Here is a 72,089-nt window from a genome sequence, read left to right on the forward strand (position 1 = left end):
GCAGTCTTCATTAGTGTCTGCCCTGGGAGTGATGAATAAGACTGACCCCAAACTTGACCATGCACACCTCACTATCCAGGAACTGCTTTTCGAAAAAGCCAAGTCTATGTGTAGTTCTACCTCTTTGGCACCCAATTAGTACTTGTCTTTGAAGGGCTGAAGACAAAAGCTTGCAGCTCTGTCTTCTCTGTATTTGGATCAGCTCCCCTACCCTTCATCCCCTGAAAATGTTGACCTGTGCAAAGTTCACCTGTACCTCCTTCTCGGTGAGGAGCGCCTCTCAGCTGTTGAGCGATCGCTGCTGCCATGGTGCTAAAACCACCAGAGACACTGAGAGATGAGAGCCTCAGCAGCTTGGCAGCCCCACATCCCCTGACCTCACTTATTCCCAGATGCAGCTTCTGAACCAGTGCCATTTCAAAGGATCTTGAGATAGCAGCCAAGTTCAGTAGGGTTAGGGCTGCCACTATGGGGGCAGCTGGTTCTGGGGTTACAATAAGGGCTGTGTTAGGGAGCTTCATGACTGGTTATGCCAGGAGCTTGTCTCTGAAGCAACAGCTCTTCTCCTACACCATTCTGGACTTTGCCATTTCAGAGGTAGGTGGTTCTCTTGCCTAATGGTGGCCTCTCACATCCTCTCCACCATGCAAAGGAGCCATCTCCACCTCCTATAATTCTTTCTCTCATGTCTCGTTCCTTTTCCTCTATCTCCCCAGGAAGCCTGGGGCAAGTGGTTGGCTCGGGATTTGACAGAGAGAAGACAAATAAACAGTGTATTAATAAGAAAAAAAGCTTGCTGATATTCACTAGATGAGACATTCTATCTACCCAAACCCTAGAAAGGTCAGTACTTCATTCGGACAGATGCTAAGCACATTTATCCCAATTTTATTTTTGAAAACAAGGTAGATAACCACAGGGTTGGGTATGTGGATCCACTGGGGCCGCTGAAGGATTTGTTCTGCCTAGACTTACATTCTACCTGGAAGATCATGATACCATTTTGGTTGTTCTGGTATTACTGTCCAGTCATATCTGATATTTTAAAACTTTCAGAATATCTAATCACTCTCTTTCCCCAGTTCACAATTATTCTATCAAATGAGTGCAATTCCCTTTGGGGAGGATTGAAACTGTGAAAACTGTACCATGAAAACTTGGTAATGTCTTTCCTCAGTGGGACTCAGCCTCCTCTTTAGTCATTGGAATGAGTTGGAAGCTTGAGAAGAAATAGTGTTTTTCTATTACATTATTTCTTAGCATTCATTTTTTATTACATAATTCAAAAAGCACCTTACTTAACTATCTATCAGAGTCCTAGGAATATCATTTTTCTTAGTACTGATCACAGATTCCTACAGGTCAGTATAGGAATAGCACTCTGACTGGCCTTGCTGATCAATATGCTAATGATGGTTTAGTGCTACAACAGACAATTCCAATGTATTCATAGATATGTGGAGCCCAGGTTTCTGGCAGCTTCTCCATCAGCCAATTCTAACCCACAGAGAACATCCCATCATGGAGTTCTCAGCAATGCGAAGGTCCCTCACCAGAGCATTCATTGTTGCCTCTGTGAAGAAAATATTTTTAGGGATCTCCTGGGGAATATAGGTGATGGTTTCTTGGGTCATTTGTAGTTAATCCTTTCTGACATTACCATCTCCCTGAACTTTCCAATTCTTTTGAATACTATGCCAAGGGAATTGCAGCAAGTCTACCTTATACATGAGGCCAGAATTGTGTCCAAATTTCATGGAGCTGTCCCAATGGGATATTAGGGCTGGATTTATTTGCCCTTGCCAGAATAAGAGCCCTAAGTCATTATTGAGGGTCCCCAGGTCGATAAATTCTCCATACTCAGACTGAATAAAGAGAACATTTTGATCCATCACCCTCAAAACCCATTTCCAGCATGTTCTATTATTTCTGCTATGTTAGCAATACGTGCTAGTATTAGCTTGAAGCCTTTTTTTTTTTTTTTTTTCCTTTTAATGGAAATTGTACTTAGCTTATTGGGCTGTGTGGAAACTTTGTCCTAAAGTAATGAAGAATGGTAGGGGATATCTTGAAGAGAATAAATGTTACCTTCCCTCAAAATGAGTTAATTGAGCAATTTTCAGGAGTGGGGAGGCTCTCCTGACCTTGTAAGTGGTAGGAGTTTGCTCTTGGTGGCCCAGAAGGTTTCAGGGAATCTAGGGGTTTCATATTTTCAGATTCATCCACTTAAGTACCCCTATCTCAAGTATGAGGGTTCCACTTTCTAATGTCAGAAATAATGATTATCACATAGTTGTTCCAGCAATTACTACCCTTCTCCTATGTTATTATCCTCCTTTCTATTATATTTCATATTTATATTATATGTTTCAGTTTGCATGTACTCATTGTATTATCCAACTTAAAAACAAAACCAATGAAAATGCTAGAATTTCGTCTTGCTTTCATGCTCCATTCTCTACTCTTAATAACAAAACTGACTAAAAAGATATACATTCACCATCTCTCTGTCTTATTTCATTCCCTCCTTAACCTTTTCCACTGAACCTGGCGTCTGCCTCTACACCTCACTAACATTGCTCTTATTGGCTCATCAATTACATCCATGTTGCTAGATCTATTGGTTATGTTGTTATATCAATTTTACTGTTTTTCTCAGCACCATTTGAAAGCTGATCTCTCCTTCTGCCTAACAGAATGGCATCTCTCTTATTTCCATTTCACCAGGCAGTTCCTTGCTTTTTCCTTATCTTCCTAAGAGCTCTTGCTTGTTTTCTTTTGCTGGGCCTTTTGCTGTAATTTAACCTCTAAAGATCTGAATATCTTAGAGTACCCATATGGTGTCACTTTTTTATAACTTTTTAGGAAATCCCACTTATATGTTGATGACTTCCAAATGTTTATCTGTTTTTTCTATCCTTAGTTAAAGATTCACATAATCAGTTATCTATTTGAAATTTTCACTTGGTAATTTCATAGATCTCTCAACATACATGTTAAAAAAAGAATGTTTGAGTTTTGTTCTCTTGTCCCTCATTAATATTTGCCACTCAAACTTAGGGAAGAGTGTAGTTTCAATGGCTAAAGTAAAAACAATCTAAAGGTTTTTAAAATCTTCTTTTTCTTCAATTCCTGTTCTTTAATCAAAGAATAAGACCTATCAGCTTTATCTATACAATATATAGAATTCATCCGTTTGAAAATGTCCTAACTCTATGACCATCATCCAAACCTGAGCCACTATGACTTCTCATAAGGACTTACTACATTATAACTTATTAGCTGGTCCCCTTAATTGTACTCCTCCCCATTCCAACACATACTACATTCATTCTTATAACCAAAGTAAACTTAAATCTACATATAAATCAAATTATGTTACTTGTGGTTTCAATCCCTTCAATGTCTTCCCATTGCACTTAAATCTAAATTCCCTCTCATGGTCTATAAGGCTTTCTCATGATCTTGCTAGTCACCCCTTGCTCACCATGCTTTTGTCACTCAGATCTTATTGCTCTTCTTCAAACACTTATTCCTCAGGGTACTGGCGTTTGCAGTGTCATCTTTTTGGGACATTATTTTGTCCAGGATGGCACATGGCTGGATTATATTTGTGATTCAAGTTTTAATTTGAAATATCAGTTTCTCAGGTAGGTCTATCCTGACTACACTCTATAAAGCTATTTCTCTTCCCCCATTATTCTCAACTGTATCAATCATGACCTTGTAATTCTGAGTTGGTTTACTTGATTACTATTTGTCTTCCATAATGTTTTCCACAACTGTGCATTACATGATAGCATGAACTTTGTCACATTTCATCGGTATTTATAGCATCCAGGATCGTGTATTAACAGTCAGATATTCAAAGTGTGAGTGTATATGTAATTATTAAACAAGGAATAAAAACAAGAAGGAACTTGTCTGCATTCTCTGTAAACTATTTGCTACATTCTCTTAGAATAAGCGTGAAAAACTATTCCACAAACTGGGAGTAAAAGAAATAGTACAAATCTTTCACCCTGAGTTATTACTATTTTTGCCTGATTTGTCAGAATTAATATGATCTCAGAAGATAAACCACTTGCCTTGGTTACATCACTTTCATCCTACATATGCCAGTGAGTAGAATTATGTACAGTAAGAGATTTCTAATATGGCTTCTGGTTCCATATTAGTACCCTTTGCCTGGCTACTGTTCACAGAGAAATTGAATGTTGAAGTGTTAGTGTTTCTAATGTAAGTAGATGATCAAATTTCTTGGGTCCACAATATGAAGACATCACACAAGGAATTTCCAAGGATTCCCTTAGCCCTCAGCTGTTTTTTTGTTCTATGCCCAATAAATCCAAATAAATTGGTTTCTGCTTAGGTGGGTGGTGGGGACAGGTATTCCTTAAGACCATATTTTTTAAAATGTAAGTTTCAGGGTATGCATCTAATTTTCTGCTGTTTCTTTAACTTACAAAGTACTCAATATAAATCTTTTTAAATTTATCAATTTAATCAATGTGTATCTTGCACTGTTAGATTCAGAGAAGAAAAATTAACATATGAAACTAAGGTAGAATTAATTTTTATTTTTGCCAAATTTATTGATGAGAATGTTTACATTTTCTTTTCTACACACAAAGTTTATGGCTAATCTAGGCTGATTTATAACAGAGTCAGTCACTCCAAAATATCTTTTCTGCAACATAAATGATGTGCTTTTGTTGGAATTTCCCAAGGAGATATTTCATAGATAACATTTGTATAGTCCAAATAGTGATAATCTATATTGAATCAATGTTTCCTTTGACGGTTTTGACATTTTAACATCTCAACACATAAGTTTTTGATTGAATGTCTCATTTTGTAAGGATATCTTGACAATCAGTGCCTGCTACACCCTAGTCTGCTAAAGGCAAACTTACATGTGTCTTTCATAGAAAAATGTACTTCAATAAGCAATCAATAGTTCCTGTTTAAGCCAATTTTGTTTTACTTTCTTAATATAAACTCTCCTCTCACACTTACAGAGTATCTTTCTTTCATTGATCTATAGTCCTAAAATGATTTTTGAACCTGTGACAAGATTTATTTTAATCACCATATATATCTTAATTGTGATAATAATCAGTATTAATTTCTGCCACATTCACAGAATTGCATAACATTTTATTAAGAACTGTCACCATATTGAACTTTTTCCAAAGGTGGAGTCCAGTTGGATAATCTGAGAAAAGAATCTAACTAAGACCATGGGGTGAGTGAGCTGCTTTTCATATGGATGCAAATAACAACTAGATTGTATTACAGCTGTTCTGAACCAGTTATACAATTTTGCATCTAGAGAAATGATTTAGAACTATGAAAATACTCTCTCCTCTGACAGTTAATATTAAGATATTAACTTTTATAAGCTCCAAAACATGTTTTTTTAAAAAAAATTCTGAAGGGAGGGAGAGAGAGAGACAGAGAGAAAAAGGCAAAATCAGCTTCACATGAGATCTAAGTTACAATTATAGATATACTAAATACATTTAAGAGTAATTAACCATATGAAACTAACATTAATGTAAGAACTGAAGACAACTAAGAAACATCTTGTCTTCCTTCATCCTAGTAGATGATAGGTTAACTAACAGATCTACCTTCAGATCTGTTTATGGTGTTAGAAGTTTCTTCTTTTTAAGATATATTTTATTTTCCATAGTACCCTTAGAGATGCCTGTCTTAATTTATTGCTCCCCAGAATTAGGATAAACGAATGGCTCGAGGGATAGATTAGAGCTATCAACTCACCAATGATCACAGCTAATTCAGTCTCTGGCATAAAGTAGCTAGAGGTGGCTACAAGAAAAGCCAAATAGTAGGCGATGAAAAGGAGGAGAAAGGAGATGACAGCTTTCATGGCTCCCATGTGGGCTTCTATGCTGAAGTCTCTACACCCTGTGGCATTGAACTTCATCTGCCTGGTATGTCTCCAGAGTGAGAGGATCAAGAGGAGAAATGAGATCAGGGACACAGAAAAGGGGAATAGCGTTAACAGGTTGAGGCAAATCTTGATGGAAGAATATTTAGCTTTCTTTACTCTGCATCTCACAGTTAAGTTTGTTTTCTTCTTTGTCCTAACACAACACCTGAAATCATCATTCAAATTCTCAGTGACAACAAGGCTAATAAACACAGAAAGGGCCAAGCATCCCAACAGGATCCTAGGAATCGCACTGTCAATTCTCCACTTCATCCAGAGGAAAAGGGGATGGAAGAAATTCGCGATCTTGAGGAAATAGAAAATGCTGAGACAGGTGGCAAACCAGACACTTAAATGGTTGGTTAGTGTCCAGAAGAAGTCAATTATTCTCATTTGTTTACCGGTAGCATAGACATCTGGATACAGCACCAATATAAAACAATCTAATAGTATTATACATAATAGACAAATTCTGGATATGGCCAGACTTGTGAGGATTAAATCAATGGAGGCGATCTTCCTCTTCTTGATCCAGCCCATGCAGGTTACCAATCCAATGAATGTATTCCCTAAAATCCCCATTGAAAATTCTCCAGCTGCTACGAGCATTAAGATGCTCTCCACTTTATCCGGCATGGTAAAATACAAAAATATCCAATTTGTTTCTAGTTGAACTGATGTAGTTTGATAGGCACACCTACTTTTTATATTTTGCTATAATTTTCTTTGCCTTTTTTTATTGTACTCTGTCTTGTGATGGAGACTGGAGTGATAAATGAAGACTGTAGCTATCATCATTAAATCCTAATTAGTCTTGAGAAACAAATGTGGTTGGCAATCCCTGGCCTGGCCATTGCATGTATCACCTGTATGTAAAACCTGTATCAGCAGGTTTTACTTTTCCATATGGTTAATTTAGTCTAAGCTACATTTTAGGATGCAAATTAGACCTGTTGCCTCTCATGGTCCTGCACTGTCAATGTTTTTGCAACGCTTTGTTTTGCAAGTTTTGGATTCATTAATCTGCAACACATACAGTAACTTAAATAGGGCTGTTAGATTAAGAAAAACAAAACAAAACAGGACACCCAGTTAAACTTGAATTTCAAATAAACAATGAATGATCTGGGTTTTTATTTGGGTTCTTGTGTGTGTGTGTGTGTGTGTGTGTGTGTGTGTGTGTGTATCCAAAATTGCACGAGATTAGTACTTCTAAAATTCAAAATTAATTGGGTGTCCCATATTTTATCTGGCAAATCTGCACTCCAAGGATTTTCTAGCAATTAGAAAACAGGTCAAAATTGAACTTTGTAGAGGAATCTTCATTTTGCTAAATGATAACACTGATTACCGCTAATAATCCAAAGTTTGGGTTAACGTTGAGAACTGTACATTTTCAGAGAATTTAAAAGGTTAACACTAAATATAGATTATTTGGGTCTAAAAAGCATCTTAGCCCATTTATCTCCATTGTTCAGATGAACAGTTATATGCACAAGGTCTCTTAAAATAATACATTGTCTTATTATTCAAGTGACAATTAATGGTCATTCAGTTTGTGATGCTATATATAATAAAATGAAAGAGCAATAATGGAGTATTGATTACCTTTATATTTCCTTTTATGACATATGACAGAAGAGATTAAAATCCTGTGTTTTGATCTACTCCCCACTCTCCACTGTGCCAAATTGCATCTGAGAATCTAGATCCTTAGCCCTTCTAGACTATCAGGTAAAAGACTGATAATTAAGTTTACCTCATTCTTACAGGTTACTCTTATTTTTAAGTAGCTTCTCTAATTTAGAGTTATTGAGAAACACTTTGCTACGTAGTATTTCCATGGAATAATTCTGAGGTGCTGATACTTTCTTGGGGAACACATATCTTCCCATCATTCATTAAAGAACAAACCTTCATTCCTGAGATGCAGCTCTGAATTTTTGGATAAACTATCTCATTCTATAACTATCACAAATGACTGTTTTCCTCTGATCTTAGACATGATCCCTGACCCAAGAACATCGTTTTCTTCTCCACAATGTCCTGGGAAGTAAAGGGCCCTAGTAACTATGATAGTACCTTTACTCAAATAAATTTTAGAATATGTTTTTGGGGGGTTTGTGAGTGTGTTTTTTTTTTTTTTTTTTTTGCAGGTCAGTATAGTTCTTATGCATATCTGTATTGTATAGCATAGAGATTATGGTGCAGCTACTATGGAAATAGGTTAGGTCCTCAAAAGTTTAAAAATACAACTACCAAATGATCCAGCACCCCCCAAATCTGTGTATTTATCTGAAAGAATTGAAATCAGGATCTCAAAATGATATTGGCACTCATGTTTATAGTAGTGTTATTCACAATAGCTAAATGTAGAAGCACCCTAATTGCCCATTGACATATGAATGAATAAAGAAAATGTGTTACATACAGACAATGGATAGCATTCAGTCTTAAAAAGAAGAAAATTAGGCGCCTGGGTAGTTCAGTAGTTGTGTCTGCCTTTGGCTCAGGTTGTGATTCCAGGGTTCTGGAATTGAATCCCACATCGGGCTCCCCCTCTGCCTGTGCCTCTGCTTCTCTCTCTGTGCCTCTCATGAATAAATAAAATCTTTAAAAAAGAAAATTTTGCAAAATGCAAAAACATAGGTGGACCTAGAAGACATTATGCAAAGTGAAATAAGCTAGTTACAGAAGGACAAATATTGCCCGATTACACTTATGTAGGTATCTAGAATAGTCAAATCATAAAAACAAAGAGTAAAATAGTGGTTGCCAGGGCCTGAGGGGAGATAAGAATGCAGAGTTGCTATTCAGTAAGTATCAAGTTTCAGTTATGCAAGATGAATAAATTCCAGAGATATGCTAAATAATGTAGTGCTTATAGTTAATAACATTATACTGTACACTTAAAAATTTGTTAAAAGTATAGATCTCATATTAAATGCCTTACCACAATAAAAAAAAAATAGAAAACAAAACAAAAAATTTTACAGAGAGTACGTTGTCCCCAGCTTACTACTTCAAACCCTTACTACTTTGAACTACTTTGAACTTTCATGGTCTGTGGAGGTATTTCAAATACGGGAGACACAGAAAACTAAATATGGAAGGAAGGACTTCACACTCGTGGAGGAAAATCTTCCTAGAAGTACTAATCTTAACAAAACATTTATTTCATCTGAACTTGCAGAAGAATGTAAATTTCAGTCTAGTGTAGGTTTAACAGGTATTTTGTAGATTATACTAATATACTCCATCAAAAGAATATCAATTCTCTGGTCTTGTACAAATAAATAACAACCTAATACTTGGATATTATAAATATAGTTGATGAAGTTTATGTATGACTATAAAGATTGGGACTTTCCAGAGTGAATTTTACATCATCATATGCAGAAAAATCAATAATCTTCAGGTAATTAATATTTTAGTTAAAACAAATGAGTAGATTGAAATAGACCAGATTTTAACAAAACAAATGGTGGAACATAAAACGCACAACCATATCAGAACAGACATGAACTTACACATGCCAGATCAAGTGTTTCAATGTTACTCTAGTGAGGAAGAATTTGATGTTCATAGTAGAACAACATTTTAGTAGTTATTTTTTATTTTTATTTTTTGTAATTTACTCTGTATATGTTATAAGCATACGTTGTGTTTTTTAGTGATAGCATGTAGTTATTCCATTATGTATGTTTATTACTTCCCAATTAATTGCTTTCCTAGTCCTGAGTGAAAAGAACCCCTGCAGGTCTTATTAAGAAAGGAACCTGAGTAAAGCAGTCTGATCAATATTAGTTGTGCCCTCCTTTTATCCAAATTGTGAGGAGCACTTAGGAATGTCCTTAGAGAGAAATACTTGAATGAGATCTATTCCCATCCTATTGCTGTCTAAACAGCAAGTTGTTTGTAAGGAAATTTAATTTCAAGGAAAATGAATAGGAGGTACCAAAATAAGGTCAACCAGAAAATATTATCTAGGAGACCACCTAAAAGCATCACTCACTTGGGAGGAGACAGATACATCATTGGGAAACTGAACCAGAGATGGGACAGGAAAGATCTGAATTCCTAGTTAATGAGCTAAATGGGAAAGTGCTATCATCCAAAATTACATTTGGTTCTTTACCAGGTACTAACTTGATCAGGTGAACCTTCATTTTTGGCGAAAGCCAAGAAATGGATACCACCTGACCTGTGAGTTTTGCTATTCAATCATTAGAATCTGTTAAATATAATATTTCATCTTTTCCTTTTGTTCACTGTCCCAGAGGTTTTTAGACCTTGGAGTAATGTACCTTAGGAAGATTTAGGGTAGGTTAGTTGTGTGCCTTTTTTATGTGAAAGAGGAAGAGGGAAGGGAAAATTGTCTCACACATTCCCAGGCAGATGAGGTCTAGGATGCAGTATTCGAAATGAGTTCTGTTACAGTTCTTGGTGCCCATGTGTCCTGAAGCAAGGTGCCTGGGTCCTCTTCGCCCAGTGCGAATGAGTTAATGAGCTAAATGGGAAAGGATGCCTGGGTGGCTCAGCGGTTGAGCCTCTGCCTTCAGCCCAGGGCGTGATCCTGGAGTCCCGGGATCAAGTCCCACATCAGGCTCCCTGCATGGAGCCTGCTTCTCCCTCTGCCTCTCTCTCTCTGTCTCTCATGAATAAATAAGTAAAATCTTTAAAAAAAAAAAAAGCCAAATGGGAGTGACCCAACAGAGCCATGAAGGAAACAAAATTAAGGCCAGCAATGAAAATGTATGATAGGGAAAAAAATGAAAAAAAAGTTACTGCAGTTCAGTACTCTTTACTATGGGCCAAAGTAGAATCTTAAAGGAACTTAACTAGGCAGCACATGCTGAGCATCTGCAGCAAGAAGGCAAAAAGAAACATGAGCTCTGAAATTCTTGGAGGAAAGGGCATGTGAAGATGAGAATCTGAGGTGTAAACAGACAAAAGGGATGTATACACTCATGTGCTAATAGGTCTCAAGACCACTTAAAGATGTGTATCCAAAATAAATAGGATAACTGGAAAAATGAGAATGTATTTTTTTATTAGCAAAGTCCACTTACAAAGCTAAAATTTTACATCATGCAGACTGTTCTTCCGTATCTCAGCATCCTGATAAATGCCTGCCTCAGCTTGTTATTTCCAATAACCAAAATAAGTGAATGACCAGAAGGATAGAGTGTTGCTATAATTTCTTCAAACATCACAGCTAACTTGCTTTCTTTCATAAGGTAGCTAAAAGTTACCAAAAGAGAAGCCCCATAGTACACAAAAAGGAGGAAAAGAAATGAAGTCACAGTTTTCATGACTCCCGCCTCTGTGCTGAGGTCTCCACAGCCTGTAACGTTGAGTTTCATTTGCTAGATATGTCTCCATAGGGACATAATTAAAAGGAAAAATGAGACAAATGACACAGTACATGGGGCAATTGCCAACAAGTTAAAGAGAGTCAATGGCTTGAAGTATTGACTTTTACCTACAGAGAGCATATCAGTGCAGTTTCCTTTATGTTTTGCAACGTTACGAAACTCATAATCATAATTTGGTGTCATTGCTAGTATAAAGCTGATTAAGGAAGAAAGAGCCAAACAACCCAACAGAATCCAGTGAATCACTCTGTAAATTCTCCTCTTTAGCCAGAGAAAAAGGTGGGTGGGAGAAATTGGGTATCTTGAGTAAATAGAAGACATTAAGGCAGGTGGCGAACCACATACTTAAGTAGTTGGTGAGTATCCAGAAGATATTATTGACTGCTTGTAGCTTATCCTTTTTATAAAAATCTGGGTAGAGTACCATTTTGGTGCCATTTAGTATCATTATACAGAGCAAACCAATTTTGGAGATGGCTAGACTGGTGAGGATATAGTCAATTGAGGAGATCTTTTTCTTCTTAATCCAATCAATACAGTTTATTAGTCCAATGCATGCATTCCCCAACATTCCTATTATGAATTCTCCAGTTATTATGATCATGAAGATGTTGTCTTCCATACTGAGCATGTTGGTAGAGAGAACACCCCTGATCTCCAATATCACTGCAGATAGACTAATAGACTCTCAGTTGAAGCATGTTAAGTAAGTTCTTCAAATCACAGAATAATGTTTTTATTTCATCCACTATTTTAACTTTGATATAATTCCAGAAGTACCCAGCTCTCTTTTGAGATAAAATTGAGGACTAAACCAACTGGTTAATAGTTTGACTAGCTTTGAGCCTGGGCAAATTATAATCATCACTGTTTAGCTAGTGATAAGTGAAATCACTTGGTTGAAACTGCTCTCATACAAATTAAAAGAGATCGTATTTCATGAATTTGCAACAGGCTTCTTACTGTTAAGTTCTATGCATTTTTACCTTTCAAGTTGAGTTTTGAGATTCAAGCTGGCCCTTTGCTGTTGAAGGAGCCCTTCCTAGTGCTGTGGAGGGAGATTTTCTAGTGGAAATGAATTTTCATTTTGGAAATGATCAGAACAACCAGATTGTACAAAATTAAGAGGATGCTAATTTTCATTTTCATATAAATGCTTAACTAGAGAAGGATATGATACAAATCTAATTATAAATGACATAGTATTATTAGTTAGGCAGGCACATGGCAATATTTACTAAAAATTTTTTCTCCATGAGATTTTTTAATAGAAGTGAAAGATGCTAGATGAAGATTTGCTATGCTTAGTTTTATTTAATATGGGAAATGCTATCCATGACAATTCACTTCCTGAAATGTTGTCTCTTGGATAATGAATATTTTCATATATAATGAAGGAAATACACTTGAAATTGGAATCTGCTCCTTTTGTAAGATTTATAATCTCACATTCTACATTGTAATGTAGATAGGGCAATCATATTTTTAAAAAATATTTACTAAATAATATTTCCAAGGAATAGGACTAATTCTACCATTAAATTGGTTTATTCTTTCTTGGAAAACCCAACCCATAATAAATTTAAGTTCAGGTAATACAAATCACATAAATTAGGGTTCTTCTTCTTATGTTTAAGTACTTTTATAATGTGAACAATATATGTAGTATTTTTTCTATTTCTTATGTGTACATAGTATGTAATAGGGAAGCGTGAAATTAACAATTTAAGAAAACCTAGTTATCTGTAAGATGTTATCAGAAACAGAATAGAAAAGAGAATGATGCTAAGAGGAAAAAAAAAGTGTCAAAGATTCTTGAGTCTAAAAGGGTAGAGAAAACATTCCAATCTTTGAGAACTGACTCCTAAAACTGGCATTACCAGCTAGGGTGGTTTGGGTATACATATTTCTAACTGTACATCCCCCAACCCCTTTCCTGGTCAAACCTTTTCTTAAGATCATACTTCTTTTCTTACATTATATTTCACCCTAGTGAGGAACTCACCAGAGTGTTTTTTTCTCCCTCTTATGAGGACAAACCATTCTAGAAATGGAGGGGACAGGGCAGAAAAGATAAGGACTGACCTCCAGCTTAGACAAAGTAGACAGTTTTTTACATGATTGATTTTATAGGAAAGGCTGATAGATTTTAAAATCTCTTCCCCACAGCCTTTTTACCTGAAATTTTTCTATGTTTTGAGTTCAAGGCCTTTACCAGAATATTATAGAAAGGCGTAGAACCTTTCTGCATTAGGCAAATATATAAAATGTTAGCATGGGATCTGGAGTCATTTTTCCTGCAAAGACAAAGAAATACATGAGGTTCAATGATAACATTTGATTTATTTTTCTTTTTTTAAGGTTTTTTATTTATTTACGACAGACACAGAAAGAGAGAGAGAGAGAGAGAGAGAGGCAGAGACACAGACAGAGAGAGAAGCAGGCTCCAATGCAGGGAGCCCAACGTAGGACTCGATCCCTAGTCTCCAGGATTACAGCTCTGGGCCGAAAGCGGCGCTAAACCGCTGAGCCACTGGGGCTGCCCAATAACATTTGACTTAAAGTTAAACAGAACAGAAAGGTGAAAGAAAAAAGGAAAATTTAGAATAATGCTAGATTACTAATAATTGCTATTAGCATGGAGTAAAAACAATGAATGTAATCAATTGAGAGAAGGGAGAGTCTTTTGTTGATTTCTTTCTCCTTGTATTCAGGATTCTCTATGGAACAAAAGGTTTCCTTCTTTTGTGGAAACCCTTCACAATCCTAAGCACTTTTAGGAAAGCCCCCCTCAGCTTGCTGTTGCCCATTATCAGTATGAACGAATGGCTCGATGGGAAAATGCCAACTACCACGCCACCAAACATAACCACTAATTTTCCGTGAGGAATCAGGAAGCTAGAGGTTACTACAAGAGAGACTGCATAGTAAATAATGAAGAGGAGCAGAAAGATCATCACTGTCTTTATGGCCCTCGTGTGGGCCTCTGTGCTGGGGTCTCCGGACCCTGTGGCATAAAGTTTCATCTGCCTAGTGTGTCTAAATAGGGAGAAAAGTAACAAGAGAACTGAGATTAGGCAAAGAACAAAGGGAACTATAGCTCCCAGATTCAGGATAACCAGTTTGAAAGCACTTGGGATTTTACTCACTTTGAATTCCCAAGTTATGTTTTCCTTATGATTGACTTTGAAGGGATCCCAGAAGTCCTCATTCAATGAAACACTAATAATTATACAGGTAAGAAAAGACATCAGAAACATCCCCAGAATGACTCTGTTAATCTTTAGCTTCAGCCAGAGGAAAAACGGATGGGATATATTGGCTATCTTCAGTAAATAGAAAATACTGAGGCAAGAAGTAAAACAGATACTTGAATGATTGCTAAATGTCCAGACAGCATCCACAATATTCGTTAGCTCGCTATTGGCATATATATCTGGAGAGAGCAGCAAAATAAAGCCATCTAAAGATATCACACACAGCAAACAGATTCTGGAGATGGCCAAGATCACCAGGATGATGTCAATCACGGAGATGTCTCTCCTTCTGAGCCACCTAGTGCAGTTAACCAGTGCAATAAATCCATTTCCCCAAATTCCTATAGTCATTTCTCCGGCAATCAAGAAGATGTATATTACCTCCATTGTACTTAGCATGGCAGCAGAGAGTTCTGATTTGGGATATCACTGGTGATGAACTGGCTTTCAGCTGACCAGTGAAGAATGGTTTACTTATCTGTCACTTAGGTCATGCTGCATTTGTCTTTTTCTGTCCTCTTTGTCAGCTCTAATTCAGCTGAGTGGGGTACTGACTCAGCTGAGTTCTGCTCCACATGAGAACTGCCTAAAAGACTTCACTGTTGGACCAGTAATATCTTTCATATACAGTGATGATTGAATGCCTCCAAGATGCAAATAGGAATGGATCTGATTTCTTGGATTTGCACAATCTTTCTCATCTTAAACTCTGTATATTTTGGAGTCATTGAATGTAAGCCATTGACCAGGGACTTCAAGAAAAAATTAATTATTTGGAAAATGCGGATCCAAATTAAATTGGAGATGTGGCAGCATTACCATTGCTAATGACTTGCAAAGTACCCCCATATCGTGTTCCATTTTGTGCAAATGCATATTTTGGAGCTTAAAATTAATTTTGAATTTAAAGTGTAGACAGTTAAGGGATGCCTGGGTGGCACAGCAGTTGAGCCTCTGCCTTCAGCTCAGTCCTGATCCTGGGTGTGGGGATAGAGTCCTGCATCGGGCTTCCCGCGAGGAGCCCACTTCTCCCTCTCCCTATGTCTCTGCTTCTTCCTCTGTCTCTCATGAATAAATAAATAAAATATTTTTAAAATAAATAAATAAAGTATAGACAGTTAACATGAACAATTTTTGTCTTATAGCAATGTATTGATTTCATTAATTAGGATAACAGGGTTGCAGCAGTTTTCACTTTTCTTGTAAAGACAGTTATTTGACTTTCTAGCTTCCCTGCCCTGTAATGAAGGAAGACTGAGTACTGAAGATGTTCCAGTTGTGCCTGTTATTACTCAGAATTTGACCTCAGAATCTGTACTTGTATGCAGCCTATGTTAAAATCTGAGTGTAATCTTCTTTACAATGTTTTTATAGTAATGGACACCAATTTCATTTTTTTTTAATTTTTATTTATTTATGATAGTCATACAGAGAGAGAGAGAGGCAGAGACACAGGCAGAGGGAGAAGCAGGCTCCATGCACCGGGAGCCTGATGTGGGATTCGATCCCAGGTCTCCAGGATCGCGCCCTGGGCCAAAGGCAGGCACCAAACCGCTGCGCCACCCAGGGATCCCTGGACACCAATTTCAAAGACAAAACATATTGGGTCACATTTTTACTATTTGTATACTTTATTGATTGTTTCATGATTTAAAACACATAGCATCTAAATCCATAAAACAATAAATAAAGCTATATTAATGTTCTCCACTGATTTTAATATTTCACCAACTTAACATGTAAGCTGGTGGCTTCTAGGCTTTGCTGTAACTGCAGGAGTTGCTCTGTCAGAGGGAAAGGACTTGAGGTGATGATCGCAAATGCCCAACATCATTTGCACATATGTTTTTAGGATATTGGTGACAACGGACACTGAGGATAAGGACTAGAGACAAAGAATCCCATATATATATATATATATATATATATATATATATATATATATATATATGCCATTTGAATTTTTTGTGGACTGTTTGTTCATTTTTTACTTTTTAATGAATTTCTATGATGTTTATATATTAGAAAAATCAGCATTTTTTCTATGTTATGTTTAAGTTCTTGTTAGAAAATTTCCTCATTGAAATTTTCCTCTATTATTTTTATGGTTTTTGTTTTCTTTTTTGCACAATAGAAAATTTTATTTTTATTTTTTAAAGATTTTATCTATTTATTCATGAGAGACACAGAGAGAGAGAGAGAGAGAGAGAGAGAGAGAGAAAGAGAGGCAGAAGGAGAAGCAGGCTCTGCTCAGGGAGCCAGACATGGGACTCGATCTCAGGACTCCAGGATCACACCCTGGGCTGAAGGCAGGCACTAATCCACTGAGCCACCCAGGCTGCCCGCAAATAGAAAAATTTAAAAGTAATTTGGATATATATATATATAGAATCTTACATTTAGAATCTTACATTTTCTCTTGACATTTTCTCTTTAGTTATGCTACTGATTATTTATGGTCAACTCAGGCAAGTAACTATTCTTTCCACATGTATCAAGAATGGAATGTTGCCATACTGGTCCTATCTTCAGACATCTCATATTTTGAATTATTTGCTGATTTCATTTCCCTCCCACCCCAAATATTTCACCATGTCCACCGCAATTCACAGTAAATCATCATCACCTTATGTTCTCATCCATTTTTCCGACAGTCTGCTTTATTTTCTTTGAACTCAGGGGGTCTTAAATTTTTTGTACCATAGACTACTTTGGCAGACTGGTGAAGACTATGACGTCCTCAGAAGAATGTTTTTTTAAAGTGAAAGTAATTAAAATACATGAAATTTTAGAGGAATCCAGATAAAGTATACATACATGCATATATATGTATATATTTAATATCTATAAAACCTTACGTAAGTAATCTGTATACTCAACATGGGGCTTGAATCCACAACCCTGAGATCAAGTCACATGCTCTTCCAACTGAGCCAGTTAGGTAGGCCCCATAATTAAAGCATATTTTAAATGAGATTTGGCAATCCCTGTGCTTCTCTTTTCACACAATAATAATATCTGGCAGAAAGAGCAGTGAGGAAGGTAAATGATAATTTGAGGTATCTGTAACAATAGTGATTTGTGATTTCCAGAAATGAAAAATTACAGGCACTGCTGATGTTTCCTTAACTGTTACCTACCTTTATACCTACCTAGAAGGAATGTAGGGTTGAGTTAAAGGTTAATAGGAAGAAAGACATAATTTGGTGGCCCTACAAGTTCATAAAGCCCTCAATTCTATCCATAGAACCTTTATTTTATGACCTCACAACTAAATCCTGCCTCTTCTCTATGGACATTACTTCCCCTACAGCCTTTCAAGACTCAATAGTTTTCTCTCTCATATTCCATCATCTGGATTGAAGTGAAACTGGCAGAGAGGTTTCCCTTCTTTGTTATTTTCAGCTCATTCTCCCTACTTCCTCACAAGACACCTAGACAGTAAAATCTCCTGTCACCTGTCTATATATTGTTGAAATGTAATGTTGCAATCAATCAATCACCAGCCTTTCTTCTTTTATTTCAAGCTTCTATGTATGGTAAAATATATTAAATTTCACCACCATTCTTTTTGTTGAAGTTCCCTCAACCATCTCTTAACTAGATGAAGTCAACCTCTAATCTATTTTTCATGAATGGCTAGTAGATACAGCATTTCCTGAGTCCTCGTATATTAAAAACATCTTCCTTTCCCCCAACAACCTTTGTACTTGAAATACAGTGTGGCTAGATAAGAAATTACTGGGTCACACTTTTTTCCTTGAGCTTAGTGTTAATTTTGTTCTTTTTCATGTTGTTGAGAAGTCTAACATCAGCTTTTTACTTTCTCTTCAAGTGACTTGTCTATTCGCCTGTTAATTCAGAGACATTTATCTTCACATTTAAAGTCTAATGTAATTAGTAGGATATGTCTTTGAGCTGACCTTTCTGGATCAGTTTTCCCATGTATGCTGTCATTCCAGCATATGACTTCAAGTAATGGATATTTTTTTTTCAAGTAATTTATTTTGAAAAAATTTTCTTGAGTCCTCTTTTTAAGTATTAGTTCACTTCCTCACTTTGCTTTTTCTCATCAGAGACCAATTATTTATCACGGCCTGCTTTTTTATATTCATCTTTTTCTCTTTAATATTATTGTCTTCTGTGATTTCTGTGTTACTTTCTTCTTTCTCATTTCTTTCATCTCCTTTACTAGTAACTTTGTTTGATCTAAGTGCTTTTATGCACATTAAAATTTCTCTTCTTTTCTTTTTCTTTAAGATTTTTTTTTTTATTATTATTCATGAGAGACACACAGAGAGAGAGAGGCAGAGACATAGACAGAGGGAGAAGCAGGCTCCATGCAGGGAGCCTGACATGGGACTCAATCCTGAGACTCCAGGATCATGTCCTGAGCCAAAGGCAGATGTTTAACTGCTGAGCCACCCAGGGGTCCTTTTCTCTTCATTTCTAAGGAGATTTTTATCTCTTTAAATTTTTTTCTTGATTTCTATCAGCTTTTGTGTCATGTCTTTCCGTTTTTTGAACATATCTTGTTTGAGTGTTTCGTTTATGTTTCATTTTTTTCACTTGTTTAATTCTCTTTAATTCATCTTACCATGTTGTGTCGATTTTTCTCTGCTTCATGGTTGTTACTTTTCTAGTGTATATTTATATCCTGAGAATATGAAAAAGTTGGTTTTCCCTTTGTGTTGTGTGTGATGATTTTTTTGACAGTCAAGAGGCTAAGGTTGAAGCTCGGTGATTTTATTTCTCAGCTCTGGGATCTTCTTGAATTACTACAGTTTGGACATTTTCTTTATGATATGTTATTTTCCAGTTTTATCTGTCTGTCTTTCTTGGTCTTGGCTTGTCTCTCAAGGAGATACTGCTTCAGTCTTCTGTGTTTTCTCCTCTCTCCCTGCGAGTCACTGCCTTCCTAACTATAACCTCTTGCCCCACGCATTTCACAGGCTACTTCATTGCTACTCTTCTGTAGCTAAGTGCAGTTCACACAGTGTGTAACTCATCTTTTTCTTATGTGTGGACCTTATGGTTGGCATCTGGCCACTACCACTTCTAGAGTCCTTCTAAATCCTCTACTTCTCTGAAACAAATCAGCTGGAATTCTGACATCAGTATGAGCTCTGTTGTTCACTCTATTCACTTCAGGTGCCCTCCATCCATTTACATTGAAATTGTAATGAGTAGGTCTTCTATGTATCATCATTATGCTAAAGATTTAGGTTATGATTATTTTTATTTTCCTGGTCTTCTTCACGTTTTTAAAAAAGGAGCAGTGGTTTTGTTTGTTTGTTTGTTTGTTTGTTTTTAAGATTTATTTACTTATTTGAGAGAGAGAGAGAAAGAGCAAGTAGGAGGAGGGGCAGATGGAGAGAGAGTGTGTTTTAAGCAGACTCTGCACTGAGCAGGAGCCCAGTGTAGGACTCTACCCCAGAACCCTGAGATCATGACCTATGCTGAAACCAAGAGTCAGATCTTAATTGACTGAGCCACCCAGTTTCCCTTAAAAAGAGGCTCTTAAAAGGAAGTAAGAAGAGATTACATCTAAGCAGCCATCATTGTCTTAGAACTAGAACACTCACATCTCTCTTATAAACAGGTACCAAAATACAATAACAATTTAATATACACAATTGCCCAGTTAAAATATGTGAAGCTGTCATTTATGTCAGAAATTTTTCATAATTACTGTTTGTTTAAATGTTTATTTTCATTTTACTTCTCCCACAGAATTTATCCTATTGTTATTCTCGAAAGCCTTTTATTAATTATTCTATATTTCTATAATAAAAAAATATATAAATTGATTTTATTTTCAATTTCCTGTAACTAAGAGGCCCTAGTGTTTTTGTTCTGGATTGAGTTATTGTTGCAATTTCTGTTAGTACAAAGTTTATTAAGACAGCTTTTTATAGTTATTTGCAACAAAAAGTAATATTTATATGTGGAGAATATTTTGAAAATGTTGAATAATATGCAAGCACAAAATAAATACGAACATTGCTACAAAAGAATAAATTTGATTATAAAACACTACTTAAAATTACACAATTAATAGCTAAAGTGAAAAAAGCCACATATAATTTTAGAAACATTCATTTTATGAGTGTGCATGGAAATTGTCATTACTATGTTTAGGATGACAGAAGCAAAGGAAATTCAAATTTCAAATAATATTATTAATAGAAACATTGATGACCTATGAGAAGACAGAAGACTATTAAATAATATTTTTATTTCAGATCAGTACATACACAGATACTGAAAAAAAGGTGCTTAGTTGATAGCATTAATTGGAACCTGGAGGAGAAAAGCTTAGACAAATACATTTTTTTAATTCTCAAAAAATGTTATCAAATCAGGTAAAGTAGTCAAAGTCTTTCAGAAGTATTTTAGGAAATATAAGATGTTATGAAAACTCTGTAAATTTGTATACAGTGGCTGAACAGGGAGTAGATTTTACCAAAGATTTTACCCCAAGAATTTGGGGAAAGCTAAAATTAAATACTATAGTTTTTTATTTATTGAGAAACTCTTCTATAGAGAAGTTGAATGTATGTTCTAAGAATAGACCATAAACAGAACAGAATGGGAAAAAATCAAAAGGGACTCATTTGTTTCACCTTTATTAAAAATAGTTGTATCAGAAAGTCATCTATGGTTGTTTCATAGTAAAAGGCATTGACTCTGGGGTGATTGGGTGATGGGCACTTAGGGGGGCACTTGGCGGGATGAGCACTGGGTGTTATGCTATATGTTGGCAAATTGAACTCCAATAAAAAAATTTTTTGAAAAGGGAAAAAAAATAAAAGGCATTGACTAGTCAAAGTTTTCCAAGAGTTTATGAACTAAAATAAAAGTTAAAATTAAAAAATTGTGAATTATTGTCCTTTGCATACTTGTTAAAGGATAGTTATTAGTGCCGATAAATGGTCTGTCTCTATGACTAACTTTTTGAGCATAGTAGCTCAACTAGTACCAATTAGTTGATATCAAAATTTTGATGACATTTGTGTTTAACTTTTTTCATGTGCAAAACATTGCTAAAAATACTACCTATTACATGGAATTGTTGTGATTAATGAAGTCTCGCATTAGGTACTATTATTGAATTTCCTGGCATCTAACTCAAAAAAATCATGACACTTTTATCAAATTGTTTTGCTATAGAGCCTTTCTTGATGCATCTTAATTACAATTGCCTATGTTTGTATAAATTCCAAGGTTCATGATAGTTACATGAAATCATAAAGTATGGTAATATAATAGTGATGGTTCAACAATGTATTTTTTATTATTTACTGAATATGTATAAACTAACAATGGAGTTAGTAGGTTTTATTCATATGCAGTTTTTTGTTTTTAATCATTCAATATTAATGCTAATTATATCTTCTGATATTGATACAAAAGATAGCTCTTTTGTTTCTCTTCACAACAGCATAAATAAAATGATTCTTATAGTACATTGACTTAAATACAATGGAATGTTTATTTCTATTTGATGACTTTTTTTAAAGATTTTATTTATTTATTTATTTGAGAGAGAGAGAGAGTACAAGCAGGGGGAGAAGCAGACTTTCCACAGAGCAGGGAACATAATGTGGGGCTCAATCCCAGGGCTCTGAGAAGATGGCCTGAGCCAAAGGCAGACACCCAACCAGTTGAGTTACCTAGGCACCCCTTGATGACACATTTAAATATGCAAGGTAAACAAAAATATCCTAAAGGCATGTAGGTTTCAGAATGTTTACAACACATAGACCTTTATTCAAAGAAGTTTTTCGGAGGATCCATTAGCAAAAACTGAACAGAATAAGAAGAAACCTATATGACTTATATGGAATTAAGTTTAGTAAGGAACTTTATAAAGTTTATGATGTCAAGTTATATAAAGTTGTAGTGAACATCAACATACTATGAAAATAAAACTTCAAAACTCCAATTGGAGGATATAAGATCAACACAAAAAATGTCTGTTTCTGCATACCACCAATAAACAATCTTAAAAGTAAATAAAGAAAGCAGTTCCATTTACAGTAGCATCCAAAAGAATAAAATGCCTAGAAATAAATTTAACCAAGGAGGCAAAAGACTTAAACACTAAAAACTATAAAGCATTGCTGAAAGAAATTAAAGAAGACACAAATAGGGGCGTCTGGGGAGCTCAGTCAGATAAGCATCTGCCTTCGATGCAGTCATGATCCCAAGGTCCTAGGATGGGCCCCATGATGGGCTCCCAGCTCAGTGAGAAATCTGCTTCTCCCCCTCTCTCTGCCTTTCCTCCCCCTCATGTTTGCACTCACTCTCTTTCTCTCTCAAATAAGTAAAATCTTAAAAAATTTTAAAAAGGAGAAGTCACAAATAAATAGATATTCCATGTTCATGGATAAGAAGACTTAATATTGGTAAGATGACAGTCAATATGACCCAAAGTTATATATAGATTCAATGAAATCCTTATCAGATATTCCCAGAGGCTTTTTTTTTTCAGAAACAGAAAAAACTGATTCTCAAGTTCATATGGAATTACAAGGATAGTGAACATCAAAACAATCTTAAAAAAAAAAAAAAGAACAAAGTTTGAGGACTCACACTTACTGATCTTAAGACTTACTACAAAGCTACGGTAGTTAAGATTCTATGGTACTGTCATAAGGATAGATACAAGGACCATTAGAACAGAATTGAGGGTCTTGAAGTAAACCTATATGCATATGGTGAATTGATTTTCAAAAAAGATGCTAAAACAACTCATTAGGAGAAGGGTCTTTTTAAGACTGTACAGCACTGTGAATGTAGGTAATGACACAGAATATACATTTAAAACCACTAAAATGGTATATTTTTTGTCATAATTTACCATAATAAAAAGACATTTTAAAGGAAAACATAAATTTTAAAACTTGAAACTGCAAACCATAAAAATAATCAGCATAAGAAAGACTAGAAATAGATAAGACAAACTAAACTTCTATTTTACTTGGGATGAAGATTTAAAAAAAATTTTTTTTTTGAGACAGAGAGTGCATGAGTGGATGGGAGGAGCAGAGGGAGACAGAGAGAGAAATTATTAAGTGGGATCCAAGCTCAGCATGGATCCTCACTCAGGGTTTGATCTCACAACCGTGAGAACATGACTTGAACTGAAATCAGGAGTTGGACGCTTAACAGACTGAACCACCCCAGTGACCGAAAGATAAAGATATTTTAAAATCAGCACATGAAACTGTATTATCAATAGGATATAAGAAAAGAAGGAAGGAAAACTAGAAAAAACCATGAAAAATTTAAAAAAAGAAATGAGAAGATAAAAAATTAATATAACTGCAATTATAGTAAGTGTAAAAATGTTCACTTAATGATCATAATTTTGAGATTCTTATATTAAACAAAGCATCAAAAATCAGATACTTGTTTCCCACAAAAATATACAGATAGAAAGCATAATAATCAGACATGAAGCAAAATAACATAATTAGTGATTTTTTACATGGACAAAAGAAAAATTAGAGTAAAAGACTACATGAGGGCCAGAGTTGTGTGTGTGTGTGTGTGTGTGTGTGTGTGTTTAAGATTTTACTTATTTACTCGTGAGAGACACAGAGAGAGGCAAAAACATGGGCAGAGGGAGGAAAAGTAGGCTCCATGCAGGGAGCCTGACATGGGACTCGATCCCAGAACTCCGGGATCCTGCCCTGAGCCAAAGGCAGACGCTTAACCACTGAGCCACCCAGCATCCCCAGAGTGTTTAATATAAGTCAAAACAATAATAAAAGTAATGATCATGAATACAAATACAATTATTAAAATATTACTTTAAGTGAAATCTAGCTACAAATAAAATAATTATCAATCAATCAGTAATTGTAAATGAATATATTTTATCTATCTCAAATTAACACATAATAAACACAGGTATAAAGAAGCAATATCATTAATATGGTTCACCTAATGTATGTAATTTGACTTTAGCACCATCAAACTCCTTTCATGAAAACATGGTCCATTCACCAAAACAGATGATATATTAAGCCAAATCAATCTTATCCTAGGCCAAGCATCATACAAATATATTGCCTGACCCAACTTCACTAAAATAAAATATCAATACGAAAGCAACCTTTACAAATATTTTATAGCTAGAAAGTTATTCTGTTAACTCCTGAATTAAAAGGAAATTACAAGGAATATTTTGAAACTCTTCGAGTTGATTGAAAATATAAGAACTATGTGTTGACATTGCAGAATGTATTTAAATCAATATTTAGGGAGGAAATATATAGCTTTGAATACACTTACTAAAAAAAATTGAAAAGAAGCTAAAAAAAAAAACAACCAAAAACACACAATTAAAATTAAATTTTTCTTAACTAAAAAAAAAAAAAAAAAAAAGAACAACCAACTGTTGCTTTCAAGACTGTGGCAAACCAGATGTCTAGAGAAATCCCTCCAGTCTAAACACATAAAAATAGAGAAAAACAAGTCTTCAGAATTACATTAAGTGCATGGCTTAGCTGCCAGGAAAAATTTTAGGAATACCCTCAGATGCCCAAAATGGTGGGAAATTCCAATTTTGAGAGCAAAAAGAAGCAGAAAGTAGAGTTGGGAGGAGGAGGCACATTTTCAACCTCCTTTAAACTAGAGCATACATTTTAAAGGACCATGTGCATGTAGGATAAGGTGTCTAGCTTGGGCCTCTCCAAGGTTAGAAATGAGATTGAATACTATCAAAAAGCCAGGACCCCGAAAAGCAATTCCTTAAGAATGAATGAAAAAATACTATATGCCCAGCAAAAAGTTAAAATTAGAGGTATTTACCTCTCAACTATACTGAATTGAAGGAAGAATATAAAAGATACATTATTCTGAAAATTTCCAAAAGTAGACTTGCACACAGGTATGTTGGTGACCAGAATCTGTACTATCTGTGCAGCATAAAAAATTATGAACTGAAATTTTAATTTAAAGAAGTACAAAGCAGGTGGTATTGCCAGTCAGCCTTGCAAGCAAAGTTAAAACCTTTCTGGCAGAGTGCATGATAAGGACACTTATCTATGTTCTTCAGAGAATTCCCACACATAAAGTTCTAATAAAACTAAGTTCAAAATAGAATCCCAAAATACACAGCGACCAAGAGTCATAATCACAACAAAGAGAGAAAGAGTCTCATAAATATAGAAAACCAGCTGGTGGTTGCCAAAAGGGAGAGTGATGTGGGTGAAGGGAATTGAAATGTACAAACTTCCAGTTATAAAATAAATAAATCACTGGGATGTAAGGTACACCATAGGGAATACAGTCCATAATACTGTAACACACTTTTGGTGGTAAGCATTTTTTGTTGTATATAATTGTTGAATCACTATGTTGTATACCCAAAACTAATTTTATCTGTCAACTATACTTTAATTTTAAAATTTTACAACTTTTGAATTAATGAAAGTAAAAAAAAAAAGAAGAAGAAGATAAATTATCAGAACTGCCAAGGCAGCAGACATTTAGAGTTAGTACTTATTTAGCTAATGAAAACTCTGGGGAATGCTCTTTTCATCATTTCTCAAGGAAAGTTAACCAAACAGATTTTATTCATGTATCTTGTTTTTTATTTAATTATATTTCCATGATTACAGTAATTATTGCATAAATTATAGGAAATTTAGAAATCTATAGAGGGCTAAAAGAAGAAAACAAAAATCCTCTATACTTTCACTATTTATGGATAAAGGGTTGTATCCATCTAGTTCCTATATAAATATAGTCAAAACATTTTTATTTTTTAAAAGATTTTATTTATTTATTCTTGAGAGAGAGAGAGAGAGAGAGAGGCAAAGACACAGATAGAGGGAGAAGCTGGCTCCATGCAGGGAGCCTGACGTGGGACTCGATCCTGAGTCTCCAGTATCACACCTGGGCTGAAGGCGGCGCTAAACCACTGAGCCACACGGGCTGCCCTAGTCAAAACATTTTTAAGCAACATATCTATGAACCTATATGTATTTTGAAATTTATCTTGAAATCTACATAGAAACATGCTAAGCAGTAGGTAGTTGAGTGTCACAAATATGCATGATCTTAATTTCTCCTCATATCTCTCTGTGTTTTTAATTTTAGGTGCAGTGAAACTTTTATTTTATAATCAGAAAAAAATGGATTCATTGATCAAAGGAACATGTACCAATAAAACGAAACCAAACCAAATTTTTGTAAAAATGACAGTAGAAGAAATCATAAAGGGAAAAAAATGGATTTGAGTTCATATAAATTACAAACTTATTTCCCCAAATAACAAACTAAGTTATTTACTAAATAGCAAATATATACATACATATATGCCATAACACATATATAGCATAATGTTAATATATAAAGTGTCAAAATTGGTAAGAAACATGATAAGGCATGAGAAAAGAAATAGAAAACAAATGAACAATTCCCAAAAATTGTATCCCACTGGTTAATAATTCTGTACAAATGCTTAACCTCATTAGTAATCAAATATATGCAAATATAAAAGATGCTTTGTGATCAAAATAACAAATGTAAAAGTAATAATCTTGAATTATTGTATGAGATTGAAATAGGATGGGTTACTTTTTTCACTATCAAAATATTAGTTTGCTCTTTCTGCAGGGCAACATCAATTCTGCAAGGAATATATGAAGTTCTTCCATATTAGAATGTTTCTGAAAAAATAATTTCAAATACTGCACTATCTACTAGTCATACTGGACTTTCAGTTCCTATAATTCCCTCTACTTCTTCTGGCTTCAACACCTATGTATATGCTCATATCCCCCACCCCAAATCTCTCCTGCTCTGCCCACCTTACTCTTAGGTATTGTTTAGATCTCAAAAAAAAAATTTTTTTTCAACCTCAGTGGCACCTTCTCTACTCTCAGGACCACACCCTTTAGTTTTTCTCTCTCAACTCCATACATATAATCGTTTATTATTTTCTATTCATTTGTTTTTCTACTAGAATATCTTATTCATTATATTCATCTCTTCTTCACTACTATATCCAGAGTTGGTGTTCAAAAACTATTTGAATAAATTAAGCCCTTATATTTAGAAATCTTCTAGGCCTCAGGCTATAGTATCAATCAATGCACTATTGCAAGTTGCCAAAATAAGTTACTTGGTTCACATTCTGGGTTGGACATAAATATTGACTTCAAAAATCAGCATCTAATATGTCTGTGAGTTTGTGTGTATGAACATAAGTATGTGTAAGAGCCTAGAGCAGAACATTCCATGCTTATACTAATTCTACCCTGGGTTCAGACTTACCTCCCTTGGCATAACTCAGTGACCATGTTGAATCTTTTGGATCTGTACTTCTAGCAGAAGCTTTGCTCAAATCTAGTTAGTTCATGATTCTACTTCATCTCAAATCAGTTGGTTTAAAGAATATAAAGACTCATTTCATCAGTGCTCTGATCTCCTGTCCCGAGTCTAGATTCTGCTCCCTGAGCTATTTCCTATAGAAAATCTACTACTATCACTACTGCTACTCCATCAAACCCATGCCAATAAAAAAATTAATTTAAACAGTGAAAATACAATTTTAAAGAATTAGAATTACACAGTCCAAAGACACACCTCTGTCTCTGTCTCTTACATCCATGTTCTAAATGTCAAAACTGATTACAATTCCCTCTGTCTTGCTTTCTTTTTCTGAGTCTTCTTGGTGAAAGGCTGACAGTGCTTCAGGGAAGTCAGATAAAGCGTGGTGAAAACTCTGTTTTAGGTACTTATTGTCACCATCATAACCTTTACAGTGAATATTCTCCAAGCTGTTTTCCTCTGGGTGGTGTGTGGGAAGAAGAAATTGCAGGATAGAGAAGCTGATTGAGCCACCAAGTTGTCTTGTTGAAAAGAGAAATTTCCTAAAATGTAGTCAAGATAATTATGAAAGATTTTAGTGATGTTCAATAACAAAGCTACAACCAATGTAAGTGTATGTGGTGAAGGTGAAACAGGTCTTCAGGGGCTTCTTCACTAGATTATTCTCCTGGAACATCCATTTCCCCCCACATGGATCTGTGCAGCTGTGAGCAGTCTCCTTGCCTCACAGCACTTGAGTTGCTGCAGAGTCTTCAAAGAAGCTTGCTTTAGCTTGCTGTTTCCTAGAATTAGGATAAATGAATGACCCCAGGGATAGATGGCTGTGGTCATCATACCAAAAATAAACAACAGTTTGTTTTCTGGCAGAATGAAACATGATATTTCTATGGCAATGCCTATAAAATACAAGATAAAGAGGATGATAAAAGATACCAAAATTTTCATTGCTTTCACATGTGCTTCTGTACTGGGGTCTCGGAGTCCAGTGACATTCAATTGCATGTGCCTGTTGTGTCTCCAAAGGGAAATGATTAGCAAGAAACATGTAATCAGGCATAGAGTAAAGAGAAGAATGACTCCTAGGTTGAGTAAAATCTGCTTAGTAAAGAATTCACTTTTCTGCATGTTGAGCTGCCAGGTTGTATTTCTACTCTTCATTCTATTATCATTAATAATCTTCACAATTTGTGGAAAAGTAAATAACCATGAAATAAACAAGGATCCCATCAGAAGGGGAAGAACGCTATTGATTCTACCCTTCAGCCAGAGAAAAATGTGGTGGGAAAAATTTGCTATCTTCAGGAAATAGAAGATGCTGAGGCTGGTGGCAAACCAGATACTTGATTGATTGATAATTACCCATAGGTAACTAATATAATCAATTAAGTTACCGGAGGAATACATATCTGGAGAGAATATCTTTATAAATCCATCTGTAATTATTATCAATATCAGACATATTCTGGAAGTAGCTAAGCCAGTGAGAATAAAGCCAACCATAGAAAACTTTTTGTTCTTCACACAGTCAATACAATTGACAAGTCCAATAAATCCATTCCCTAAAACTCCCAGTATTGATTCACTAACAGCTATAAAAATGAGAAGGCCTTCCAGTATGCTTAGCATATCTGCCAATTCCTAATACTGGTTCCGTTACATCTATTTTAGATTACCTGCTGCAGAATGAGACAAAGGTTGGCTGCTTGGTAGAAGAATTATTTTCTTCTCTTTCATACATAAAAACTTAAAAGTGCCCTAATAATGCCTTGTGATGGGATCTGAAATGTCTTCATGGAGACCACCTCAGTTACATCTATCAAACTTAGCTAGTCTGGAGAACGTGTGTCCAGACTGAATGCCTACATGCAATTTGTTAAGATGCAAATGAAGGTTTCTGTTTCATGGATTTCACTTGTCCTCCTGAGACTATTTTGCATTTGTTAACCTGACTTGTGGAGTAGGAGTGCAAAGGAAACAAAACATAACAGAAACAAAAATTGGACTTCATCTTTTTAAATGTCAACTATAACATCATCATTTATGTTGTATTTATGACAGTTTAAATATACATAAAGGAAAAATAGTTTAAGAGGTGACAAATGAATTTAGCCATTGTAGACATTTACTGTAAATAATTAAAGGCATAAAAATACATATTCATCATTTTCCTGATAATTTGGGCAAAGTACATTTCAAGTCTCAATATAAAGAGGACAATAGATTATGACTCAATTATACAGAAACAGAAAAATTGCTACTTTGTGTTAGAGATGTACTGATCTAGTAGGAGTAAAATCAGTAGAACATAGTTGGAACTCAACAACACCAATCAACAGGATATAATTGACATATATGAACTGCTTCATCCAATAACAGCAGATTATACATTTTTCTCAAGCTCACTTGGAACATTTATAAACATAGACCACCTTCTGGGCCACAGAGGACACCTTAACAAATGTAAAGAATAGAAATCCTACAATATCTTCTTTCAGATCAGAATGAAATTAATAATCAATAACAAAGAAACTGGAAAATCCCCAAATACAGGGAGATTAAACAACACATTTCTAGCGGTGTCTGGGTGGCTCAGTCGGTTAAGCGTCTGCCTCTGGCTCAGGTCAGGATCCCAGATCCTGGGACTGAGCTCTTTGTAGGGCTCCCTGCTCCACGGAGAGTCTGCTTCTCCCTCTCCTTCTGCCCATTTCACTCATGTGTGCGCTCCCTCTCTCTCTCAGATAAATAAATAAAATCTTTAACAAAATAAAAAACAAATAGCACATTTCTAAATAACATGCAGGTTAAAGAAACTATCTCAAGAGAAATTTAAAACTTTGAACTACAGAAAAATGAAAACACAACTTATCAAAATCTGGGGGGTGCAGGGAAAGCAGTGCTTAGAGGGAAATATATAGCATTGAATGCATATACTAGAAAAGGAAAAAGATCTAAAATCAATTATCTAAGGCTCCACCTTAGAAAACTAGAAATAAGAAGAGCAAATTCAATCCAATAAGCAGAAGAAAGGAAACAATAAGAATTTGAGCAGAAAACAATGAAATTGAAAATAGGAAATCAATGGACAAAATCAATAAGATGAAATGCTACTTCTTTGAAAGGTCAATAAAACTAATAAGCTTCTTAGGTTAACAAAGAAGAAAAAGGACACAAATTACTAAAATCAGAAATGAAAGGGAACATCACTACTAATCCCATATATTTTTTTAAGATTTTATTCACTTATTCATGAGAGACACAGAGAGGGATAGAGGCAGAGACACAGGCAGAGGGAGAAGCAGGCTCCCTTCAGGGAGCTCCACGCAGGACTGGATCCCAGGACCCCGGGATCACGCCCTGAGCGGAAGGCAGACACTCAACTGCTGAGGCACCCAGGCGTCCCTAGTCCCATATTTTTGATAAAAATCAAAATCAAATCTGAAGAGTAGAGAATTTGTTTTTAGTTAGCGTTGCTACAAGTTCTGATTTGGTTTTCATATGAATGAGTACCCGCAGTTAAGACACATAGATTCAAACTCATACACACATTCTGTTATATATATATAAATATATATTATATAATAATATAATAATTAATAATATAATAAAATAACATAATATAATAAATAATATATATATTAAAGATTTATTTATTTACTCATGAGAGACAGAGAGAGAGGCAGAGACACAGGCAGAGGGAGAAGCAGGCTCCATGCAGGGAGCCCAAGGTGGGACTCAATCCCGGGACTCCAGGATCATCCCCTGAGCTAAAGGCAGATGCCCAACCGCTGAGCCACCCAGGCTTTCCCTAGATATATTTTTTTAATTAAATATGAGCTACCAGGAAAAATCTCCAAGGCAGTTTATCTTCATTTGACACATTTGATATGAGAACAATTATTCTATCGACAAATATTTATAACTGCTCTGACATTATCAGTTGCTATATGGGGATGCTTTTAGTGTCAGGGCAAACTCATTCTGAGAGCAGTTTTAATGTGTGGAGAGGGTTTGTTTCCCATATCACCACCAAGAAACTCTCCAGACATCAAGAGTTCTACAATTCAACTCAGTCTCACACTATTTACTGGGAGATGTCATCAGATTCCACAGAGTAAGGGCTTAATCCTATATGACTGCCCTCCTCCACCCCCACTTCAGATGCCAGTCACTAGTCCTGGCTGTTACCTGTGCCTCTGAGCTAACTATAAGTCAGAGAGATTTCCACAACCTCCTCCTTGGGTATGATTAATTTACTAGAGAAGCCCACAGAACTCAAAGAAACATTTACTATACTACCAATTTATTATAAAATGCTTTTATTATAAAATGCTCAGAAACAGCTAGATGGAAGAGAGGCATCAGGCAAGTATGTGGAAAGGGTGCAGAGCTTCTGGGACCTCTCCAAGAGTGCCACTGTCCCCACACCTTTAGGTGTGCATCAAATACTGAATCCTGCCTTTTTCAGATAGAGAATAGTGATTAACACATGGGAGTGCTTCTTACATTATTTGAAAAGGTAAAATTTATTAGGTAATACATTAAACTGTTTTTTTTTCAATTGCTAATTGAGAACATTACTAGATTCAAGTGAATTCAGACATACTTGCTTTGATTAGATGCTCAAATTCTTTGATAAAATATGAAATGTAGTATCCTACTATGACTATATTTTTTTTCTATTAAGTGCATGTGAGAAGAGGAGCATATAAGACAATTATTTCATTCAGTTTTCTTATAAAAATGTTGGAAAATAAAAATATAGTTGCTTAAGTCTGTATAAGGAAACACTAGATATACAAAACAATTAAAAGTAATTATTTCTGGAGTTGGATTGATTTCAATTTGGGTTTATTTGAATTTATACTGAAGATGCACTTCCAAAAATATAAAAATACTATAATATTGTAATTTAAAATAAAATGTATTTTTATCTTCTATCCATGTTTCCAGGCTCTCAGTTCCCCAAATCCTCAGAATTTCCCAAGTGATAGAACAGTGGAAGCATATTTCATTATAATACACAGTCTCTTGTCCTCAGTTCCTAAAATTTTTTAGAGCCATAAAGATGAAATGAATGTCCTATTATTCATAACAAGCCCCTTTCAACCACAACTGAGTTTATGTTAAGGAGGCAACATTTAGAAAGCCTGTAAGGAAGGATAGAGGCTGATTTCAGGAGAATCAACCAGAATTAGAGAGTTGAGACTTTCAGTCCCATTTCCTGATTTCCAGGGAAGGGGGACTGGAGATGGTGGTGGAGTCAATCACCAATGATCAATCATTTAATCAATCATGTCTATGTAGTGAAGCGTCCATAAAACACCAAAGGAATGGAGTTTGGAGAGATTCCATCTAGTGAACCAGAATGGTTCCCTGTGCCACAGTACCAGGTCCCAAATTCCATAAGGACGGAAGCTCCTTTGTTCAGGAACTCATTCTGTATATCTCTTGATCTTTTTATTTTTATCCTTTAATATCCTTTGTAATAAACTGGTAATCTAGTGAGTAAACTGGTTTCCTGAGTTCCGGTGAGCCATTCTAGCAGATTAATAGACCCTAAAAAGGGAATTGTGGGAACCCCTGATTTACAACCTATTCAGTCAAAGTATAAGTAACAACCTGGGCCTGAGATTGGCATCAGATTGGCAGTCTTATGCTACTGAGCCCTTAATCCATAGTACCTGATGCTGTCTCTGAGTAGAGAGTGTCAGAACCGAATGAATTAGTTGGTGGTATAGAAAACCTCTCCCCACACCATACAAACAGGAATTGGGCGTTAGAATCAGCAATACATATGCACAAGATTATTCATAGCAGCAGTGTTTATAATTGTAAAATATTGGAACCAAACAAATATAAACATAACTTTGTTCAATCCATTCTGACACATTCATACAATGGAGTACTATGAAGCTATGAAAAATTATAAAAAATAATTTTATAAATGGATGAAGCAATTTCTTATATATTATTAAATAAAAAAGAAAGTTTAAATTATCACTTGTATAAGAATTATGAAAAATGAAATATGTACATTATTATTTTTTCTTTTCCTTTTTTTTTTTTAATTTCATTTTAGGTAAGCTTCATGCCACACATGGGGCTTAAGCTCACAGCCCTGAGATCAAGAGTCACATGCTCTACTAACTGAGATAGCCAGGTGCCCCATATTTGTTTATTTTCTCAAAAATGCAAATAATGAGGAAGAAACCAGAAATAAGTGAAATTGATTTCCAATAGGGAGCAATTCAAAATGAGATGGAAATTATGGGAAGGAGATGACACTATTATCATATGCTTTTTGTATAGTTTTGAGTCTTGATGTTAATGAATAAAAGAAGGGCTGAAGAAAAAATCTAAAGCAAAATGAAATTAAAACATAGTCCTTACTTTTTAAAATTAATAATATAACCAATGCTGAAGGGGAAAAAAGAGAACCAGCCAAAATAACTTTTGAACAGTATTTTGATTATATGTCCTCATATATGTGCATATGAACTATAAGAAGTATTGAAGTGTAGTTAGTACTTTCTTTTTCTTTCTTTCCTCTTCTATTTTTCTCTATATAAGTGATATGTTTTACCAATCTGAAACTATTTTCAGTGTATTTTAGATTATACAAATGAGTATATATATATATTTTAAATGGGAGCCATGTTTTTCACTGTGAAAGGTAAGATTTAAACATGGAAAGAAGATAGGATTTATAAAATGGAAAGACTAGTCTGTAGTTTTTAATTGGTATTACAGAAACCATGGTAGATTTATCATATGTATATACATCTACATAGAAAGATTGACAGAGAATAATAGTTAAGTGTGTATGTGTATATAAGCAAATCTTGGTTTTTTTTGTTTTTTTTTTTTTAATTTTTTTTAATTTTTTTTATTTATTTATGATAGTCACAGAGAGAGAGAGAGAGAGAGAGGCAGAGACACAGGCGGAGGGAGAAGTAGGCTCCATGCACCGGGAGCCTGATGTGGGATTCGATCCCGGGTCTCCAGGATCGCGCCCTGGGCCAAAGGCAGGTGCCAAACCGCTGCGCCACCCAGGGATCCCGCAAATCTTGGTTTTTAAATACACTTCCCCAATAAAAAAAATCAGGGCTCCTTGGAGAAATAGTGAATTAGAAAAAAATACAAAATAAGCCTAAAATATTTTGTTATGCAACAATGTAGGAAATGCTAAAAGCATTGTGGGGACATGTCAAAAGGACACAGGAATCAACTTGAAGTGATTCTTACTTGACAAATCTAGACCCTTGTAGGCATTAAAATAATTCATGATAGTAGTAGATAATAATCCATTGAATAGCATATGAATCTGCATGTCGATGCTGACATAAATATAAAAATGAATAAATAAATGAGTAACTTCAAGTAAGTATTCTTTGTCAGGCAAAATAAGTGTTTTCTTCTACTTGTTTATTAAGAGTGTATGTCAGAGTACCTGACCAGCTCAGTGTGGAGAGCATGCAACCCTTGATCTCAAGGTCATGAGTTCAAGCCCCATGTTGGGTGTAGACCTTACTTTAAAAAAATAAAATGTAAGTTGAAAAATTTTTAAAGAGTATATGTCTGAAAACCATCAAATATAATGTTTCCCTTATGTATATTAACAGTATATTTAGAAGACTACTTGTTAAACAACTTGATCCTGGTATATTTTAAGAAATAGAATTTCTTCTTCCTCCCCTCTCTCTCTTTTTCACTCTCAAAATCTATAATAAAGACTATTAAAACTCTATAATAAAAAAAAGTGCTTTGTTTCCTTTTGTATGGGAAGCTCTTAGTTCTCAAGAGACATGCAGGTGCTCCCTGGGGAATAAAATCTTCAACAAAAAATGAAGATTTCTATCAACTGCCATCTTCTTGACTCTTGAGATTTATAGCATATCTGAAATTAATCAGAAATCTTATCATTTTTCTATAATGTCCTTCTCTGCATTTTTGTGTACAGTATACTGGTTTATCTATATTAATAACATTGTTCTGATTTTTACTGGAGGACTCCTCTTTCTGGGTCAGCTATCAGGTAGGGATTATGGGTTGTGAATATATAAATGTGGGAAAAACAATCTAAACACTTTTTCAGACTTTAAGCTTCCCAGGCATAACTTGTAAAACAAATATTTTCAAGAAATTAATTGCTTTATTGGCTTCTTATCATATTTTCCCTCTTTCATATCTACATTTTATGCCAGCAAAAGACTAAGATCTAAACAAAGAATTTTTTTTCATTTTCTATTTAACTTTTTATCATGAAATTTCAAACATATACAAGGGCATAGAGCACAAGTCTGATGTACACATCACCTACTTTCAGCAGTTACCAACGTGCGACCAATGTACCTTTACCCATCCTTCTCCCTGTGGATTACTTTGATACACATTCCAGATATGATAGCTCCACATCCCTCAGGTTGTATACTATGCTATTATAATAATATTTCCAGCAGTAGTAACTCTTGATATGAAAGGATTTTAACAACTTCAGTAAATTCTAGACAATTTGATTTCTGCAGTTATGTCATTAGCAAAAATATTGTCAAATACAGTCTATTGCAAAAGATTATCAAAACATGAATTAAATGGCTAAATATGTAATTATTCCAGAAACTAGGTGGTTATCTAAAGGAATTAAATAGTGTTAAGTAAAAGCACATTAATGTGATATTAATATCCCTGGGTGACAGTTTATATCCAGATTCATACTGGCCTCCTCTGATCTTTGTGAATGACTTAGTGTTAATGATAGTGATTTTCAGTTGGTCTTTGAATTTTTTTTCCCTATTTAACTTTTTTTCTCTGCCATATCTGATACCCACCTGTTCAATTTTTGATTACTCCTATTTAATTTTTACCAGCTTCTCTCTTCTATAGGTCTGCGTGAGTGGAATGTAATTTATACATACATAGGCAGAAATTCTAACAGCTCAGACAGGTGATAGTTCCTCTCTCTATGTATATTTTTTGTCTGATTACTGGATTAGAGGTCTATCTAAGTCTAGGAAGAATTTAAATGATACTCAGAGAGATGGTACATATACTAAAGGAAGAATCCAATGAAGCAAGGAAGATTACATAGACTTTTTAAAAAAGATTTTATTTACTTCAGAGAGAGAGAGACAGAGATAGCAACAGAGATAGCATGAGAGGGAGGAGCAACAGAAGAAATCTGCCCCCGGAGCAGGGAGCCCAATGTGGGGCTCCATCCCAGGACCCTGGGATCTTGACCTGAGCCAAAGGCAGACGTTTAACTGAGTGAGACACCCAGGTATAGACTTCTTGTTGACTTCTCTCAGAGGCCTACCTATGTAGCTGAAAGTGCCTTTCCTTTCAGACCATGCTTCAAATGTCAAAGAATCCCCAAGAAGATTCTCCTCATTTGGCTATTTCCAAAAAATCACAACATATGTGTGACCTGAAGGATATAGAATTCCTATGCAACCAAACATCCAAACCAAGCCAGCTTGTTCTGTAGCAAAAAATGCCCCCCCCCAAAAAATGTCATGAAAAGACCTTTTAATGCAGCACAAATAACACAATAAAGAAAGAATTAGTTTTTATCGCTCTGAAATGGGTCTCCATATTTGGGGTATCTGGAATCCCTGATGAGCTTCATGTGCTTCATGTGTTTCCACAAAGAAAGGAGCAACAGAAAAGAAGAAAATCAAAGAAGGAGAGACAGGAGGGAGGAACCTGTAGAGGTCAAAGCCAGGACTCCCCCTGAAGTACCACTTTGACATTCTGACTATTTTAAATAAAAGTTACTTTAGCAACAACCAGTGCAAAAACACTGACTCCTCCATTCACCTGAGAGCAGAAAACTATTCTCTCAAATAAAAAATATCCCCTCTGCACTAAAGTGAAAAAAAATATCCTCTATCACCAGAGATAAGGACTTTAAAACTGAGAAAACTGTAGAAACAAACATTTTTACTTTATTTTTACTCACTAATTCAGCCCAAATTCTGCTTAGAATTACTTGCTAATTAAAACTCCCACCTGTTTTTCCTGTCCTGTAAATTCTTCACAAATTTATTGTCTCTTTGTCTAAAATATTTTAAAAACTGCCTGCCTTGGTCATTTGTTTCGGTTTAAAGTTCATTATTGGGTTTCCATGAGCATGTAAAGAAAGTTTGGGTTTTTTCTCCTGTTGATCTGTCCCACATAAATCTAATTATCAGTCCAACTAGAAGACTTTGAGGATAGAAGATTTCTCCCTCCCAGCAGACCCACTAGTAAAGGTAATTGTATGATTTTTTATTTTTATTCACCTTGAATATCCCAGTTATATTTCTCTCCCTCCTCCCTCCCTCTCTCTCACACTCGTTCTCTCTTTGTTGTTGTTTTGGAGATGATACAGTAGGCATCAAAACTATATGACAAAGGAAAGATTATCAACAGAGAAGTCACAGATACCAGCAGAAGCATGAAAACTACCTCATTAATTCTCTATTTTATCCAAAGGGCAAGTGAATAGGAGAAATCAGCAATCTTCAGGGGAATAAAAAGGCAGTGAGACAAGTACCTAATCAAGCTCTCAAGTGGTTGGCCAGTATCCAGATACTAGAATATGGTTTCTTCCCATAGTAACAGGGATTTTCTGATACAACAGCATTGAAAACAAATCGACAATTGTTAGCCACAGTTGACTAATTCTGGCAAAGGCCAGACTAATAAGGATAAAGTCAACCAAACATAATTTCTAATATTTAATCCAGCCAATGCAATTTGTGCATCCAATGAATCCATCCCTTAAAATATCTATTATAAATCTCCCACTTAATACAACCACGAGAACTTTCTCCAGTGGATTCAACATGACTGCAAAGAGAAAACTCTGATCTGCAGTTTGTCAACTAATCTCTAGATGATTCCTAGATTAGGATACAGAGTTTGTTTAGTTATGCAATAGTATTCTACTTTTTTAATTATTATGTCTCTTCTTTTTAGCTATGAGGCCCAGTAATCTGCAATATAATTGTGGAATCACTCTCTTTAACAGCCATTGAACATTTCCATCCAGCTCTGCTAAAGATTTCCAGTCTTGCTCCAGGTGTTAGCTAGAAATAGTAATATCCTATGTAAAGAGGTGGTTGAAAGACCAGATTCTTATTTGCTAATATGTAAATAAAGGCACAGATTACTTTTCACTCTTTTGAATAAAAATTCCCCTCTTCTCTCAAGGAACTGCTTCATTTCATTTGCAAATCTAAATTCTGAAATTAGTACCTTTGTTAAATGACAAAAATTCAACTGAGTAAATTTTAAGATCTCATTGGCTTTATCAATCAATTCATGAATCAAGCAATATTTCATCTACCAAGTAGAAAGGAGTTCCAAAGGGCTACAGAAAAGGAAAAAATTTTAAGGGTAGAGAGGGAGTAAAAAAAAGGAAATTATTCACAAAGTACCCATTGTTTTAGTCAAGGTCACCCTCCTAAAGGGAATGGAAGGGGCCTATCAATAAATTTCCTAATGCTGACCAGAAAATTTCCATGTTAATTGATTTAAGGTTACATTTCTGGGGGTTAAAACTTCAATTAGGTTATAGATTAAGTCTTGGTTTATTGGCTTGGGGCCTTTACCTAAGTGACACCACTTTGAACTTGTGATTTTCTTTTTAACACTTCATGCACTGATTTTTACCACATTAAAATATTTCCACATGTAGGTAAAACTAGCAACCTCTGCATCACTGATTACTACATACTCATAGTGCAGGTCACTGTACTACAGAGTAACATACAGAGTTTGAAATTTTCAGAAAACTGGTAAGCAATACGTGAATCTAACCTCAGTATCATAATTCCCAAGGAAATGTTTTTTTGTGTTTTGTTTTTCTGTAGTGACATTTAAACTCTTTTTTAAAATACTAAGTCTTTGCATGAAACATAATACCCCAAACTATATATGCCAAAACTGAAATTCTCTTGTTTCTTTAAAAGCCTTCTTGGGAGTATCTAGGAATCTTTAATTTTTTAATTCTTGATAGAGTAGAAGGGCAAGGGAAAAAAGAAATGTTAGCTAAAGTATGGAAATTTTCCACAGAATATTAAGATTACTGTATCTTGGCAAACACTGCTTAAAAAGGTATAACTAGGGGGTACCTGGGTGGTACAGTCTGTTAAACTTCCAACTCTTGGTTTCAGCTCAGGTCATGATCTCAAGGTTGTGAGATGGAGCCCCTGATTTGGCTCCATGCTGAGTGCAGTCTGCTTAAGACTCTTTCTCTTTCTTGTTCTGCCCTTCCTCTCTCTCTCTCTCTCAAATAAATAAACAAAATTTTTTTTATTTTTTTTATTTTTTTTTATTTTTATTTTTTTTAATTTTTTTTATTTATTTATGATAGTCACAGAGAGAGAGAGAGGCAGAGACACAAGCAGGCTCCATGCACCGGGAGCCTGACGTGGGATTCGATCCCTGGTCTCCAGGATCGCGCCCTGGGCCAAAGGCAGGCGCTAAACCGCTGCGCCACCCAGGGATCCCACAAAATTTTTTTTAAGTGTAACTATATTTAGGATTATCTATTGTTCACATTTCTGCTTAAAATACAAAATACCTGAAAGATATCTGTTCTGATCATTTGAAATTAACCAGAAAAATAGTTTGATTTCTAAATGTTTTAAATGCGGTTGAATCAATAGTAATTAGATGACATTCCCAACCCTACTTTTCTGACTTGGTCTTCAAGAAAATTAATAGAAAGATTCAAGTAATGACATAACCAACCCAAGGGAGGAGATCCTGTAAGATCCCATTCTGGGGGTAGGAACATGTAAAGGTAGTCCTGCAAAGAAGATGCTAGTTAGTTAGCTAGTTTGCTAGTTAGATGATGCTTGGGGATAATTGAACATTGACACTTCAGCCTCTAAGAACAAACGAATCTACCATAAATGAGGGCCCACCAACAACCTAGACGTGATCCAAGGAGAGTTTTATCATCGTATTTGTTGCTAGCAAAATGCATTCAGAGGAGAGATACACAGAGCTTACCCAGATTCAGGCCCTAAGGACCAGAGATAAAATAAGAGAATAGGGGATTGATTACACTTCTTTTATTCCCTCTAGTTTCTGGTGTACCCAAAATAAATATCTTTCATTTATATTGTCGAGTGTTGAATTAGTCATTCCATGGACCAGGGAGAATTCACAAAGGCTAGTCCTTAATTTCTCAAACAAATCCAGTATCAATTCTGCAACTATAGCCCTAAATCCTTTGCAGGTCATCTATTCATAGAAACCAGAAATCTGTGCCAGCCTGATTTTACTTTTACTCCCTACCAAGCCCAGTTAATTTTATGATCTTAATAGCTCTCAAATCTATCCCCTCATCATCAAATTTAGACCCTTATCATCTTTGAGGGAACTAAGAGAATTGTCTCCTTATATTGTTAATTCTACATACAATCTTATCCTCTTGTAGCAATTCTTTCCATTAAGCATGTAGAGGTTCTTCTTTAGTGAAAATCCAGTCATTATTTTAAGGATAAATGCATCAATGTTTTCATGCTTTATTCCTGGCACTCATCCTTTTTCTGACTCTTGCAGACATTATTTTAGGTATAATTCCTTCTGGAAAAATGTCCCTCATCATTTAAACTTGGGTTTGATGCCCTTTTTTTCTTATCATCCTGTGTCTCTCTAATTACAGCATTTTTTAATCCTTTATTATGACTGCATTCTGGGCTGTAATTTTTTGGAAGGAAAAAAAAATTCTAATGTTTCCCTGTAAAAATCCTGTTAGTAAATGCAAAACCTGACAAATAGTAAACACTTAATAAATATTTGCTGATTTGGAAAAAGCACAATCACAGAAAGTTTTAGAAATATATAAAAATAAAGATTAAAATGCCAATAATGTGTTATATTTATCCTGATTTTCTTCCAGTATTTTAATATTTAGCTATTCGTTATTTATTATTACACATAGTTATAATCATATCATTTTTGTAATACTGAGGTCTAATTTTTAATTACTACCTTTAGAAGCTAAGGCCTTTTGTAAATTTTGTAAACTCACCACAACAATGAATCTAAGAGCTTCACAAAATTACATCAAAGGCATATAATATTTTTACTTCAAGTAATTCCTTATTATGTGGGTACTTTTATCTTTTTCTACTTTATTTTTTCTATTATATACAATATGACAAAAATTATCTAAGTACATGAAAATATTTCTCCACTTAGATGTATCTTCAGTATATGGGATTATGAATTTAAATGTTTATACATTTTTCTGATGCTTTCTGATGCATATTTTTCAATCCAAATTGTTATCAGCCTATACAAAGTATTACCATTAGTTAATAAAAAAAATGTTTAATTTGAAAAGTAGAACATGGCATTTTCCATCATGAAATATCTGTTCATATTCATAACTTGTTTATTTGAGGAACTTTAGTGCTTTCCTTATGTACTTTCACCAATTCTTCTTCTATTGGAGCAATAAGCACATTCCCTGTTTTCTGTTTGAATCAGTCAATTTCAGTTGTTATTTGGTTTTTAACTTTAGAAGTTAAAGTAGAAGTCATTAATTTATATTGTAAAATTTGTGCCAAATGAAATATTAATCAACAACTATACTCTTCTCCTTCCAGACAAAAAAATCTTTAATATCTCTTTACATACAAACTCTTTATCCCATAATTTCTGCTGTTGCAATAAGTGGCATTAGTACCAGGAATTTAGTACCAGGTAATGACTATTTTAATTTTCTGTACAAGTTTATCAAGCTGCACAGGCCTTTTAACAACACCCCTCTAAACCAAACTTTTGTTTTTCTCATCTCAGATATAAGACCAAAAACAATATTTAAAATTAGCCAGGAAAATAAAACAGACATAGGAACAGAATCAGTAGAATAAAGCAAATACCTGAAAGGAAAAAATAACTATAAAATGTTATGAACAACCTAGAGAAGTCTTATGTAAACTAATTTGTAGGTTATATTCTTAGAAAGAAATACATTATATTTTAGAGAAGTCTGTAAGTTCACTGCGAATCCAGTCAAAATCCCAACAATGTATTTTATGAGATTTGAGAAGTTGATTCTGAAAATCCCCTAGAAGAGTAAAAGATACAGAAAAGCTAAGAAATTGAAAAAGAAGAACAAGAGGCCACAAACTGGCAGACTGATCTGACAGTGACTATTTAAAAAATAGACTTGAACATAATTATGAGGAACATATACACAAGTTCATCACAATTAGCTCTACTACCAATGTCTTCACACATTCATAGTCGTTCCTGGTCCCTGTTAACATTGGACTTTGCTACCTCTGCATAAAAGTACATTACTTAAAACAGTTTGTTGGTCATCCATTCCAATTAAATTCCCTACCTCACAAAATATGAAATTAAAATATGAATTTGATTAAAGATACAAGTGTACAAAAACATGTATACAAACAAAAAAACTAATAAAAACAAAAAAATGGGGAAATGTTTTTTAAAAATTGGATATGAAAGTCTTCCTTTTTTTTTTTTAAAGACTTTATTTATTCATGAGAGACATAGAGAGAGAGGCAGAGACATAGAGGGAGAAGTAGGTTCCTTGCAGGAAGCCATATGTGGGACTTGATCCCCAGACCCGGGATCATGATCTGAGCCGAAGGCAGAAGCTCAACCACTTGAGCCACCCAGGTGCCCCAATGAAAGTCTTTCTAAGACTTTAGTTCAAAATCCCAGAACTGGGGAGATGAGTGGGGGATGAGTGAAATAGATAAAAGGGACTAAAACTACACTTATGATTTGAACACTGAATAAGGTACAGAAATACTGAATCATTATATTGTATGCCCGAAACTAATATAACATTGTATGTTAATTATACTTAATTAAAAAGGAGAGAAAAAAAGAACAAAATCTCAGAGCTGTAAAAGAAGCAAAAAATTTAGCACATATAATAGTAAAATAATTCTATGAAAAATAATACCATATGTAAAACTTTTAAAAAGAAATAATTTATTGGAAAATATTGCAAAATTTGTAAACACACAGAGATAATATTCGTAATTCATAAAGAGATCTAATGAGTTAACAAGAAAAAGTCAAATAGTCCTATAAAAAAAAAGGGATAAAGTTCATGACAAAACAAATGACTAAATTTTTTGTTTTGTTTTGTTTTTTGTTTTGTTTTGTTGTCTTTTTTGTAAATTTTTTTTACTGGTGTTCTATTACCAACATATAGAATAGCACCCAGTGCTCATCCCATCAAGTGCCCCCCTCAGTGCCCATCACCCAGTCACCCACTCAGCCCACCCCCTGCCCACCTCCCCTTCCCCCACCCCTAGTTCATTTCCCAGAGTTAGGAGTCTCTCATGTTCTGTCTCCCTTTTTGATATTTCCCACTCATTTTTTCTCCTTTCCCCTTTATTCCCTGTCACTATTTTTTATATTCCCCAAATGAATGAGACCATATAATGTTTGTCCTTCTCGGATTGACTTATTTCACTCAGCATAATAACCTCCAGTTCCATCCACATTGAAGCAAATGGTGGGTATTTGTCATTTCTAATGGCTGAGGAATATTCACAAATGACTAAATTAAGAAGAAATAGTGCAGTACATCAGGTTCTTTCAAGGTGTAAAGGATGCTGTGTTTCCAAAAACAAACAGCCTATTTACCATAAGGAAATTCTACATAGACATTTCTCCACTACTTTGTCCAACCTAATTACCAGATTCAGGGTTTCCTAACCATGATGCTCTAGTTTTTGGGCAACTGGTGACTTTCACTTGAACTGAGAAAATTGACTTTAGTTCCTTCTACGTACTAAGGCATATTCTAGATTAAGATCATAAAATCAAATACCTACAAGTGTTGGATGGGAGCACAAAGGTGTAGTGTATTTGCTGAACAGTAGACCACTGAAGGTTGTAAATGAAAAATTAGAGATATAATAGTTCAAATTATAAAACAGTATGTAGGTCAAGACAAAAAACAAAACCAAAAAAAGAAACAAACAAACAATGACAATAAAAACCACATACATGGGCTAAATCTCACCCTACTGACTTCACCTGCACATATAAATATTAAAAATTAATATCGAAGAAAATCAAAACAACAAAAGAGAAACACTAAATTGAACAAACAAAAGAACTAATCTTTAAGAAAATGGAGGTAATGCAGAGGACATAAAATATTAAGTCAATGAAGTACAATTGGTGGATCCAGAGGAATTTGATAGGCTTTCATAAGTATACATCAATAATATCCTATGGTAAAATGACAAACAGAATGCTAGGGAATTAAAATCACATCTGTTTCTTTAACTATCAGTTTAGTTGTGCTGGATTAGAGAATAGAATCTTCAGAATATCAAATTAATGAACTGGAATTTCCAGCCTAATAATTTATGTAAAATGTTTCAGAAGAAATAAGAAATAAAAACTCTGACAGAATAATGAAGAGATCCATAAAAAATAATATAAATATAAATGTCAGCATATTGTTATTTAAAAATAGAAAAGATAAAGAAGAAATAATTTAATAATGGGGAAAAATGCTCTGCCAAATAAAACTCTGGATTGAAAGAGTATTCCAAGTGCTAAACTGAGGACATGCTTGAGGTTTTAATAGAAAGGTTTAATACTACTCATCATTATAGTAATAACAAAGATTTTAAAAGCAAACTCCTAAACACCTAGATATATCTTGGAGAAATTTATAAATTGCAACAATAAAGATCAGTGCTTCAAACTTCCAGAAAGAAGTGGGTCAGCCCACTAAAATATTGCTTAATCCACATAACACGGGCAAAATGTCAATTCTTGTGATCAAAATCCTAACTTAGAATGCTACAGAAGAGAGCCATAGTCTCCTACCCAGTTTCCACCTACTGTATCAGACATCATTTTCTATTCTGGAGTAAATTAACCCAGCACATGCAATTGTTGATCTGTCAATGCTTTTTTTTTTTTTTTTTGATATAACACTGTAATAAATTATAACTGTGACTATTATAGCTTATCTGAGTTCCCTGAGTATATCTTTGAGTCATCAAACATTAGGGTGGCCTTGGGGACCCTTGACATAGATGCCTACAGAAGAATGAGTTTGCACTAAAATATCTGGTATGATTGACAGCTTCCTTAGCCAAAAGAGAACTATAGAGAACACTAGCTACCCAACTCTTTTGCAATCATAAGGAAACCAAAAGCAGCATGAATACTGGGGAGAAGAGCAAGAATCAGCGATGAAACAATCTTTCCTATGTCAGGTTTTCAAGCTTGAATAGGATCTGAAAAAAGTGAGTGAGAGGAGTTTGCTATATTAAATGACAGATTTAAGCTTTGATTTTAGTCTGGAATGGACTTAATGTAATGAGTGACAATAGCAGCTGTAGGCTCTGCCTAAGGTTTTATCCTGGAAAAAGAAAACAACAAAATAGGGTTGTAGGAGCTAAGGTGGGAAGGAATAAATTTGCTTTCTGCTTTCATGCTACTAAGTCTAGTTTTTTGAAAATAAGTTGCATTTATATCTCACCTGGTCAAAGCCTTTTTTCATATTCTACCATCTTAAAATGTAGGCATCCTGTATCTAAATTCAATTGCCCAAGGAAGAAATCAAAAGCAAGTGATCACTCATTTCGCTAAATGAGATAAGTCAGACAGAGAAAGACAAATACCATATATCACTTATATGTGGTATCTGAAGGAACTGAACTTGTAAAATGAGAGAGTAGAATGGTAGTTACCAGAAGCTAGGGTTGAAGATACTAAGGAGATGTTGTTTAAGGGTATAAACTGGTAAGTAGTTGATAAATAAGTTCTAGAGGTCTAATACACAACATAGTGATTATAGTCATCATCATAATTGATAAATTTTAAAGTTGCTAAGAAATCAGATCTTAATTGTTCTCAAAACAAAAAAGAAATGATAATTATGCAACATGGTAGAGGTATTAGCTAATGCTATGTACTAATCATATTGCAATATATAAGTGTATCCAATCAACACATTGTATACCTCAAACTTACACAATGTTATATGTCAGTTACATCTCAATAAAAAAAAATTCAGTTCCACTCTATTTTTCTATGATATATTCTATAGGCCTTTAAAACAACATTTTAAAAAAATACATTTTTTCCCATACACCAATGGAAATTAGGGACGCGTGAGTGGGTCAGTGGTTGAGCGTCTGCTTTTGGCTCAAGGCATGATCCTGGAGTTCCAGGATCCAGTCCCACATCCGGTTTCCCTTGAGGAGCCTGCTTCTCCCTCTGCCTGTGTCTCTGCCTCTCTCTCTCTCTGTGTGTGTCTCTCATGAATAAAGAAAATCTTAAAAAAAAAAAAAAAAAGTAAACTTAAGTCCTCTTGCTTAAAATCTAAAACACCTATGAGAGAGAAAGGTGAAATAAAGTTTTATTTAGTGGAAGTGAGGGGGAAAGCAAGTGACCTCTGTCAAAACACAAGATTCTTGATAACCCAGTATTAATGAGTAATACTTAGTACCAAAACAGGCACTATTCCTGAGGAATAAGAAAAATGTAAAACTATTCTGTATTGTAAGTATTTTCTGTATTTTTTACCTACAAAATAACCTCTATTGTTCCCAACACTTAGTGTCTTTTTTTTTTTTTTGAGAGAGAGGAACCAAATTATTTTATTTGAAGGAATGGTGTGGTAAACCAGCTGCAGAGCCTGAGAACTGAATCTCGTAGTCCTGGGGATATGGGAGGTCATGAGTGGGCACACTGACTCTTGACCACCTTGTTCTACAGATCCTCTGCTCCTCCCTCCTTGAGTCAATAGCCTATTCTTTTGCATTTTGAAGTAAACATGTTTTTTTCTGCTTCCCAAAGTTAATCATTCCTATAGCCAACCTGTTAGGTCTTTTAATAAAAACTGGAGAGGACAGAGCCTTGGGGTCCAAGTCCCAGTCTGGTTTGAATCCGAGTCTGAGTCTCGGTCCCCTGTCCCCCAGATTCAAATTCAATGAGACTCGGAGTCTTTCTTCATATCGCCACCTCTGACTATCCTGGATCCATGGCAGAATGGTACAAATGAAAGAAATAAAAAAAACATACAGAATGCGTCACGAATTTGTAGGTCAACCTTGCACAGGGACCACACTAATGTCTCTATCATCCCAATTTTTTGTATATGGGCTGCTAAAGTGAGCACACCTTGTATTTTCTAAGTCATGTGTTTTTCTCTCTTATTCATTTACTTATTTGAGACGGGCTTTGGCATATGTTTAAGAAATAGTAACGTTCTCACAGGCTCTGCAAATGAACTTTTAGGCACACATTATAGATAGTAGCCAAAAATTTGTCATACCAGTTTATTGTCATAGCAGCTCATTCTTTCTCAAATACAGTTTTAAATCATGGCTAGCCATCAGCCATAGGTAATAAGGTGTTAGAATTTTTTAATATTCATTTCATGAATTCTGGCGGTTTTCTGTCTCTGAGACTTGCTACACTTAATTTTTTACAGTTGTAATCTAGCCACATGTAAATTTCTGACTTCCCAAGTCTATGTTCGTATCTCATCAAATTCCCATTATCTTGGTGATACATTCTAATTTTACTATTAATTACATCATCATTATTCTGATGGAAAATACAGCAAAATCTTTTAACTTATTCTAAGCAGATATTTTCAAAAAAGTTCAATACCTATCACAGAACGGAGTAAAAGAAGTTGAGAGAAATGAAAGAAGTGTACACGGAGTTCTAGTCACGATCTTCATTCTTGAGAAAAATCACAATAATTTCAGGTATGCTTTATGTATGCGGGTTTCCTTAGATTCATGCACCACTTCAGCTTCCTCAGGACATAGAGAGAAGCCTGTTTCAATTTGAAGTTCCATAAAATCAGAAGAAATGGATGGCCAGAGGGATAGGAAAATACTAATATATTAGCAAAAATTTTTGCCACCAGACTATCCAGAACAACATAGGCAAAATATATTATAATATTGCTCAAATAGTATATGAAGAAGAAGAGCAGGAATGAAATCATAAACTTCATGGCTCTTACATGGGCCTCTGTGATAAGATCCCCAGAATCAATGCCCTTCATCCGCCTGGTATGGTTCCATAAGGAATGGATCAAAAGGACAAAGGAAGCCAGAGACACTGCAAAGGGGATAACGAATAGCATGTTCAGAAATATATGAGAAGTTAGTAAATCATATTTTCTCACTGTGAAATTTAATGTCACATTGCTTTCAGTGTTTACCTTGGTTTTGATCATGTTCTTAAATACTATATCCTTCAAAAGCAGGGACAAGCAGAAACAGAAGACTGCTCCCAGGACAATAATGAGAAGCAGTCTGTGAATTCTCCGTTTTAGCCAGAAGAAAATGGGATTGGAAGAGTTGGCTATCTTGAGGAAGTAGAAGACACTGAGGCACACAGTACAGATTGTGCAGAAATAATTGCATCCTGTCCAGAGGACTTCAAAGGTTATCAGTTGATTATCATTGTACCATATTTCCTTACAAATTATATCTAGACCTATGCCTAACATTATAATGCACAGCAGAAATATCCTGGAAATGGCTAAGCAGGTAAGAATAAAGTCAATCAGGAAGAACTTCCAGCTCCTGATCCAATCGATACAGTTAACCAATATAATGAATCCATTTCCCAAAATCCCCATTATGAATTCTCCGGCAAAAATCATCATAAATACATTCTTCAGTGTGCCTGCCATGACTGCTGGTAGGCAATCTCTGTCTTCAGTACTCCACTGATGTGGAAATTAAGTGTTACAGATTTGTGAATACAAAGCTTTAATGTTCAATAAGTTTCTTTTTCCTGTGCTTTGATATCTGCTGGCAAAGGAAAGAATGCCTCCAGTATACTTCCAAAGTCTTAGTTATCTTTGGAAAAACCTCTCAGGATCCAGACTAGTGATTTTCAAGGCAGATACCATATTACCGGCTGCTGACACAGCTTATAATTTGTATGTAAAGCTATTCGTTAGGATTTGAATCCTGGTTTGTTAAAACACAAACTAGAGATCAATTTTTACAGATTTTTTTTACAATGTCTTTCTTTTCCTTTAATATTTAGACATTTTTGACTCATTCACCTTAGTTATAAGCTAGAAACATTAAATGCCAATCTAGAAAATATGAATTCAGTCTGGCTGCTCTGAGAAGCAAGCTAATCAGCAGGGGGAATGCCTGAATAGAAAATCAAGCAGGGAGCAGGAGAGGGCTGTGAGAGATGTTCTACTACACGCAGGTTTGAGTCCTGTGGAGGGAGAAGGAAGGCAAGAAGGTAGGTCTTTGGTAAGCAGTGCAGTCTTAAGAGAGTTTCAAGAAGTCCTGTGGGAGTTTGCAAGCCCATGGTACCCATCAGAGGTGTCCTCAGCCTCTCAGGAATGATCCTGCCATTGAATCTTGGCCCAACTCAGTCACTGGCTGGGAGCTGCTCATAGAAGGGTTTCAGAACAAAGGAACGTTTGCTTGCCAGCTGTTAAAAGTAAAATCTCCTACCAACCCAGAAAACCTCTCCACAAACGTCATAGAGAAAGAAAACAGCTTTATTATCAAATAAGCATTAAGCCAGAATCAGATGTACCTCATGGCAACTTACAAAAGCAGAAAGAAATCTCACCCTTTTATACGGTGCCACAGATACGACCCATATGCTCTCAAGGTAAACAATCACTAGTCTTCAGGTGAGAAGACTTTGCAGCACTATTTGATACAAGTAGTTTATCCCAAATTTACCCCGTAACTGGGTTGACTACCTATGTCAGTTAATTGGCTTTCTACAAAGGAAAAATAAAGTTTTATATTTACAACAGGAGGTAGTTTTGCCACTTACAGTCAGGCTAATGTTAGGCTCCTGTCCTCCCATAGAAACTGGGAGCCAGGCATAACTTATTTTTGATAGGGAGAATTCAACCTCTCATTTTCTTTTGTATTTGCCTTTACATAGCTAATCAGGCTCCCTTAAGTCAGAGATTTTACTTCTTTTTTAAATTTTTTTTTTAAGTCAGAGATTTTAGAGGCACATTTTCCTAAATACCACGTGCAGCAAGAACCTTATAGTCAGAGTTTATCTTTACTACTCACCTTACTGATACATATTATGTATAAGACTCCAAGTTTTTGTAAATACAGAAAATCCACTAGTCTGGATCCTGAGGGAGGTTTTTCCAAAGATAACTAAGACTTTGGAAGTATACTGGAGGCATTCTTTTCTTTGCCAGCAAATATCAAAGTACAGGAAAAAGAAACTTATTGAACATTAAAGCTTTGTATTCACAAATCTGTAACACTTAATTTCCACATCAGTGGAGTACTGAAGACAGAGATTGCCTACCAGCAGTCATGGCAGGTACACTGAAGGATGTATTTATGATTATTTTTGCCGGAGAATTCATAATGGGGATTTTGGGAAATGGATTCATTATATTGGTTAACTGTATCGATTGGATTTCTTAAAGTCTAGGGCAGTTTTGAAACATGGCTGCAATCTCTTTAACCTTCTTCTTATTGAGATCTGGGGTCTGCAACCCCTCCTCTTGAAGCAGATTAAGCTTGTGACTGCTTCAGCTAATATGTTGTAGTGGAAATGACATTATAGGACTTGTAAGGCTGTCCTAAAAAGCCATACAGTTTTGCCTTAATCATTAGAACATTTTCTCTTAGAATCCTGAGTGCTTCATAAGAAGTGTGACAAACTTGGAACTGATATGCCATGAGGAAATCCAAGCCACATGAAGAGGCCACATGTATGCAATCTGGTCAGCCATTCAATCTGAGCCCAGAATTTTAATTATCCTACCCCAGTGACAGATTTATGAGCAAAGGATCTGTTTGGTGATTCCAGCCTCTTCCATCTGAGTCATATTCAGCCATCTGGGTATGAAGCTCCAGACATTTTGGAGTAGAGACAAGCCATCCTGCTGTGCTTTTTCTGAATTCCTGACTCAGAGAATCTGGGAGCCTTATAAAATAATTGTTGCTCTGTGCCACTGAATTTTGGATATTTTAAAGAGCAATAGATATCCAGAACAGAATTATTCAGTATATGGATAGAAAGTCTTTTATGATTCCAATTGTCCATCTAACATTTTCCCCCAATATGAATAGCATAATTTTTATGTTATGCAAAATTATGTACGATTTTTTTTAAAATAGGCAAAGGATTTATATAGACATTTCTACAAAGAAGATATGCAAATGACTGATAAGCACATGAATAGATACTCAACATTATTCGTTATCAGGGAAATGCAAATTCAAACCATAATGAGCTACTCACTTCACATCTATTAGGATGACTCAAATTCAAAAGTCAAATAACAAGCATTGGAGAGAATATGGAGAAATGAGAACCTCATATATTACTTTTGAGAATATAAAGTGATGCTGCTGCTTTGGAAAATAGTGCGGCAATTCCTCAAGAGATTAAACATAGAGTCACCATGACCCAGCAATTGCATACGTAGGTATAAATGTAAAGAGAAATAAAATACATGTTCACACAAACACTAGTGTGTGAATTTTTAGAACAGCATTATCTGTGATAGTCAAACGATGGAAACAACTCAAAATGGTCATCAATGGATGAATGCATAAACAAAATGCACTATATCCGTACAACAGAATATTATTTTGCCATAAAAAGGGATGAAATACTGAGACGTGCTACAACGTGGATGAACCTCGACAGCATGATGCTATGTGAAGGAAGTCAGTTATAACAGACTGCATGTTAGATGATTCTAGCATGAACATTTAGAATAGGGAAATCTATAGATACATAGAATAAATGAGTGGTTGCTTAGAGCTGGGGTAGATGTGGGATGATGAGGAAATTGGGAGATGATAGCTAAATGCTACAGGTTTCTTTGTGAGGTGATATAAAAATGTTCTAAAATTGACTGGTGAGGGTTGTACATATCCATGGGTATACTAAAAACCACCAAATGTACACTTAAGGGGCAACTAGGTAGCTCAGTTGGTTAAGCGTCCTACTTTGGCTCAGGTCATGATCTCAGGGTCCTGGGATGGAGCCCCACATCAGAGAGTGGGGCTCCCTCTGCCCCTCCCCAGCTCATACTCTCTCTGTGTCACTCTCAAAAAACAAAATCTTTTTAAAAGATTTTATGAGTGAGTTGTATGGCAATGTAAAAGATTAGATGGGTGAGTTGTATGGCAATGTAAATTATATTTCAATAAAACTATTTAAGAAAAAAGATATATAAAATGTTTACCTCACAAACCATGAGTATAAAATCTGTGTACAAGTTTCATAACTTTCTTATACATTGGAGTGATTCTATTTACTTTGTGATCTTTAATTCTGACATATAAATAAAAATTGTTTCTGAGTTATAAATAAAAATATCAACAATATTCATTTCACTTTTGTTAGCTTTTATTATGAGGGAGCTTTTTACTGCTCCTGTGAAACATGATAGGACAGGCTATGCTACAGCAGCCAAAACGTCAGTTTTGTACAAGTTTCATTTCCAGGTTCACTTACATAACCAATTTAGTTGAAAACTGCAGGATGGAGTAGGGACAGTAGGGACAAATGCAGGCTAATGGAATATGTAACACCCAAAATGTGACCTTTGATGTTCCTCACTGGGAAAGAAAGGGACAAGGAAACTTCTGCTCCATCTCTTGAATAAATCAGTACCAAAACGGTCTGTCATCTTGCTTCAGGTAAAATTTGTTCATTGGCCTGGACCAACCCCACTCTAATTGCAAGAGCCTGGGAAAATGAGATAGCACATAAACAAGTGAAGAGCACATGTCTCTTCCACAGTCCACACTTGTAGCCCTAAAGTATCTTATTCCGTCTTCATTGGTATAGAACACTTTTGACTCATCTCCCCAAGAAAGATAATCCAAAGACCAAAACTGAAATATGTACAGCTCACATTCTATGATCTCCGGTCTGGACTTGGCATCTCTTGATATAGAATTTTATAACGTAAAATGACAGATTTCCTGTTCTTATCCACTCTTCCTCCACACACATTCCATGTGCAGTGATGATATTGGGACAGACTAACTACAAATAAACACACATCTTCATTCACAGTGACTTCATAATTCTCAGGTATGTTCATTTCTTTATTTTTGTTTTCCTTATACATTCCTCTAATAGAAACTATTTTAATGGTGCTATGGGATTCTGATCTTTGCAATGAATCATTTTTAAACAATTTAGAGATTTCCCTGGAAGACACGCTTCTAGTTTTATTTTTACCCTGAAGCACTATAATCAATGAAGAAAAAATTTTTAAGATTTTATTTATTTATTTATTCATTCATTCATTTGAGAGAGAGAGAGAGCACAGAGCAGAGCAGGGGCAGAGGGGCAAGCAGACTCCCCACCAGGCAAAGAGCACAATGCTGGGCTCAATCAGAAGACCCTGGGATCATGACCTGAGCCCAAACTTAAGCCACCCAGGTGCCCCCAATGAAGAAATTTATTTTTTTAAATATTTATTTATTCATTTATTCATGATAGACAGACACACAGAGAGAGAGAGAGAGAGAGAGAGGCAGAGACCAGGAGGAGGGAGAAACAGGCTCCATGCGGGAGCCGGATGCAGGACTCGATCCCAGGACTCCAGGACTGCACCCTGGGCCAAAGGCAGGCACCAAACCACTGAGCCATCCAGGGATCCCCAGAAATTTAAACAATAAGTATAGAGTCTACATACTTTAACTGATTTCTACCAATTGTAAAATTTTACCTAGTCTCAGAACTATTAGTTTTATCTTTGTCCTGAACTACTTTAATAAACTGAAAGATTGAAGAATATAGAGTCTACATGCTTTATCTGAGATTTTCTTAATGAGATATTTTTAAAAGCTTTATTGATTTAGGATTAACATATAATAAGTTGTATACTTTAAATGCACAATTTGCTAGGTTTTGACATGTATACTCACCTACGAAAACATCACCAAAATCAAGGTAAGAAACGTATTCATCATTTCCCAAAGTTTCTTTATGCCCTTTAGTAATTTTTTTTTTCAAACACACGAGGGTTTATTTACAAGCTCGAGCTTGGGTCCAAGTGTACCTGACACAGAGGAGCAGGACTTGGACCCCGAGGTGGGTTTCAGCTTAGTTTTAAGGGCTGGTCTAGGGGACCTCCAGAAGGGGTGGAGGAATTTCTCAAGTTCTGTTTACATTCTGATATGGGGCTTTCAAGCACATTGAGCCCTGTTCTTATTCTAATAGGGGCTTCCTGCCCTTGGCTTGGGCCCTGTTCTTATTCTAATATGGGGCTTTCTAGGACATTAAGCTGTAAGCTGTTTTTTTTTTTTCCTGTAAGTGAAGTAAGGTAAAGTTCAGCTCCTATTCACAGGGGCCTGGGATGGCTGTACTTGTGCTAACGCTGAACTTAAAGTGGAATGGCCTTAATTTTCTCGGCCTCCACATTTCCCCCTCTCAGAGGAACCTAAGGAAAGACCCAACCATGGGTCCAGGTTGCTCTCAGAGTGAGCCAGGGGAAATGATTAAACCAGGATTCTAACCAAACTTGTTGCTGTTCTCGCTCCCATTTACATTCCAGCGAAGAAGCAACATCCTATGTTTTAAGGCAGCATATAACCCCCCCCCCCCTTTGTTGTAAGAAGACTAAGTCTAATCCCCTTCTATTTTGAAAGACAACCTCAGACTTGGGAGTCTTGGAGGTGAGAAATAAGTGAGAACGACGCAGTCTTAGCTTTAGGGGATTGTCCTTGTCCGGTTGGCTTTTCCATTCTGGAACAAAGTCCTTGAGAACGGCGTGTGGGTCAGCTGGCCGGACGTGGCTGTAGTGGACCCAGGGAGTAATCCCGTCGACCTTGAGAGCGGTGGGAGTGGTCAGGATCACGATGTAGGGTCACTTCCAGCGAGGCTGAAGTGTCTGGTGTTGGTATCTCCGCACGAACACCCAGTCACCTGGCCGATATCAATGGGGGTCCGGAGGTGGCCCAGTCTCATAGAGGACCCTCAGCTTAGGCCGCACCTGCTCATGGGCTCGTTGTAACATTTGGAGGGAGAAAAGAAGTTGGTTGATCAAATTCAGCAGCACCTCAGGTTTTAAATTGGGGATAATAGGTGGAGGTGTGGAGGCCGAGAAAATTAAGGCCATTCCACTTTGAGTTTAGCGTTATCACAAGTGCAGCCATCCCAGGCCCCTGTGAATAAGAGCTGAACTTTACTTCAGTTACAGGGAGAAAACAGCTTGCAGCTTAATGCCCTAGAAAGCCCCTATTAGAAGGACAACAGAGCCCAAGCCAAGGGCGGGAAGCCCCTATTAGAATAAGAACAGAGCTCAAAGCCATTGAAAGCCCCATATCAAAATGTAAACAGAACTTGAAAAATTCCTCCACCCCTTCTGAAGATCCCCTAGACCAGCCTATAAAAACTAAGCTGGAACCCACCTCGGGGTCCAAGTCCCTGCTCCGCTGTGTCGGGGATACTTGGACCCAAGCTCGAGCTTGTAAATAAACCTTCGGTGTCGGCTCCTTGGTGGTTTCTCGGATTCGCAATCTTGGGCACAACAGAGGAAGACGGAACATGATCTCGTAGGGAGTCAGTCCCATCTTATATGGGGAGGTCCTCACCCTATGTAGGGCGAAGGGGAGGAGAGTCACCCAGTCCCCGCCAGTCTCCAGGGCTAATTCAGTTAAGGTCTCCTTTAATGTTCTGTTCATCCTCTACCTGTCCTGAGCTCTGGGGCCTATATGCACAATCTAATTTCCAATCTGCCCCAAGTCCTAGTGCCACTCCCCGTGTTACCTTAGAGACGAATCCTGGGCCGTTGTCTGACCCAATCCTAACAGGAAAACCATACCTCAGTAAGAGGTCTTCCAGCAGTTTCTTGGTCACGGTCTGTGCCGTTTCATGTTTGGTGGGAAATGCCTCTGTCCATCCTGAAAAAGTATCTACAAACACCAGTAAATGCCTGTATCCGTATTTTCCAGGTTTTACCTCAGTGAAGTCCACTTCCCAGTAGGCTCCTGGGTGGTCCCCTCGGAGTCAGGTTAGATCCATGGGTGGAGGCATTAGTTAACTGGCATGTGTGGCAGCTCGCCAGCCTGCTCCATCTTTGCTCAAGAGTCTTTAATAGTGATCTTTGCATGTCGTATGAGGTCTGCCATCTTCCTTGTTCCCATAGGAGTACTCTGATGCATTTGGGATAGGACTCGCCATCCTAGTTCCTCTGGCAAGATGATGCTGGAGTCTGCAGCCCTCCACCAGCCACATAAGCTCTGGGTCATGGGCAAGCATTTGACCCAGTGTAAATCAGCATCAGTATAGTTGGGGGTGTCTGGCAGGGTCGGTGCCCCTGGATTGGGTCTCCATTTCCATGGTTACAGCTGCCCCCGCACATCCGATTCCTTCTCAGAGGATGCTGCCATCCATGTACCAGGTGGCGTCCGCATTCTGCAGTGGCTGGTCCTGGAGATCTCTGATTCCGTGCACCTGTGCCAAAATTTCTTGACAGTCATGCAGAGGGGGGGTCCCAGTCTGGGTTAGGGAGATGAAAGGCATGGGGTATTGGCGGACCCTGACAGGGTCTGCCCCCGGCTTTAGTTCTATGTATATGGCCGGTCCGTGCTGGGCCAGCCTAATTCCCCCAGGTTCTGCCCACGCTTGGGGAAATTCCCGCAGCCAACGGTCAATGTCAGTCATTGAGGCTGAGGGCGTTTGGTGGAGATGATATTCGTCTTCTAAACTCAGGACAAGCACCTGAATCCAGTGCCCCTCCTTGTTTAGGACTTTTGCCCCTTTGGGGTGGAAGCGAATTTGTGCCCCCATCTTGGTGAGCAAATCCCAGCCTAACAACGGGTAGGGGCACTCAGGGATGACCATGAAGGAGTGGGATACCCGGCCCATGCCGAGATCCACAGTTCTTCAGGTAGTCCATGAGGACTGTTCAGTGCCCATGGCCCCTTGCACCCATGAAGTCTTATTTGCCAATTTCCCTTGGGGTTGTAATAAAACCGAATGTTGTGCCCCAGTGTCAACTAGGAATTCAACGGGTTGCCTCTCCACTCTGACAGTTACCCTGGGCTCAGGGAGGGGTGCCAAACCCTGACTCCCCTAATGGTCCAGGTCCTCCAAGACCAAGATTTCTAAGATCTTGGCAGGGGCCTTAGATCTTTTGTTAGGGCAGCTTTTTACCCAGTGGCCCTCTTCTTTGCAATAAGCACATTGGTTTTTGTTCAGTTTAGGGCACTCCCAACGGGACTAGGGCCATCCTCCTTACCTGTCCCTGAAGCCAGCTTCTTGAGGTGCCTCTGTCTTTCCTGTGGGTCATCCATGGATGTAGACAGCAGGATCTTGACCAGGTTTCGGGTCTGCCGGTCACTTAGTTTGGTTTGTTGTTCTTCCGGACTTTCTCTATTATTATAGACTTGTTCTGCCACTATCACTAAGTCCTGCAAGCTCTTCTCTCCCAGTCTCTCTACTCTTTGCAATTTTTTTAATGTCTGGAGCGGCCTGGTTAACAAAAGCCATGATAATTGTGGCCTTTGTTTCCGGGGCTTCTGGGTTCATAGGGGTGTACTGCCTAAAAGCCTCTGTGACTCTCTCTAAGAAGGCTGCTGGACTCTCATCCTTGCCCTGTCTCATATCATACACCTTGGCCAGGTTGGTAGGCTTGCGCACAGCAGCCTGGAGACCTGCCCCTAGAGTCTGGCGGTAGACCCAGAGTCTCTACTTACCTTCAGCCGAGTTGTGCACTTTGGGGGGTAAAAAGGGTTTTAGCCAAGGAAGGGAATTCTCGATCATGTCCTGCCAGGCCAGGATGTTGGGCACCTGGTCAGAGTGGCTGTCCGGTTTGTCCCTGAAGATCACAGCCTTAACCTGTAAGATAATAGGTAGGTGGAAAGTTCCTTCTTGGGGCCATCCCACGTCAAAGGCTGGCCATTCTGACATGCAATAAATTTGAAATCTCCCTCTCCTATGTAAACAGTTATGACAGTTAACAAAGACACAGTAACACAGACAAATGCACAGTTGACAAGGACATAGTAACACAGACAAACGTTCCAGTGCTGCCGCAGAGTCAAAACAAAGTAACCCAAAGGGCTGGCAGCCAGCCCTCCTTACAGATGAGGACCCCGTCCTCCAGGCGGGGGCAGGGGACTGTCTCCTCAAGACCCCCGGTCAACGGCCACCAGTTCGTCCACCTAAGCCAATGTCGACCCAATACAGATTGGAATTTCTACAGGTAAAAGTACAGTTTAGAACTCTCAGAAAATATGTGCACAAAAGGTGGAAAAAGTTGAGTGCGCTTACCACGCGTGAGACCCTCTGGATGGGGTCCTGGGGGTTTCTCAGATCCCAGACAAGCCCCCAAATGTGCCCAAGATCGCGAATCCGAGAAACCACCAAGGAGCCAACACCGATGCAAACACACTAGGGTTTATTTACAAGCTCGAGCTTGGGTCCAAGTGTACCTGACACAGTGGAGCAGGGACTTGGACCCCTTTAGTAATTATTCTTTGCTGCTTCTTGCCATTTCCACCAACTCCAGGCAAAAACTGATTTGTTCTCTATCATCATACATTAATTTGCATTCCCTAGACTTACAATGTGTACCCTTTTAGTCTGGTTTCTTTCACTCAGAATAATTACTTTGATATCCATCCAGGTTTTGTCTTGCACCAATAGTTCACTCTTTTGTATTGCTGGGTAGTATCCACTGTATGTATACCAGAGTTGATCTATTCACCTATTGAATGGACATTTGGGTTTTTTCCAGGTTTTGATTTTTATAAATAAAGCTTCTATGAACACTCATTTCTAAATCTTTGTATGTACACACACTTTTATTTATCATGGATAAATACCTGGAAGCAGAATAACTAGGTTGTATGATAGATGTATGCTGAACATTCTAAAAAATGCCAAATGTCTTTTTAAAGTGGTTGTACCATTTTACATTCCCTCTAGAAATATATGAGAATACCATTTGCTTCATACCCATGCCAACACGATCAGTATTTCTAAACATCATTTCATATACTAATTTGTCATTCTGGTAGATTTTTTTTTAAGATTATTTATTTATTTATTTATTTACTTATTTATTTATTTGAGAGTGAGCATGGAGAGGGTCAGAGGGAAAGAATCTGAAGGACTCTGAACTAAGCAGATAGCCCAACACCCCTGAGATCATGACCTGAGCTGAAACAAAGAGTCAGGAGCCCAACTGACTGAGCCACATAGGCACATTTTGCCACTCTCTTTTTCTATGATTTTTTACTTTTCTTCCTTTCTTTCTTTCTTTTTTTTTAGATTCCACATATAAGTGATAACATCAGTAACTATCTTTCTCTATCTGACTTATTTCACTTAGTAAATGCCCTGAAGGTCCATCCAAACTGTTGCAAATGACAAGACTGCCTTCTTTCTCGTGGCTAAATAATATTCCATTGTATGTATATACCACATCTTTTTTATCCATTTGTCCACTGACAAACATTTAAGTTGTTTCCATATCTTGGCTATTGTGAATAATGCTGCAATAAGCAAAAGAGTATAGGCATCTTATTGATATCCTTAACAGTGTCTTTTAAAAGTAAGAAGTTAAATTATTATTTAGTGTATCTAGAAAATCATTGCCTAATCCAAGGTCACAAAGATTTTCTCTTATATTTTCTTCTAGAAGTTTTACAATTTTAGATTTTATATGTGATTCTATAACCCAGTTAGAGTATACTTTTGTATGTGATGCAAGATATAAAGTGAAGTTGCTTTTCTTTTGCATACGGGAATTTAATTGTTCTGACTTCATTATTTGAAAAGATTATTTTTCTCCACTGAATTGCCTTTTCATGCTGTTGAAAATGAATTAATACATCTAAGTTTCTTTCTTAATTCTCTATTCTATTCTATTGTTCTGTTCGTGTATTTTTATACCAATACCACATTGTTTCATTCTGTGCAGCTTTATAAGTCTTGATATCAGGTAGAGTAAATCCTCCAGATTTGTTTTTCTTTTTCAAAGGCTTTGTTTGTGTTGATTTGTTATTCTGTTTCTTTGCATTCTCAAATTTTTAGAATTAGCATGATAATTTCTATTGGAAAAGTCTGCTGGAATTTGATTGGGATTGCACTGGATCAATATGAGGAGAAATGACATCTTAAAAAACAGTGAGTTTGCCAATGATAGATAACATAATTTATATTTCAATTATTTTAACTGGTTTTTAAGCCTTGATTTATGATCCAGAATTTATCTATCATGGTGAAGTTCCCATGTGCATTCTGTTGTTGTTAGGTGAAATATTCTATTAGTACCCTTAGGTCAATTTAATAGTGTATCAGTCTTCTATGTCTTCACTGATTTTTTGTTTACCCACTCTATTGATTACTGAATGATGACAACTGTAGTTCCCAAGTGGGTTGTGGATTTGTTTTTGCCTCCTTTCAGTTCTATCGATTCATATTTCATGTACTAGGGAATTCTCTAGCAAGATGTGTATGTCCTTAAGACTTTCATGTCTTCTTAGGAATTGACCTTTTTGTCATTTTTAAACGTTCTGTTTCTAGTAATTTTTCTTCTTCTGAAGTCTGCATTATGTATATTTTTTTCAGTTTACCTTTATCTGTGTTTTCATGGTATAACTTTTTCCTTGCTTTTATTTTCAAACTACTTATGTCATTATATTAAAGTGAGTTTTTTTGACTGCATGTAGTTGGGTCTTGTTTTCATCTAATCAACCTGAAAATCTCTGTTTTCTTCCTTGGTTTGTTTAGGCCATTTATGTAAAATGTGTTATTAATATATTTGGATTTAAATCTATCAATTTATTTTTTTAAGTTCATTCCCCCTGATTTCATTACACCTTTCCTCATTTCTCATACTTTAAAAATATTTAATTGTTTTTAATATTCTATTTTCTCTATTAACTTTTTGGTTTGAGTCTTTGTATTATTACTTCAGTGGTTGACCTAAATATTCTTAACTTGTCACAGTGTACTGAGAGTTAATATTTTATGACTTCAAGTAAAATGTAGAACTCTTACCACTACATGGGGCCCTGTACTCTCCCCTTTTAAATTATAGTTGCCATATGTACTATATTTACATTAATTGAAAGCTCTCAGACAATATAATTCTTTTATTGCTTTCTACAGAATACATATTTAAAGAATTTAAGAGAACTGAAATAGTCTATTCTCTATGACTATTATGTACCAAACTTATCACATTTTCTTTCATTGCTGAAGTTACAAGTTCCTGGTATCATTTCTTTTCAGCTTTAGAATATTCCTTTAGCATTTCTTACAGAGCAATTCTACAGGCTGTTATTCTCTTAATATCTCTCCATTTGAAAATATAACTATATCACCTTCATTCCTGAAGAATATTTTGCTGGACAAGGAATTCTGGGTTAGCAGTTCTTTATTTTCGGCACTTTAAAGACATCACATTGTCTTTTGATGTCTATAGTTTCTGATAAGAAAATTGTCATTTGAATTATTTTCTTTTGTACATAATGTTTCATTTTCTCTGAATTCATTTTTTTCTTTAGAATTGATTTTCATAGTATAATTATGATTTGTCCAGGCATAGTGTTCTCTGAGTTTATTCCTTTTGTAGTTTACCAAGCCTCTTGAATCTGTAAACTTATGGCTATTACCACATTTTGAAAGTTTCAGGCTTTTTTTCCCCCAAATACCTTTGTTACAATACACCTTTCTCCTCTTTCTTTGAGACTTCCATGATTTCAATGTTTGTCCATATCTTATTTGTGAGGTCCCATGGCTAGTGCACAATATTTTTATCTCACCCTGGACTTTTGGTTCCTTAAGGGAGACAGTAGGGTCTCTAGAGATTGCTCCCTAAGTATGTATGTGTTGCAGGGATGGGGTTGTGAATCATTTGGGAGTTTGGGATGAAAGAATTATCTTGCCCTGAGTCCCCCTTCCATTTATTAATGTGCACATAATATAAATGTATCAAATATAATATTTATATGTAATAAATAATAGCACCTCCTGTGTTCTAGACTGTGCTATGCATGGGGTAAATTTGAAGGAGCAAGATAGGAACAATTTTTGTCCTTAAATATGTATGTTTTTCAGGATGATGAAGAAATTAGAAAGTAAAAAGATGGTTGCCTTTGATATTTAAAAAGGAAAGAGACCTAATTTTATATACACGATCTCTAAGAGCCGGAGTGAAACAGATTGAAATATAGGAAGGCATTTTTTTATGTACTGAAAAGAATAATTGTCCAAAGATGAACTCTTCTTTTCAAACTAATGAGTCCTGCATCACTCAGATCATGGGCCATTTGACAGTTGCGCTATATAAGAAAAAAAAAAGACCTCAAATGTATGACTGAGCTGTATACAATTTAAAATATCTTCAAAGATTATATGATTTATAACATTGTATTACATATATAAAAAGCAAATAAAGTAAAAATATTATATTAACATAATGACACAACTAGAACTCCATAATAATTTTTTAAAAAACATATAAGTATACCACATCTCATTTTAACATCTCCATGAAGGGAAACCAAATAGCTCCCATATGGCAACCAACATAGTAGTTACCAGTTAGCTGTATTTTAACTGCTTCTGGAAGAAACTAAGCACATAAACATGGTGCCATGACTCTTGGATGAATATCTAAAAGAATGTCTATAATTTTAGATGGCCAAGAACAAATCAAAGCCTCTAGAGGAAGTAAGGTACTTTCTTCTCTTCAACACCTTTATAACTCTTAATCCAACTTTCTTAAAGATGTATAGATTCAATTTAATGCATTTAGAAGTCAATTCTTAACCTCTTCTGGGGTAGGAAATAATTTCATATTATGGCTCATGCATATAAAATAATCCCTTCTTCCATGATTTATTGGATTATTGTCTCCTTTGACTCCTATATTTGCTGGTAATATTTGGCTCCAAGTTTTTCATGAGCTTCTTGCTTCCCAAGATCCTGCTATACTTGGGTTTTACTTCATTGCATAGGAATTGCAGAGGAAATTTAATTTCCAGAGAAAGAAAATGTTCTTCAGTGGGTGTGTGTGTTTTCCCCACCTTTAAAGTGAATCCTGTGCAGTGCTACACTTCACAAGACAAAGCTGGCCATGAAGTCAAAGTGGTAACTGGCGAGGGGGCGTCGGGGTGTGGATGAATAGTAGTATGGTTGAGAGCATGGGCCCCAGCAACAGACTGCCCACAAGTTTGCTTCCTGATTGTAAAATACTAACTTTGTGACCTTTCATTCTCTGTGCCCTGGTTTCTTTCTTTCTCTTTCTTTCTCTTTCTTTCTTTCTTTCTTTCTTTCTTTCTTTCTTTCTTTCTTTCTTTCTTTTTCTTCTTCCTTCCTTCTTTCTTTTTTTTTTAAGATTCTATTTATTTATTCATGAGAGACACGGAGAGACGAGGCAGAGACACAGGCAGAGGGAGAAGCAGGCTCCTCACAGAGAGCCCGATGCTGGACTCAATCCCCAGACCCGGGATCACACCCTGAGCCAAAGGCAGATGTTCAACCACTGAGCCACCCATGTTCCCTGCCATGGTTTCTTTATCTAGAAAAGGACAATAATAAAATTGCCTTAAGTTCAGTATTGAATAAAATATGCCAGCCTGTGGCACGCAGTTAAGCACTTAATAAATGTGAACTGCTGTTATTATTAGTATTACTGAGAATTTTCTTTCAATAATATGGTCAACCTCATGCTCTCTGAGGAGCAGGACTCCGAGCTATGACTTTTAACTAAAGAAAACCGAGGCCTCGTGGGAGTTTGACCCCAGGATGGGAGTTGTACATCTGTGATAAAGACCTTATCTCCAGGTAAGGGTCATGACTAGGAACTGAGGGCCCAGGCTGACTTGTGTGAGCCAACCACATCTCAGTCTAGTCTGCATCTCCTGGGAGGGTTTCTCCAGTCAGGGCTGCAACCAAGAGCACATGGTCACTTACTACTGTCCACTAAAGAACTGGGAACATCACTGGCAGGAGCCAGGTCCTCACTGCCAAGAAATACTTGATGTCAATGACTTCCCTGCAGAAGGTGAGTATTTTCAGGTGAATCTGGAGTCCCTTAGTCTCTCAGCCTCTCCTGTGCTCACCAAAAAATGGAGATAATAATGCCTGACACATAGGATCATGGTGCAAATCAGAAAAAGATGTGAATTCTTATAATTTGGGACATTCATAGTAGTAATAGTTGTTTCTGTTATTACTGTCATCCACAATTCTCCTTCAGTAGCCTGCCAGGGTGGATACCATTTGCAATAGGGTGCTCCTTTTGACTCAGAGTAGCCAGCAGGTTCAAAAGCCTTTTGAAGAACTGAAGGCTTAGTTAGGAGGCTCCTGGACTAGCAATGCTTCATGACTCACCATGATGCCTGGTCTGAAATTCAGTCCTCCACTCCAACACAAAATGGCATTTGGGGCACTCATTATTTGGCTCCTGCCTCAATGACAAATTTGCAACTTCGTGCCATGAGCAGAGTCGCTTCAAACATCTAGTGAAACTAGAGTTTTTCCTATGCCTCTCTAAAAGACAGATAAATGATGCTCATGGAAATGAGTCAATGAAATCTAATTTTGAAAAGGATCTTTGCAGTGTTTCCTTGCTTCTTCTCTCCAAGTTCCTTTCTTCTGGGCATTCCTTCCAGGATAATTCTCATTGTGTGGTCCAGGCCTTTCTTTTTCTTCTTACTACCATTTGGGAATTCCACCTTTAGTGACCTGGAACTGGGGTTGTATAAAAGCCTGGGAGAGCTGTCCGCCCAGTATACCCAGGGCCTGCCATCTGCCTCTTTAACCTTGGAGAGGCTACTGTGCTCCCTGCCACCAGCACCATGGTGCTCAGGAAGGCCTTTGTCCTCTCTTGCTGGCTCAGTCTGGCTGTGACTTTCCGCATCATATACCAGCATGAGTGGATCATTTGGAAGTCTTTTGGAGAATAGGACTAATATCCTTTCTTGGTAGGTGCATGAGTATGATGAGTACAGAAAGAAAGATGGAAACAGAGAGAGACCTGCAGTGAATCTTATAAAGTGAAATGGGTGAAATTCTGTCAACTTGGTGTTAAGATGGGATAGGTGGGTGACTGAGTTCTGAAGCTTTAGACACATTGAGTGGCTAAGCCAAGATGTAGATTAGGTACTTGAATTGGCCTCATAAGGCTGGACAGGAGAACTACTAAGGGTTTACTGTGGTCCTATTCACTTCTTGGGCCCTAGAGAGTCTTTATTCTCTTTAGGGCAAGTTGAAAAGTCCTAGACTGTATCCTCATTTTATACAAGAGCTTAGCAGCTAATTCAGTCCTAGACAATGGAAATCAGTGGGTCTGAAATGGAAACCTGGGAATCACATTGAGAAACGAAAGACTAGTGAGATATAGGTTGGTATTCCTTGTCCCGCAGAAGCCTTCCACTACACAAGAGAACACTGCATAGTCATAGAAACCCAGTGAAACATAAGATGGTGTTCCCAGCCCAGAAGAAGCAGCAAGACAGTGATCCTGGGCTGCGTGGAGGCAATTGGACATAGTTGGGAGAAGGAGCATTTTTCAGCCATTTCTTACTTAATAGGGGTTCAGGAAATATTCATTCAAATTGAACTTTAAGAGTGTATTTTATTTCACAAGGGAACAGATTATTTAGTTGCCTTGGGTTAGCACCAATAGTAATTTTATTTCCTTCAGGTAGACATTTTATAACCAGGGTCCAAATTTTGACAGGGCCACAGGAAAGCATCAAGCAAACCTGTGGGCAATGTATTACTATATTACTGCTGTAGCTATTCAATACAAATTTATTAGCTTAAAACAAAATGAATGTGCTATTTTGCAGTTCCATAGTTCAGAAGTTGAAAATTGGTCTCACTAGGCTAAAATCAAGGAATCAGCAGGGCTATGTTCCTTCCCAGAAGCTCTGAGGAGAAATCCATTTTGGAGGTTTGTTTTGTTCTGTTTTACCTTTTCAGTGTCTAAAGTTTCCCCACACTCTAAGGCTCATGGTCCCCTTCCATCTTCACAGCAATGGCTGGTGGAATCTTTCTCACATCATTTCGCTCTCACACTTACTCTTCTGCCTCTCATTCTCACATTTAAGGATCCTAGTGATTACATTGGTCCCAGGATAATCTATTTTTTTAAATATTTTATTTATTTATTCATGAGAGACACACAGAGAGAGGCAGAGACACAGGCAGAGGGAGAAGCAGGCTCCCTGCAGGGAGCCCCACGTGGGACTCAATCCCGGTTCTCCAGGATCACACCCTTGTCTGAAGGCGGCGCTAAACCGCTGAGCCACCCGGGCTGCTCAATCTCTCTATTTTAAATTTAATTAATCAACAACCTTAATTTTCCTTTGCCTTGTAATTTAACATTTTTGAGTTCTAGGAATTAGGATGAGGACATCTTTGGGAAGCCATTTTCTTCCTACCACCGTAAGATAGGAAATCTTACTCCTCTCAACTTTGTTTCATTGGATTATAGAGATGGTTACCCATGTTTTGGTAATGTTTCAACTAGATTTTTGCAAAAGGATATGGACGAGTTTGTGTAAAATTAGTTGGTACTACATATATTTGTTCCTTGCAGTATGTATAAATAGTATAAATGACAAACTAAAATGGTAGAAATTTACTTTGAAGTTGCTGTGCATTTAAAAACAGAAACAATGAGTCCCTTGCAGTTGTGTGCAGACCGTGGAATGAGATGTGAATTCTAGTTCTAGCTCTACTACTTCCTGCGGGTTAATTACTTGCAAACCTCAGCTTCCTCATACAAAATGAGACAGTTATATCAAGTCAACTTTAAGATTCTTTTTGCTCCTTACTATACTTCAACAAATAATATGACAATATTGGGAGTCATTAACTTATAGAATTAACTAATTAGCTTATCTCAGAGAGATACCTAATTTTAGCTTATCTCAGAGAGAAATATCCCATGCTCACCAGTGTTTTCTATACAATAAGGAAAAAGACCTCTCACTCTTATAATGAACTTCTACCAAAGAACATCAGATTTTAGAATTCCTTCTCCTGGCTCCATCAAGCCCCTTGTCTTAGTGCTTTACTCCTAAATAGAAAGGTACTTTAAAGGCCTCAACTTTACTTCTTCAGGACTAAAAAGTTACTTCTGTTCCACAAATCACTATTTTTCCAATTTCTCTTCCAAATATCCTCTTAATTTCTAGTATATTTTAGCATGAAATATTATAATAGAGGATTAGGATGATTTTAAAAAGTTATCCAGGAAAAAAAATGGACTCAAAAGAAGCACTATTTATCCAGAATAGAAAAAAAAAATTTAATTGAAGTATAATTGACATATAACATATTCACTTCAAATGTGCAATGATTGACATTTGTATACATTGCAAAACGGTCCCCATAATCATTCTAGTTACCATCTGTTAAATTACAAAGCTATAAAAAATTCTTTTCTCAAGATGAGAACTTTTAAGATTTACTTTCTTAGCAACTTTCAAATTTGCAATACAATATTATTGACTATAGTCACCATGCTGAGCATTACATCCCTATGACTTATTTTATAACTGGAAGTTCGTGCCTCTTGATCCCCTTTACTAATACCACCCATGTGCCCACTCCATACTTTTCTGGCAACCAAACTATTCTCCATGAGTTTTGTTTTGCTTTAATTTTTCATTTGTTTTGTTTTGTAGATTCTAAGGGAAATTGTACAGTATTTGGCTTTCTCTGACTTATTTCATTTAGCATAATACTCATAAAAGTATTCCTGTGGACTCATAAAGTCCATTCATGTTGTTCAAATGGCAAGACTTCATTCTTTTGTTTAATGGTGAAGTAGTACCACGTCTTGATATATAAATATATATACACACACACACATATACATATATATATGTAATGGGATACTACTACATTCATTCACTGATAGATTGTTTCCATAAGTCAACTATTATAAATAATGCTGCAATGAACATAGAGGTGCATATGTCTTTTCAAATTAGTCTTTTCATTTCCTTCAGATAAATAATACCCAAAAGTGGAATTGCTGGATTGTATGGTAGTTCATCTATAATTTTTTTGAAAAATTCCCTTGCTGTTTTCTATAGTGGCTGCACCAATTCAGATTCCCAGTGTATGAGGATTCCCTTTTCTCCACAACCTTGCCAACATTTGCTATTTCTCATCCTTTTAAAAATAACCATTCTGACAGAAGTGAAGCAATACCTTATTGTGGTTTTCACTGGCATTTCCCTGATCATGAGTGATGCTGAGCATCTTTTCAAGTGCCTGATGGTTATCTGCATGTCTTCATTGGGAAAATGTCTACTCAGGTCCTCTGTCCATTTTTTAATCTGAATGTTGGGTTGGTTTTTGTTGTTGTTTTTATTGAGCCGTATGAGTTCTTTATTTATTTTGGATATTAACTCCTTATTCGATATATGATTTGCAAATATCTTCTCCCATTCAGTAGGTTGCCTTTTATTTTGTTGATGATTCCTTCATTATGCAGAAGCTTTTTAGTTTGATGTAGTTCTATTTGTTTATTTTTGTTTTTTGTTTATTTTTGTTTTTATTGCCATTGCTTTTAGAGTTAAATCCAAAAAAATATATCACCAAGAGCAATATCAAGGAGCTTACCACCTATGTATTCTTCTAGGAATTTTATGCTTTCTGGTCTTAGATTCAAGTCTTTAATCCATTTTGGATTAATTTTTGTGTACAGTGTAAGATAGCGGTCCAGTTTCATTCTTTTGTAAGTGACTGTCCAATTCGCTTAGCACCATTTATTGAAGATATTCCTTTCCCTACTGTATATTCTTGCTTCCTTTGTCATAAATTAACCATATGGATGTGGGTTTATTGCTGCACTCTCTATTCTGTTCCACTGATCTATGTGTACATTTTTATTCCAGTAGTATACCATTTTGAATACTATAACCTTGTAATATATTGTGAAATCAGGGAGCATGAAGCCTTCAGCTTTGTTTTTTCTCAAGATTTCTTTGGCTCTTTGGGATCTTTTTTGGCTACATATAAATTTTAGGGTTTTTTTTTTTTAATTTATGTAAAGAATGCCATTGGAATTTTGATAAGGATGCACTGAATCTGTTAATTGCTTTGGGTAACATGAACATTTTTACAATATTTCCAATTCACAAACATAGAATATATGTATTGTGCTGCTTTGGGATGGAATGTTTTATATATATCTATAATTCCATTTGATCTTCTATTGTAAGTCTTTTGGCAGCAAATTCTCTTAGTTTTCTTTCGTATGAGGAATTGATTTCCTCCTCAGTACCAAAGGATAATTTCACTGATACAGCATCGTGGATTGATAGTTCTTTCCCTTTGATACTTTAAAAGTATTCTACACTCCCTCCAGTCTTCATGGTTTCTAATGATACTTTCACTGATATTCAGATTGTTTCCCCCCTATAAGTAACATATTGTTTCTCCCTCACTGCTTTCATGAATTTTCCTTCATCTTTAGTTATCAGAAATTTTATAATAATGTTTCCTGGTGTATATTTCCTTATGTATATATCCTTTTTGGGGTTTACTCAGCTTTTTTAACCTGTAGGTTTATGTCTTTTGCCAACCATGAAAAGTTTTCAGATCTCATTTCTTTGAATATATTTTCAACCCCACCCTATTTCTCCTTTCTTCCTGGAACTCAGATGACAAAAACATTAGATTATTTGTTCTGATCCTTCATGTCCTTGAGACTCTATTCATTTTTTTTTCAATTATTTTATCTTGTGTGCTTCAGATGGTATGATTTCCAGTGATTCACATTCAAGAGCACTGACTCTTGTCTCACTTCCTTTATTTACGCTATTGTTTAAACCTGTAATTTTTAAACTTCAGATTTGGATTTTTCAGTTCTAAAATTTACATTTCATTCTTTTGCATAGGTTCTATTTCTCTACTGAGAAAATATTTTCTTTCCATGTATTTGGAAGGTGGCACTTTTACCTCAGAGAGGATAGCTGTAACAGCTATTCCTTACTCTTTGTTAATCATTTCTATATCTAAGTTATTTGAGAATTGGCTTCACCCCTTAAAAATTGCTTAAATTTTTAATATGCAGAGATTTTCTCTCTTTCTAATAGCCAAAATGTTTTATAAGGAAAATTTTGGAATCAGAAAATAGAGGCACTCACACTAAATCTTGGTCTACCCACTGGTAGCAGATGGGAGAGGAGTTTGTCCCACTAACACGTTTTCCTTCTTGCAATTTTCCCCTGGATGATTCTTTCTGGCACTTATGAGACAAAAGTATAAGTTTTTAACATCATACTATATATATATATATCTTACTGCCCATCAATATATATATATATATATTCAATGTATATATATATATATATATATATATATATATATATATAGGTGTAAAAATAACAAAAAAATAAGTGCATTGAGTAGTCCCAAAAGGTCCTACTCAACAAACTTTTTTTTATGCAATGTTTGTTCAAACCTTATCAGTTGAACTCAGTCTATTCTTCTTTTCCCCTATAAGAACAGCAGAGTTAAAATATCTGCTTATTAAGGACTATGATACAAGATTCTGATATCTTCTGGCTACAGATCTGTGGAATGCATGAGAATGAGGCTAGGGTGAAAGGAATGGCTAGAGCATCTACGGATGCTCTTTATCCTCTTGTCCCCATGCTTGCCTCCTTTCCAGTGCATCTTCCAGTTCTGTGGATCTGTGAGCTCAAGATTTCTCTTTTTCTGTCACTTCACTGTGGCTCCATCCTATATTCCTTAATGCCAGTGTTTATTCCTGTGCCCAGCACTTTTCCTTTTACCCCACCCCCATCCCAGGACCAAGTAGAATGGTGACTTGAACACTTATATTCAACAGAGCTATGGAAGTTTGCATTCTTAACCCCCTTGCTATCTTGAAACATATTTGGATGGGTTCATAGGGACTTTAGGGAAGAGAAATCTCAACTTCAACCCAAATTCTTAAAGAAGCCAAGGTCAGAGTAGAGGGGGAAAAGGGATCAGAGAGATGCAGGTAAAATATCTCTGTGCCAGTAGCAAAGTACATTTACTTTCAAATTCAAACACTGCAGTGGCTGCTCATGGCTCAACTGAATAAATACCCAATGTGTTAGGTCTGCCCAAAGATCTGTATCAGCTTGAGGGAATCCTTAATCTTCTATCTGTAGCAGA

General features: G+C 36.2%; 4 protein-coding genes across 4 annotated transcripts; all 4 read right to left on the reverse strand.

The window, feature by feature from the left end:
- Positions 1–5,656: 5,656 nt before the first annotated feature.
- Positions 5,657–6,595, reverse strand: LOC121479881 (taste receptor type 2 member 7-like). Its single transcript, XM_041735804.1, has one exon. The coding sequence runs from the start codon at positions 6,593–6,595 to the stop codon at positions 5,657–5,659; it is 939 nt and encodes a 312-aa protein (XP_041591738.1).
- A 4,448-nt stretch (positions 6,596–11,043) lies between these two features.
- Positions 11,044–11,968, reverse strand: TAS2R8 (taste 2 receptor member 8). The gene is given in 2 exon segments (XM_041736429.1): positions 11,044–11,616; positions 11,618–11,968. Coding segments are annotated over 2 exon segments (924 nt in total).
- Positions 11,969–14,057: 2,089 nt separating this feature from the next.
- On the reverse strand, positions 14,058–14,993 carry TAS2R9 (taste 2 receptor member 9). Its single transcript, XM_041736941.1, has one exon. The coding sequence runs from the start codon at positions 14,991–14,993 to the stop codon at positions 14,058–14,060; it is 936 nt and encodes a 311-aa protein (XP_041592875.1).
- A 13,608-nt stretch (positions 14,994–28,601) lies between these two features.
- Positions 28,602–29,573, reverse strand: TAS2R10 (taste 2 receptor member 10). Its single transcript, XM_041735714.1, has one exon. It carries the CDS (start codon positions 29,571–29,573, stop codon positions 28,602–28,604), a length of 972 nt encoding a protein of 323 aa, XP_041591648.1.
- Positions 29,574–72,089: the final 42,516 nt, after the last annotated feature.

This window comes from Vulpes lagopus, chromosome 21 (genome assembly GCF_018345385.1).
Source record: "Vulpes lagopus strain Blue_001 chromosome 21, ASM1834538v1, whole genome shotgun sequence".
NCBI lineage: Eukaryota > Metazoa > Chordata > Mammalia > Carnivora > Canidae > Vulpes > Vulpes lagopus.

Bases quoted from the DNA above. Each gene is read 5' to 3' on its own strand.
- LOC121479881 (XM_041735804.1), bottom strand. From the start codon at position 6,595: ATGCCGGATAAAGTGGAGAGCATCTTAATGCTCGTAGCAGCTGGAGAA.
- TAS2R9 (XM_041736941.1), bottom strand. From the start codon at position 14,993: ATGCTAAGTACAATGGAGGTAATATACATCTTCTTGATTGCCGGAGAA.
- TAS2R10 (XM_041735714.1), bottom strand. From the start codon at position 29,573: ATGCTAAGCATACTGGAAGGCCTTCTCATTTTTATAGCTGTTAGTGAA.